Source organism: Rhinolophus sinicus, chromosome 3 (assembly GCF_057876585.1).
Source record: "Rhinolophus sinicus isolate RSI-liver-muscle chromosome 3, RSI-T2T, whole genome shotgun sequence".
In the NCBI taxonomy this organism is placed as follows: domain Eukaryota; kingdom Metazoa; phylum Chordata; class Mammalia; order Chiroptera; family Rhinolophidae; genus Rhinolophus; species Rhinolophus sinicus.
Window position 1 is genome coordinate 4,113,145 of NC_142503.1, and position 70,958 is coordinate 4,184,102.

General features: G+C 47.8%; 2 protein-coding genes across 3 annotated transcripts; one reads left to right on the plus strand and one right to left on the minus strand.

Moving 5' to 3' along the window:
* Positions 1–8,746: 8,746 nt before the first annotated feature.
* Positions 8,747–34,787, minus strand: NSUN2 (NOP2/Sun RNA methyltransferase 2). The gene is made up of 19 exons (XM_019743365.3): positions 34,548–34,787; positions 34,276–34,433; positions 33,606–33,710; positions 30,707–30,812; positions 28,177–28,248; positions 27,264–27,348; positions 25,241–25,433; positions 23,410–23,484; positions 22,135–22,265; positions 19,471–19,544; positions 18,771–18,901; positions 18,288–18,384; positions 15,574–15,734; positions 15,171–15,263; positions 14,263–14,398; positions 13,455–13,535; positions 12,989–13,127; positions 11,739–11,778; positions 8,747–9,707 (listed from the first exon to the last, which is right to left on the minus strand). Exons 1-19 carry the CDS (start codon positions 34,650–34,652, stop codon positions 9,419–9,421), a joined length of 2,271 nt encoding a protein of 756 aa, XP_019598924.3. The 5' UTR covers positions 34,653–34,787; the 3' UTR covers positions 8,747–9,418.
* A 335-nt stretch (positions 34,788–35,122) lies between these two features.
* On the plus strand, positions 35,123–56,188 carry SRD5A1 (steroid 5 alpha-reductase 1). Of its 2 annotated transcripts, none has more exons than XM_019743374.3 (5): positions 35,123–35,543; positions 47,288–47,454; positions 50,492–50,593; positions 52,466–52,616; positions 54,371–56,188. In XM_019743374.3, exons 1-5 carry the CDS (start codon positions 35,263–35,265, stop codon positions 54,435–54,437), a joined length of 768 nt encoding a protein of 255 aa, XP_019598933.2. In that variant the 5' UTR covers positions 35,123–35,262; the 3' UTR covers positions 54,438–56,188. The 2 variants fall into 2 exon arrangements, with proteins under 2 accessions (XP_019598933.2, XP_088652552.1); XM_088796426.1 differs by lacking the exon at positions 35,123–35,543 and adding an exon at positions 36,857–37,030 and having other exon boundaries at positions 54,371–54,627.
* Positions 56,189–70,958: the final 14,770 nt, after the last annotated feature.

Consider the following 70,958-nt stretch of genomic DNA (forward strand, 5'->3'; position numbering starts at 1 on the left):
GCAGCATTTATGAATCTTTCCTTTCATGTTTCTGGGTTTGGGGTCATATTTTTAAAAGCCTTCCCCACTTCAAGATTGTAAAAAGCAGCTGACTTTAAATCTCCCCTACACACACACACACACACACACACACACACACACACACTGTATTAAATGTAACTACAGCAGTTAGGTTGTTTAATGTCCACCCATAGAATTACTTGTCTTCTGAGCTGGAAGGGAGATCAAAGGTCAATATGTACAGCCCCCTTGTTTTAGCAGTGAGAGACAGAGACCTGTTGGGCGACTGTTATCACCTGATGTCACATGGCCAGCTGGCCATGTGGCTCTGTGAGCTCAGGCCACAGGGAAACCACAGTCTGTCTCTGAATTCTCCCCAGCCCCGCACCATCCATGTCTGGAGTCTCTGAGGAACCAAGAGAAGAGCTGAACTGTGGCTTCCACTTTATAAGCTTCACATACAGCTTTTCAATTGATTGTAAAATAATGCAACGCCTTAGACTGTGGGCTTTTCAGCAGGAATTTTGAGATACAGATACAATTCCAGAGAGCAAAGAGAAATGCTTTTCCTTGCCAATTCTTTTTCAGGGGGATAAAAACAAACAAACAAACAAACAAACAACACTGGAGTTCTTGAGAAAGCTCATCCTGGCTGTGGGTTTCCCTGGGAGAGTGAGACTCTTAACAATACAGGACTAAGAGCTCAAACAGGAGGGGCCACACGGTGCCACCTACACACAGCCCTTGGGGAGGACCCAGCGGAAGACACCTGGGCACCAGGCCAGCTACTAGTGCTGGGTGTAGGGCAGGGGCTTGAGAATGGAGGGGCCGTGGCCGCTGAAGCTTCAGGATACTGAGCATTAGTACTGTCTTTGGCAGCTCAGTGGCATCCAGCCCACCTGTCACCTAACCTTGGTAGGTGGCAGATATGCTGGCACGCTTTTCTTTCCTTCTTTATAAAATGGAGTCATTCGTTACCTATCCCGGGGGGACAATTCATTTTCTAATACCTTTAAATCAAAGAGCCATATTCTCTAACCTGGTCTGTGATCTCGAACAGATCCACTGACCTGCTCTCCACTGTAAGTTCTGGGGGCCCAAGACTCAGAGAGTGGGCACAGCCCCCCAACTCCAGTTTAGGGAAGGCAAAACCACCACCCACCTGGGGAGCTGGCCACTCTGATCCAGGGCAGGGGAGACTGGCCTTGGAGAGAAGCATCTTTAGTGATTCTCCCTGGCTCTGCTCCCACCAGGCAAAGATGAAACTGGGAAGGCAGGCAGGAAGTGGGGGGAGGGCAGGCTTTATTCAGAACCATCAACACCCTGCGGGTTTGTTTGATTTCTGCTATTCAAGGTACACCAGGGCGTCGTGCGGCCTGTGGCAGGGCCCTACCCTGCAGGAGTTAGCTCCGTAGGGGAATGTGGAAAGTCCATGTACCTGCGTGGGCTCCAAGACTAGGGTTTTTGCCGTCCCCACCACCCCTGCGGACCTCACCTTCCCGGGTGCCGGGGCTGCCGGGGTCATCACGGAAGATGCCGCAGAATGCACTTCCGCCTCCCATGCATAGGGAACCAACCCGCTCCTGCCTCACCTGGCACCTCCCCCCCTCTCCAAGGGGCCGCCCAAGGCACCTGGGCGCACGGCCCCTCCTCTAACCCGGGCCACCCGGACGGAGCTCGCATCTGCCCCCTGCTGTCTCATCCGCGGAGTGCCTGAGCGCCGCCAGCCCGGGAAAGCCAGGCCCGCAGTTGCGGGGACCCGCGGGGACAGGCCGGCTCCGGAAAGTGGGGCCGCGGCGGGAGGGGTCCGGCCGCACGTTCCCTGCGCGGTTACGCCTCCTTCTGCAGCTCCGGGTGTTGGTTCCCAGAGACGCGGGTTTCAAAGCCGCACCGGTTACAACTGCACATGCGTGCAGACTGGAGGGGCAAGGCAGCGGCTGTGGCTGTCAGTTACTGGTAGCAACCCCCAGCAGCATGCCCAGACCCCCATTTCGCAGAAACTTGGGGGCGTTTGCCCCGGACACTCGCGTCCCACTCCGCCCCTTCCAGATGACAAAGCAAGAGAGGCGGTCTGAGCCACACCCTACCCGCTCCCCACACCCCAGCCGGCCTCCCAGCGCGGAGCTCCAGGGGCTCCCAAACGTCTAAAACCTTTCCCATGAAACAGCCTGTCTCCCTGACACTCACCCTTCTAGAGAATTTGGTTCACTCCCTGCGTGGGTGGGAGTGGGGTGCCCCAGGCCGGGAAGGAGGTCTACATAACTCCACCCGCCAGGAAGATTCTGATCTGAATTTTCCCGTTACTGTTTTCATGTTTTGGTGCCACATTCACTGTGCCAGGTAAGGGCGTATGCTTTACCTACACCCCCGCAGGACTGCAGGGGGAGCGTCTGTCGTCTCTCTAGTGCCGTCCCCGGAGGCAGAAACACCGAAGGCTGCCATTGGGCAAATCCCTGGGAGACCTTCCTCCTGCTTCCTCCTCCTCACAGGATGCCCACCTTGTAGCCTGTGTCAGCAGGTGCTCAGCCGATGTTGGTAAGGCGACTATGGGGGGACCACCCGCCAGGTAGATGCTTCATGAGCTCCGCCTGAAATCACTGAGAGGCCTCAGCCTCTGGCTTCTCTAACCTGGCACTCACTTCATCAGTGACTCAGCCAGGGCACACAGGTGTGCAGGCAAGAGTTAGCATAGCAGGCCTGAGTGCAAACCTGAGAACATTCTGGAATATTCTCCCCACCCTAACTGATAAGGAAGTCTCGTTGTGCTAAACTGTTGATGCAAACAACATACTGAGTACCCGCTTTCCTCGTGGAAGTCTGGAATCACAGAGGGTGCCAATGTGACCACCCCCAGGAAAAACCCTGGGCGCTGAGTCTAATGAATTTCCCTGGTGGACTCTTCATAGGTGTCACAACTCGCTGGATGAATCAAGTGCGTCCCGTGAGAATCCCCCAGGTGAGGACTCTTGGCAGGTCAAGCCTGTTTCCTCTGGATGTCACCTGTGCACCTTTTCCGAGTGTGTGATCCTTGCACTGTAATGACTCAGGCTGTGAGGCCAAATACAATCTGAGTCCCCCTCGCGAACCATCAAACCCAGGGATGGTCGGGCCGCCTGGCCCAGGAAGAGTGCCAGCAAGGAGTAAGTCGCCGTCTTCCAGAACCTTAGAAATACGTGTGCCTCCTTCTATGCATTGGAAGTGAGTCACCAGGTCCAGTACACACACACACACACACACACACACACACACACACACGCACACACGTACACACACGCTCCAAGGGACTGAATACCAGTGCTGGGGGTCGTTTAGGAGGGCGCACACCCAGGATTCAATGTGACCAGTTGCCTCCTGAGGCCGGGCACCCACCCTCCACACCAAGCTGTCCATGAGCAAGGGCAGGGCAGCCAGGCAGCCATTTCCTGAGAAGGGGTCCGAGGACGGGTCTGTGCTCACTCATGTCAAACAGGTCTGATCCAGAGGTCATGGGCACCCACTAAGTTTCGCCCCGTGGACTCACACGTGCATGTAACCTTTCCCCATCACTTACGCTTTGTGGAATCCAGCGCACTCATGGCTTAATATCCAAAATCTCTATCCTGACCTTGGCCTCTGCCCACCTAGAGCCCCTCCCCCAAGGCAACCAACACTGGTGATGTCTTCTGTATTCCCCGTTATCTTACGCTAATTCAAAAGCACTTGCACGTCTCCACGTTTCTTCCTGCTCACACAAATTGCGGAGTAAACACACTTGTTTGCAGCTTGCCTTTCTTACTCTGTTCTTGGCCATCCCTGGATTCCAGCCCCGAGCGAGCTCCTGCAGCCCTTCTGACTGTGGCACTGTCCACTGTGTGGCCATCCCTCATGTCCCCCAGCGCCCCAGGCCTGGACATCGAGGGTCTTTCCAGTTTTCTGCTGTAATAAAGTGTTGCATCCAATGACGTTGTGGACTTACCATTTCGCACGTCTGCCAAGTCTAGGCAGTGGCCTTGCTGGGTCAGAGGGATGGAGGGTTGCCTTTTTTTTTTCCTTCAGGAATTTGTCTTCTCAGTAGGTATCTCAAGGTTCATAGGGGAACAGTGGGCTTCAAGTGAAAAACGTGTCTCCCTTATCGCCCACCTGTAATGAGGCAACCATTTCCTGACGGGTGGGTCTACTTCAGAGGTGCCCTGTTATGGGCAAGACACATTTCTTTGGCCAAAGCTCTTTTCTTCTGCAATGCCCACATTTTGGAGCAAAAGCCCCTTGCCAAAACGTTGGTAAAATTGGAGGAAAAAACTTGCAGTGTAACTGTTCATATTCAGAACAGTTTTTAAAACTGCCCCAGCATATAGGCTTAGCTATATACCATCACTGTCCGGCTTGTGTTTAATAAAAGGGATTTTTATGAAGTTTCCTTCTCCCGGTGTAGTCTGTGCTCCTTTCTAGCTGCGTTCTCCTGTTTGCTTTGATCCCTGTGTTCAATGCGTTCAGGTTTCTGGCAATCTTTGCCTTTCTATTCTAAGCGAGGGGCTACAAGGAGTTGGCAGCACTGCCAGGAAGACTCGTCACCTCTCAGGGAGATGCAAGTGACCATTTCTCAGGAGCACGAGGCCTCTCTTTTTAGGTCTTTTCTCTGGAGCTGGACGCTCCCCAGAGGAGCGTCCTCCAATAAGGTCCTACTGGAGACCGCGGTCTGGCTGCCCCAAGCATTGTGGGGGCCGAGGGAAGGGCCACGTGTGCAGTCCTAGTCCCTTTGGCCGAGTCAAGCCGCCGTGTGGCATCCAGGCCCTCGGTGCCCAGAGCCCACTGTCTGGCAGCACAGATGACGGAGCTCGAGGGATCAGCTGCTTCTCAAACTGCCATAGCCAACCCTGCTCAGCCAGATCTGAGCCTTTTGAGGACTCTGTGTAGCAGTGGACTCCTGGGCTGTTCGACCCTAGTTTAGGGTTTCACTCTCGGTTCTATTATTACCACCTGTCCACTGGCCTTGCCACTTCCAAAATCGTACTGCTTCTGTACTCCCCACCCCTCTGTTACTTTCGTTAAAATGTCATTACTGTTTTATTACTGGGGCGTGGGAGGCAGTGAAATGAGATGCATGGATTCAATCCATCTCAACCCAGACAGACCCTCCTAATTATCCTCCACTTTAAGAAAAGTTCCTACATTTACAATTGACAAAAAAGTTCAGAGGCTTTCAATAGCCTTAATTTTAAGATGAAAACATACACTCAAATTTCACATTTGTCCCTCTGGAGTTTGCTCATTTCTGGCAATTTTGAAAAGCTGTTAAAGGCATGAAAATGAAGCCTAAAAAGTGACTGTTGCAACCCCCACTCACCACCGAAGTCCAGGCTCGGCTACTCTCTGTCAAGACGTTTTTAAATTAGAATCCTGGCTTTGTCAGTGACTCTGTGATGCCTGCTTCCTTAGTTTGCTTCAGTTTTCTTGTGAGTGGGGGTAACCATGACCCCCCTCCATGAGGTTTTGGGATGGACTGAGTCACACGCCAGTTCCCAATTTGCTGTCCCATGGCTCCACGTTCATCCGTTACTACCTGCTCTGCCAAAACAGATCTGAGCCCAAGATACCTTTCGCCAACGGGGACCATGTTATGCCTCGTCAGTAAAGGGCACCAGACAGACGTTGCAGGAAAACACGGTTTTGCGGTTGGTTCTGTTGTCCCGGGTCCCCAGGCTGCCCAACTGCCCGTTCACGGGGCCAGGACCCTGCAGAGTATGGTGGCCAGCGGCACACAGCGGCCCCCATCTCCCCGTGTCCCCTCAAAGCTCTCGCTGCAGACGGCCTCTGTTGAAATACCTCTCCATAGAGATTACCCCAGCGGGCTAGAGGGTGGGTTCCCAAGGTCAGCATCCTCAGACGCCTGCCACACAGTGAGCTGGGCTCACACCCTTCCCAACAGACCGAGGGGATTCCTCTGGAGGTGCTGTCTCAGCCATGGGTAGCAGCTGTTTTTCTGTCATTCCTAAGTTCTGCAGCATTCTCTACTTTTCACTAGCCAGTCACTTTCCACCCCCACCCCATTCGAGTCATTACTTCTATTACATTTTCCTGTCCGAAGGTGTGGTTTCTCCTCATCAGACCCTGACTGACACCAGTCAATGACAGTACATCACTTAAATATCGTTTGCAGTGCTCAGGCATTGTCCTGCTAGATGTCTATCACCCAGGCCTTGGCTTGCTTACATGTCAGAGATCTGTGTAAAACAGTGTGTTCTGTTGTCCAAATGAGTCCATGGTAATTGATTGGGCTGCAGTGTGGACGTACCTGGATTTCAGCCTTGGCTCTGCCATGCACTGTCTGGTCCTGACGATTTATCCGTGCTGATACTTTATTGCAACTACTCCAAATAACGTTTCTAAAGCACCTCAACTAAACAAACGTTAGCCAACTTTACTGCAAAGAAAACACCAAGGGTTATAATTTGTCATTATGGATGAGCTAAGGTCACTTAGTTAGACCGAAGGTCTCCCAACCTGGACCCACACATCAGAACCACACGGAGTTCAGACGAAACAATCTCCAAGTGGGACCAGAGATACCACTTTACAGAAGTCCTGGAAGGAAACTCGAGAACTAAGAACTCTGCGTTTGACCTGTTTCTTTCTTTTTTCTGATTCCACAGGTAAGTGATCCCATGCTGTTTCCCCAAAAATAAGATGTAGCCGGACCATCAGCTCTAATGCATCTTTTGGGGCAAGAATTAATTTGAGACCAGGTCTTATATAATTTTTGCTCCAAAAGACGCATTAGAGCTGATGGTCCAGCTTGGTCTTATTTCCGGGGAAACATCGTATCTCTCAGACTTCTCTCACTGAGCATAACACCCTCAAGGTCCATCCATGTTGTCACAATGGCAGGACTACCTTTTCTTTTTTTTTTTTTTTTTACAGCCAAGTAATATCCCTCTGTGTGTATTTATCACATCTTGTCTGTCTATCTACAGATACTTGGGTTGCTCCCAGGCCTTGGTTACTGTAAACAATGCTGCTATGAACACGAGGGTGAAGCTGTCTATTCAAATACTGGTTTTGTTCCCTTTGGCTACGTACCAGAAGTGGGAGTGATGACTCATATTGTAGTTAACTTTCTGAGGAACCTCCAGTTTCCCCAGTGGCCGTACCATTCACATTCCCACCAGCAGTGCACAAGGGCTCCTGGTCTCCACAGCCTGCAGAGCATGTATCTTTTTAACAGCCATCCTGACAGCTGTGAGGTGCTCTTACTGTGGTTGATGTGCATTTCCCTGATTAGTGAGCCTGGGCACCTTTTCGTGACCTGCTGGCCATCTATATGTCTTCTTTGGAAAAATGTCTATTTGGGTCCTTTGCCCAATTTTTCCGCTCTTCAGTTGTGAGTTCCCTGTATATTGTAGGTATCAATTCCTTATCAGACATGTGGTTTGCAAACATTTTCTCCCATCCCATAGGTTGCCTTTTCCTTTTGTTAGTTTCCTTTGCTAAACAGTTTTTGAGTTTGATGCGGTACCACCTGCTTATGTTTGCTTTTGTTTTTTGTTTTGCTATCAGGTCTTACAGTGAAGTCTTTAATCCATTTTCAGTTGATTTGTGTGGTGTAAGATAAAGTTTGTTTCATTCTTTTGTATGTGGCTGTCGTTTTCCCAACACTGTTAGAGACTGTCCTTTCCCACTGTATATTCTTGGCTCCTTTGTTGAAAATTGACCATATAGGTCTGGGTTTATTCCTGGATTTATTACTGGGCTCTCCGCTCTGTACTATTGATCTATGTGTCTGTTTTTATGCCAACAGCATACTGTTTTGATTACTACAGCTTTCTAAGAAAATATAGTTTGAAATCAGGAGATACGATGCCTCCAGGTTTATTCTTTATTTCAGGATTACTTTGGCTACTAGGAGTCTTTGTGGTTTCATACAAATTTTAGGATTGTTTCTTCTCTTGCTGTGAAAAGTGCCACTGAAATTTTGATAGGGATTACACTGACTCTGTAGCTCACGCTGGGCTGCATGGACATTTTAACTGTATTAATTCCTCCTACCTACGAGCATGGAATATCTTTCCATTTTTTTGCCTTCAATATACTGCATCCACGTCTTATAGTTTTCAGTGTGTACATATTTCACGTAAGTTATTTAACATTAAGGAATTGTTAGGTTTTGGTGTGAAGTTATTGAGGCTATTTTTTAAAAAGGGTCCTCATCTTAAGATGTTATCGGATGTGATTTATTTCAAAATAGTACAAACAGGTGTGGTAGGGAAATGAGGAGATGTATTAATAAGATTGTGCTAATAAATGTGAAAGCTAGGTGACAGGGACACAAAGGTCCACCATTCTACACTTTTTTTTGAAACCCTGGAATCACCTGTCTTCATGAGCTGTGTCCCGCCCCGAGCCCGGCCCGCACGCAGCAGGTACTAAGTGACTGACTGAAGAGGTCATACAGCTCCTGCTGTTCGATGCCCCCTGCAGGTGCTCTAGCCAGTGCCTCAGGGCCCATTCAGTCCCGGAGACTCACAAGCTGCTCGCCTAACCTGTACCCGCCCGTCTGTCTCTGCAGCTGCGGCCGTAGTACCGCCCTCTGGAGGACAAGAGGTGAACACACAGGAAGAGGCTTTCAAACCAAACCACGCACGTTCCTCAAGGGCCGACTTCACATTAATATTCCTTTGACTAGCTAAGAATGCTTTAATTCCAACATTTCCATTTACCCAAAATAAGTTTGTTCCTCTGCCTCACGAAGATGAAACAAGTCAGACACATATACAGTATCATTAGTAACTCTTTATACTTAAGTGTTCCAAGGATCCCAAACCCTATTTAAACATTAAAATTGCAAAGCACTCCATTCAATAAAAGCACATAAAACCCTCATGAGTGCACGAGTCACGATAGTTTGCCTTACACTGACGTTTCTTTTACCTTTTATTACAAAGGCACAGAAGCCACCTGAGACCTCAGATGTTAACCCCACCGCATACGAAGGTCGCACCGCTAATGTGCAACTTAACACGCGATTATTAAGCTGCCGGTAGTTTCCCGAGGACTCATAAGGAGATATAGATTCTTTCTATAAATAATAATGAAAAGAGAAACTGGACTTTAACACCAATGTAGGCGTAACAGAAGGGACCTGAAACTTTCTGCAAGGGCAGCTGCATTTCTTGATGGAAGTAAGACTTCAACTGTGAAAGTCCACTGCCTACACCAGGCACACCGGCCCCAGCTTCGCCAAAGAACAAAGGAAATGAGCGACTCCTAACACGCTAGAACAATCCTATTCTTCCGCTCCGTATGAAAGCAGTACCGAGATCCCTCGTGGATGCTTCCATTACTCTGCCAGTCTCCGGTCTTCTCGGGTCAGGCGTTCGGGGTGTGGGTGCGCCCCACGGCAGGGCCTGCGCAGAGTCCCGCCCCAGGGCCTGCCTGGGCCTGCTCACCGGGGCGGGGCGGCCCCCACTGGGCTGCTGCCTGTGCTGGCGTCTGGACTGGCAGCTGGCTCTGCAGCCTGCTTGGCACTGCCCTCGTCCTCCTCCTCCGGGGGCGCAGAGCCAGCCGCACCCTCATTTGGCAGAACGGTATCTTCTTTCTTCTTCTCGGCCAACACCTCTAGCCCCATCATCCGGAGATAATGAAGCCGCTCATTCTTGGGCACAAAAGTTCGAATTGAGGCCTTTCCCCGCCATCCGCATAACACAATGGGACACTGCAGGGTATCTGGTTTCCTACAAGCAAAACGGCTCCGTGTAAGTAGGGGAAATCCTCAACACTGCATCTGAAGTTATGCAGTCTCTCCGAAAGAATCTACCCTTAAACCCCCGAAAGGCACTTTAGTCTGTGATCCCAGGGAGGTTTTCTGAGTGTTATCAGCACCCTCAGGCTGGCCCGTTTCTCTGCTAAGAGCTCCAAGATTTCCCACAACACGTCCAACGTGAGCATTTCTACACTGACTCTTCTCATACACGAAGCCCCATCTGTGACGCCTCCTCCCGACCACCAGACATCTCGGTCCCGTTACTTCACTGCCCCTCACAGTCTGCTGTCTATTCTACAGAAGAACAGACAGGCTCCCTGGAGGCCAGGTACATCAGCCCCGAGTAACAGCCAGCAGGCTGGAATGCCAGGACTGGGACCCGGGGCCGCCCATCCTTTTGCGACTCAGTGCTCCCCAATTTGGTCTCAGGGACTCTACTTCTTCTCGGTTACCCACTCACGTAAGGATATGACCCCCCTGCCCCCCGGGAAACACCAAGCCCCACTGTTTCCAGCACAGAGTGTCATCTGGGTCCAAAGCACCCGGCCTCCTCCACTCTGCTCGGTCCCACCTTACAGAAGTGCCTGCCTGCTCACAGGGCGCATCAACTCCCCGTTCCTCAAGCAAGACGGCACTGACTGACTATATTACTCGGTGCCGCGTACCATGTACTACGCGTGACCACTATTTGCTACGTGTGAAGCTGTTTGATTTCTGTCAAACGTGAAATGTGACTCTGGTCTAGTTTTCAGGTTCCTACAGGCCCTGTTTCATTAACCACGTGTCCCAAACCTACTTGACGTGAGGCACCAGCGGCTAAGGACGGGACAAACACAGAGTAAAGGCTTAATTACATTTTTAAGTAACAAACAGGAAGAGATAATGGAAGGGCCTGAACCAAGAGAAATAAACTACTAAAAAGAGAGGGAAACACAGCAGTACCTTTCCATAGTGCTTTCCCTAAGGTAAAGCATGGACAGTAAGTGGATTAAAAACAAAAACAACACCCGAGAGAAAAACACAAGAATTTCCCCAACTCCCATTTTCTCTCTTTTCAATGTAATAACTCCTGAAGCTGTCTTTTCACCAGTGTACTTTAACCACCGGAAACTAGTGTTTGTATCGGGAAAAGCAAATCCACGTTTTAAAATGTCCTAAAGTTTTCTACAGCAATCCACAGTACCGTTACTTAAACCCGAGAGAAAAACCATTCTAGGTCTGCCCAAGTGATGTGTAAACCCACCCGCATTCCTGAGACCCTGACGGCCTCTCCCGTTGCCCTGGTCCTCCTGTCAGTACAGAAGCAGCACCTCCACTTCAAACCTTCCCTTGACCCAACCACTCACCCGGGAAGGCCCCACACATCGTTTCACAGCAAACATCTCAAAAGCGTCGTGTGCACCAGCTCTCCACTCCGACCCCCAGCACCTGGCCTTTGCCAGGTGCCTTCCTGGACCCTCCACCTGGGGCACTGTCTTCTGTCCCAGCTGGGTTTCCAGAATGCTTTCCCCTTGGCTTCTGCAATATCCTCTCCTGCTTTGTCTCCCACCTCCCATGCTGCTCCCACTGTTACTGACTTCTCTGAAGGGCAAGACCCGGCAGACCCTCCTTTTCCCACATCGTCTTCCTCAGTTACCACATCGGCCACAGGGCTTTAAACAGGATGTAGCCACTCACAAATCCCAAACGCCTGTACCTGGAACTTCCTTTCTCAATTCCCAAGCTTCTACCTAGCTGCCTACCCAGGCCGATCTGATGACTATTCCAGCATTTTCACTTCCTTAGTTCTTCCCTCGTGTTTTAGGAGACAACAGCTCAGCGCAAACACCCAAAGCCATCACTGCCGCTCCCGTCCCTTCACTGCCCAGTTCACCTCGTCTGCTCCAATGCACACCTGACAGGGTACACCACTCGGCCCTGTCCCGCCCTCAGTCACCTGCTGTCCTACTCCCGCCCCCACATGCGCCAGCACACATGCACACAGGCTGCTTGCGTCACTTACCCAGGGTCCGGCTCGTACTTCAGGACAATGCTCCCTTTGGCTGCAAGAGAAACAGACCAGCATTCCTGAGCTTTCCAGTCAGCGGACTCCTTTGGTGAGCACGTCCATGTGCCCAGAATCACGGCAACAGAACACAAATAATCTACACTCTTGGTCTGCAGGATCTCCTGGAGAAAGGACTTTCTAAACACACAACTCCACCAGCCAGCTGAGCCAGGTGGCGCAGTCAAGACACTGGTTGGGGACAGTGGGGAAGAGGGCCAGTCAGACCACCAGAGCTCAGCGGAAGCTACTCGGCAAGGCTCTGTCAGATGCAGGGGGGCAGGGACAAGCTAGTGGTTAAGTCTCAAACGTCAATGTTAAATAATTGCCCCAGCTCCCAGAAACCGCATGAAACAACACATTAAAAATGTCAAAATGTATACTGCAATCATCTAAATGTCGGACTGAAAAAGAAAAATAAGTACAAACGGTTCTTTTACCCTTTAAAATAATCTACTTTAAACTGTGGTTACACCTGTGGAGACAACATGAGACGGACTCAACACAGCCTATTTCAGGTTCTTGAGGCCTCTAGCTTTAAGCATAGGACCTGAGGTCATAAAACTGCAATAACGGATTTGTTCAGTTTTCATCAACATGAGCCAGAAATACTGAACAACAAAAATAAACAAGAGTGAAAAGAAAAACAAGACTCATCGGTGGAACTCTTGTGCTCTTAGGTGAAAAGAGCACTGGAGTGAGCAGAAGGGGAGGTTTCTGAAATACAAAATTGCCGGTGTGACCAGAACCCACTGGGCTGCCTAGTGAAGCCGTGGCAACTGCTGGCAGGACGGCACCTTCTCCGTCAATGGGACTGATTAAAATGCCAAACCAAGCCGGTAGCCTGTGCTGGGGGGTGGTCTCAGCCTCATGAAGACAAACCCAAGGCTCCCTTTCTTCTGCTTCCACGTGGGGCCTTTTCCTGGCCGCCGTCTGGTGGCGGGCAGATGGCCTGGAGTGCTGGCTGGTGAGCTGGCCAGGCCCCAATCCCTGCAGACCACGGCAGGTGGCTGGGTGGCACAGGGCCCCCAGCAGGGCCTGGGGAAGTCGGGTAACCCCAGCACACTGAGACATGTTTCCACAAAGCCCTCTGGAAACTGACAGTCAGGGCACTGAATGTAAGATCGAGAAAGACACAACAGAAGGGACCACTCTCTGCACTGTCCTTACAAGGACAAGTTAACCTCTCAGCAAGTCAAACTGCTTACCCATGTCCTTGGCTTGGCTATACGTCTCATTGCTAAGTTTTCTAAAAAATGGATTTTCCTGGGTTAATAGAATTTTAACATCTTCCAATGATACAGTAATGATTCTTGAATTAATGAACGGATACAACGTATATATTCCCTGTGGGAACAAAGAGGTCACCATTATGAATGGAAGTGATTACCCCCTTCCCAGTATAAAGTGAGCAGTCGGTGCCCTCGGGACCTCTCCCAGGGCCATTTCTGCCTGGCCCCTCACCACTGCGCCTGCATCCAATCTGTAATACATAGGCAAAAGTCCCCCAGAGCAGGCAACCCACCCTTGGGGAGCTCAACCACTCCAAGGGGGGTAAGCACCAGCGCGGCTGAGGCACCTAGACCCGTCCAGACTGGCTCAGAAACACTGACTGGCGCTGACTGCGTCCCACTTGCTCATGGTCTGTGCCACCACATCTAGTCCCCAAGTCACCTCCTGTGCTAACCGGAAAGCACAATCAAACTCTTCCCCGCCGTTATTCCGACACCAGACTTTTATCCCAGTGTTAATAACCTGTAAGTGAGAAAACAGAATGAAACACACACAGAAATAAATCAGGGTAATCGAGTAAAATAATCCCTCCACCACACGGAGGCAGTTTTTCGTAGCTACTGCAAAGAAGGAAAACTCTGCAGTCATCTGACTAAAAGCGGGGCTCCCAGGGGTTTTCACGGCCCGACTAATCCTCTCCGATGGCTCTGGTTTATGTGGCTTATACTAATGAACCACCACAAGAGACGGAAACCAGGAAACCACAAAAACACAGGAAGACGTAAGCACGTCCACGGGCCATCAGGAGCAAGGATGCCGTCACCCTGGACCCCCCCAGTGGACATGCGAGACCAGAGAGTGAGAAAAGGCAACGGACGTCCTCGGACTGCTCTGAAAACACGCTGACCTTGGGACCTGCAGCCCACACTTGGGGCTGTAATGCCATAAACGACACAGGCAAAGGGCAACCGGAGTTGGAAAAACAGTAAAGCAAATGAAAACAGGCCTCAAGCCGGCAAACTCTGCAGAACATGGGAACAAGTAACAGCAAAGGCCACAGGAGCCACTTCAGACCCTCTGCACCTTCCCCCCGTGACACACAGTGCGGGCGACACCGGCACAGAAGGGGTGCAGGCCGTGACAGCCACGCCATCACAGACACAGGGAGCGGCGGAGGCCCAGCCCCGCCATGGGGAACCTGGGCAGCCGCCCTCGTGACGCAGCCGCCGCACGTGCGCCTCCCGCTTACCTTCATCTTCTCGCTGTTGTTCAGCAGCACGTTCCTCAGCTCCTTGGAGACCATGTAGAGCTGCCTTTTCTTCCCTTCTGTGGTTCGAGTTAGCAAATTCATCCTCGGGAAGGAAGGGTCCAAAGCGTAAAACTTCCTAGAAACAAGGCAGGGCTGTTTACAAGAGCAGAGCTCCAAAGCCAACAGACTGTGTCTAAGCATCCTTCTCACCCCGATGACAGCTGGTGACTGCAGGGCCCTTGAGCTCCGCTGCGGACGCCCGTCTCTAACCTTAACCCGCCTCAGGTGGCACGTCGAGGCCAAGGCCCTCCACAAACAGACACCTTCTCTTCCTGAACTGCTATCCACCGACAAGGACCCAAGACCACCACTGCTTGGGAGACGTTTTAACAGGGATTCTTACACACGTGTGCAAAGGACCAGCTGCCCACCAGACAGTGTAAGTGACCACGATGGTAAACACATGCATAGACGTAATGAACAAGGAGAGAATCCGACACGTACCCTCAGCACCTGTCCTCTCTGTCCTGCCTGGAAATGCCCAGCTCGGCTCCCTACCTCCCACCCAGACCTGCTCTTCCTCATTTCCTACCCCGGACGCAGTCAGGCAGCCTTGGCCTCTGAGGTCATAGCTCAACGACTAATTTCCCTTCGGGATCACAGCCCAAGTTCTTCCAGGTCCCTATCGTCTTTACCTGGGGGCAGCAGGCTTTCTCTCATTACTGCTCCCCTTAAAGCGTTCAGTAAACACACTCTAAAGTTTCATCCACTCTAACATGCAGTTAAAAAGGGCAGATAATGCTATATACAGCTAAATAAAAAACTACGGTTAAATGTACCTGGTTACACATCTGTAACCCAAGCAAACGTCTTTAAATGAACAATTAAAAGGTTGACTTAAGGCTTACTGGATAGGAGGAAATAACGGGTCGTCGTCAGGAATGAACACAAACGGGTCTTCTTTAAAGCCGAACAACTTCATTTTCTTCGACGGCGGAGGACTAAGAGGGTGGGATGCGGTCAGGGCTCTGGGACCCGGGCAACAACGCTCCCTGCCCACAGCACCCTTCTCCCTTCCCGCCCTCCCCTCGCCCCGCTGTGCAGCTCAGGCTTCTGCACACGCAGGCTCTGCTGGCCTCCAGGCTCTACCTGCAGGTGGCAACACGCACGCACAGCGTCAGCTCATCGGCACTGACCTTGACTGTGTGGGAGGACAGCCCCACCCCCAGCAGGGAAGGCTCTGGGACCCCAGTCAGTCTGCGCGCCGGGGAGAACTAGAACGTGGGGCTCAAGCAGAACCCGGTTTCTTACCCACACACGCCATCTTTCTTATTTCCATTACTCTCTAAGTCCTCAGTTCTCTCAGCTGTCTCTGCGTCGCCCATTCCAGGGACTGGTTTGCTGTCCAGCTCTGAGGGCCCCGCAGGGCTGGGGTGCACAGGCGCTCTCGGCTTCGCAGCGTCCCCCTGCAGCTGTCACAGGGAACAAGTCCGTGACACACACGCTCAATCTGCTTTATGCTGCTATAAAGAACTAAACACCGATCTCACAAAATCCATCTGAGCTGTTTTCCACAACACTTTCTACATAAAAGATAACAGAATTTTTTAAACTGAGTATTTGAGATATATTACCAACTCACGAACACCGTTTCTTGAGGTTAAAACCAACCGCACGTTAACGTCATAAAGAGCACAGGCAGCCCATTTCCTAGTGGAGGCCGACCATGCCAGCCTGTCTTCATTTAAAACGCTGCTCGCACCTGCTCTGCTAAGGCACGCTGAGGGACACAAATGAGTCAACGCCATCCCTAAAATATTGGGGCTGGGGGGAGGGCCGGAAAGACAAGGCCACGACCACCTGCAACATAAGGAAGGGCAGTGAAACCTCAAGGCGCCTGGCGCAGAGGCCTGGAAACCAGAAGAGGACACCTCCAGGGACCAAGGAAACGCCTACTGTGTCCTGAGCTTCTGAACTGCAGCACCGGCATAAATTTGGTTTTGCGAATGAGGAAAATGTTTTACTTATATTAAAATGTTGATATGTATCTTATATAAAAATCTTATATGAAAGTTATTTAAAAGCATGTGTCCTAGCAACTCACAAGATCGGTAACAGTGCTAACCGCCAGTCCCCGTGAAGACACATGCGCGCAGCAAGCTAACTGTGTCCGAGTCCACCAAGCCATACGGTGAGAGCCCAGAGCTATCAACACTACACAACACTGCCTCCCAGAGAATAATTTATTTAAATGTAAAAAAAAGCAAAAAACGAAACCCCACCACAAACCTCCTGACAAACCCAGGGATGGCGCCCACCCTTCCTGCCCAACCTGCGCTTCCGGAAACACTGCCGTCCTTTCTCAGAGCGCGTCTCAAATGGCCCTTTCTCCACGAAGCCTTATTCCATCTCAAGGACCTACTGTTGCCTTCCTCCAAACACCAGGAGCCCTACGTCCATGTGTTTCTCCCTGACTCCAATTCTAGATCAGCGTCTAATGCCTTCACTTCAGCTACCTGCCAGGGTCCCCAACACGAAGAATCTCAGTTATCGGCGTGGCCCCAGGAGAGCCAAGCTGGGTGCCGCACAGGTGACCGAAACATATGTCCTCAACGAAATGAATAGGAACCCATAGAGTAATAGAAAAGGGGAGAAGTAATAATATTTAGATGACACCACATCAAAGGAGACAGGCAGAAGGAAAATTTCAAAACCCATTGACGTAGGTTAAGCACCTACGTAACCAGCTACATGACAAAATGTCAACATAGCCCCAAATGCAAGTAAATGTAATGTGCACATATGTGTAACAGGCTCTAGACCTGTGCTGTGTGGCACAGAGGGCACCAGCCATGTGCTGTATGACGGCTGCAAAGGTGACCAGTGTAGATAAGACGTAAGGTGTATCTTAGAGTGTCAAGTGCACACTCTTTTAGAAAACTATGACAGCAGATAAAATGCCTTACTAATAACATGTTATTTTTATTATATGGAAATACTTTAAATATACTTGGATAAATAAAACATTATTACAACTGATTTCACTTTTCCCATGTTTCCTTTTTAAACATGGCTCAAGAAAACTGGTTGAGTGTCCAAGTGGGGACACTGCACGGAGCATGCACAGCTCTCCTGCGCCAGGCCAGGGACTTGGGGACCAAGCAGCGTCAAGAAACCCAGGGGCCTGCCCTGCCAGGGAAACGCTCTGGAGCCTAACCCCAGCCTAAGCCCCCTGTGGGGCATCCCGTGTGTACGGTGTGAGGCTCCCTCAGTGTTAGTCTGGACCGACCAGACCCCAGAAACCTGTTTCCTTACTGTTTCTCCAGTCTAAGCATCACTTGTGCTCTTTTAAGCTTGGATCTGAAAGGAATACAGACCCTCAGACTATGACCACAGAGCATGTCCTGCGATTACGGAGGCCGACACAGAGCCTAAGCAGCATCACGCTCGTAGATACGACAGCACATTAAACTGCAACTGTGTGTCAGGACTCCCAAGGTGGCCCTTTCTCACCCGAGGACCCAGGAGGCAGTTTCGCTGCTTACGGCGGGTCAGGCCCTTGGCGTTTCCTTTTCAGCCAGGCCTGGACAGTCTGTCATTATCGCTCATGGCCAAGGTGAGAATAGGTTGGCTGGAGCTTAGCCGAATTCTGTCGACTTAAAAGAGGCTGAACTGAACCCAGCCACAGGGAGTGAGAGCACAGAGCAGTCAGGAAATGGAGGTGGCATTCTCATTTTGAGCACAGAGCGCTCTTTAAGTCTTTTCCTTTCCATTTTTATTAAATAATTGAATTTAAGATGTAGAAGAAATGTGTTCCCCAAAGTCTGCCTTTTCCACCTACCTATCCCTTATAAGAAATTGCTTTTTGTTTGGCGAACTCAAAATTTAAATGAATCCCACCCCCACACACATTCAGGCTCAGCCATCTTCTACTCCCCACAAAACGTTCCACTGACCTGTCAGTTCCTGCCTTAAATGCACAAAGAGATCACATGGTACACGCTGTTATTTTGGAAGATGTTTACCTTTGGTGCACGTTTATTCCATGGCATTGAAGACTTTTTCACTAATACGGCCACAAAGAACCCTCCAGTATTTTGATGATGTGGTAATATTCTAAGACTGAAAAAAAACACCACACAATTCTCACTTTATAACTGATCCAAAACACATTCTTTTAGTATTAAACTTTAAGACAAATACTCTAAAGATGTGACCTGTGATAGAAAGGCATGTCTTGTTGGAAATACCCACACAGCCCTCCCTCACGGAACAGTCAATGCACAATATGTAAAAAGTCAATTCAGTACCCAGTGCACCACCATTTAGGTTCCGACCACATTCATTATTCACAAAGGCTCGATGCCAGCAGCTAACGGGCACAGAGAAGTTGCTGGTGTTGGAAAGGTCACACACCTGCATTTGGCCGCGGGCACAGCCCAGGCTCCCAGGAATGCCCGAGGGCCTGACCTCCCATCGTCCCCAAATGGAGGGCCCCACCAACTCACCAGCGCTCTAGGTGCATGGCCTGTAACTTTTCCGGGTCCTTGGGTGGGAACATGGTCGGCCGAATCTGCGTATGTCTGCTGTGAGGAACCTCTTCCCACTCTGCAAACCAATGTCCGTCTTTCGTCATGACCTGCAAAACAAGGACGGGATCCAAACCACCGGCTCTCTCGACTCGTAAGAAGAATCACAGGGTGCCCGGGTACAAGCTCGCAAACCTGACAAATGGCCACTCCCACTTCCTCCAAAGCTAGGAAGACTATTTGCAAAGATAAAATGAGATACTCTTTTATGACTCAAACAGGACAATCATTTTATAAAAAAGCATTTTCCACGTGGTTAAAAAATAAACAAATGAAAAATCAAGCCTCAGATTGTTTCTGGTTTAAAACTGTAAAGTGAATTGTTTCATACTGGAAACGAAGCTTGAGTCTTAGCCAATTAAAACCAAATGTACTTATGGGGATGAGAGTAAACAAAGGTGATTTCTAATTGGAGAATAAAGGCAGGAAAACTATTCCACTGCCAGCGAAAAATATGTATAATCACACATTTATTATTATCTATAACTTTGAAACTGATTCTAAACTGCATAACCAACCACAGCATTACCCAAGTTACCCCAGCTGCTTTGCAACCTGCTGACTCCGAAAGCCGCTAAGGTGTACCTGCCCTTCTGAGCAGTCCTCACAGAAAGGTTACCTTCCAGTTTCTGAGTCCAGGCATCCATTTCAGTCCTGGCAGTTCACAAGACACGTCAGCCAGCTCCAAGGCACCTATGTATCAAAAAAAAAAAAGAAGTTTTCACATTCTTCCCAGTTAAAGCAACCAGATGGAAAAGGTCACATAGTACTGACTGCATGATTCTCTGTACAGAAATGTGCAAGGAGGGCAAAACCACAGACACAACGCACATTAATGACCCCTGCGTGGGGTGCTACCAGGGAATGCCTGCAAATGGGCAGGGGCTCTGCTTGGGGTGATGCAAACGGGCTAAAACTGGACTAGTGAGGGCTATGCAACCACGTAGTAAATTTAGTGAAGATCATTGAATTGTACGCTGCAAACAAGTGCATGTTACAGGATGTAAATGAGAAGAGCTCGATAAAGCTGTTGAAATAGGAAGAAGCTGCAGAGTCCCAGGATGCTCCCAGCCTATGGTCCGCTCCTGGGTTTCCAGACACAACCCAGTTGGAGGACACGGGTCTTCGGGCCTTTCTAACATTCTAAGACCAAAAAGCAACATCTAAAGTGAACTATGGAACGTTTTAAACATTCAGTTTTAGGCCCAAGTTAGTTTTCTAAAACTGCCCACCCGGGTACCAGTGCAGTTTGAAAACCACTGTGTCTGCAGTAGCAGTATTACAAGGAGCCGTGAGGCGGGGCCGGAAAACCTCCGCATGAACGGACCCCGATACAGATTTAACGGCCTCAGAGGAGGGCCCACCAACAAAGCCCCAGAAGCCAGGGAAACTCGGACAACTACAAAAGCAAGGCCAGAGAACCGCCAAGGGGCGTCGAGCGGTAGACACGTGAGACAAAAGCACGGCCCTGCCTCCCACTAGTGGGCCTGAAGGCTTCCTTTTCAAAGCGAGACTAAATAATAGTGCAGGTTTATGGAAACTGGTCTTAACACCATCCAGCGCTCAGCAGCGCCTTCCCGCCAGCATCTGGGTCAGAAGCCGCCAACGCTGGCCTAGCGGGTGTAGACTGAATGTTTACTGACTGCCCGTCCTAGAGCGAAGTGTCTGGACACTTTCAGGTGGGGACTGTACCCATCCAGCCACAATCGCCAGCAACTGTCCCGTACGCAGCCCAGCAAAGGTCTACCTCCCGATGAAGCCATGTCTCCAGTGTGGTCTGAAACAGCCGCAGGCCACCGGAGACTGTGACAGCAAAACCTACACCGGAGTTCACCTGCCCAGGAACAAAATAGGTTCCGGGCTGGACACCCCGACTTAATTTACTACTGAGTTCCATCAGCCCCAGTCCTTCCCTTCGGCTGCCTTTTGAAGTAAAGCGCCAAGAATGTGGAGATTAGGACCGCACAAAGAACAGCACTCAGAAACCACACCTTTCTGTAGACCAACAAAAACAAACACGACACCCTCACTGCAGGTCTAACGGTGACCAGGGAGGCCTGACCCACAGCACCGACCCATCAACCACTGAGAACCTACTATGGTTACCGTACGTCCCAGGAAATGCACACTCGTTTCAGTATTTATGTTTCCACTAATGTCGTACGCACGTGTGTAGCACATTTGGTAGCGTTCTATTCTGGAAGTTTGAAATTCCTCACTGTTTGCTTTAAGGAGAAGATGATGGGAAAGCTTATCACTTCAGTGAAACCATGAGAGTATTTTGCATCAGAACATGATGGGAACTGCTGTTTCAGAATATTTCCGAGTCTGCCCATCCCTCAGTATAAAGCAGTGCTCTAAGACCTCATACCCACTGGGAAGGCCACTATCCAAACCACGGAAAAGAACAAGTACAGGCAAGGACGTGGGCACGTGGAAGCCTTGTACACAGCTGGTGGGGACGCACAGTGGAGCAGCTGCTGCGGGAAACAGTACGGAGGGTCTTCAAGCACAGAACTGTCCTGTCGGCAGCAATCCCACCTCTGGGCACACACCCAGCACTGAAAGCAGGGCCTCAAAGGGTGGTGTGTGCAGCCACGGTCACGGCAGCACTGTTCCAAGAGCTAAGATGAGGAAGCAGCCAAGCGTCCAAGACAGACGACTGGATACACACAATGTGGAGCGCACACACAATGGAACAGTATTCCACCTGACCAGGGGAGGAAGGTGACGCATGCTACAGCATGGATAAACCCTGAGAACTCCAGCCCAGGGAAATGAGCCAGGCACAAAACGACAAACACTGCGACGCACTCACACGAGACACCAAGAGTGGTCACACTCGCAGAGACAGAATACAACCGTGGGGAGGGGATACTGGGGAATAACCTAAAGGATTCAGAATTTCAGTTCTGCAAGATGAAGAGCTCTGGAGATTGGCGACACAACAATGTGAACACACTTGACACTACTCAAGTGTACATTTAAATACAGTTAAGATGGCAAATATTATGTATTTTACCACAATTACATTTGAAAAATAAGTGGGATAAGCATCAGATGTGATCTTTCACACTTAAATAAAATGGGCAAGGCTCATGATTCATGAAATGTGACAAATCTATAATGTAAGCATGTTTTCAATTAGGTATAGCTCATTTTAGGGTTTACAGGCTAATCATATAAACAAATGCCCAGGAAAAGGTCCGCAGGAATATACACCACAGCAATAAAAAGTGTGTGAAAAGTATGGACTTGGACTAGACTCATCGAGCAGGCTTACCCTCACTCTTCTCCAGTAAAGATGCTATGACCGCTTCATCTTCAATGGGGTTCAGGGAACACGTAGAATACACCATCCTCCCGCCTTCCACGAGCTGTTCTGCGCCCCGCGTTGCAATCCGCAGCTGCAAGCTAAGGGTGGGATATACTCGGTCACAGCGAGACAGCATGTCCCTCATCAGCACCTATCACGTCACATTTGTTACAAGTTCTTATGATGGACTTACAATAAAATACAAAATATTCCAGGTAAAATGAACCATTCCCGTAAAAAAACAAAACACAAAAACCTAAAGTGAAGTTTTAAGTGAAGTTAAAATCAACCTATATAAGGTGTTTCAAGTGGAGAAAAAAAAAAAAGCATCTATTTATATAAATAATGGTTTGACTGTTCTGTGTACCTTTCCCAACATATCAATAAACAAAGCATAAAATTCAAAATATTAGGTGAATTTCACTATTAAAAAGTCTCCATACTTGGACAAATATTTGACTTTTCTATGAACAATCTGTATTCCTTAGGACATTCTAATCCTAATGCCTGTTTCACAAAAACAGTGATTTAAGAAAAACAATATTCTCGCTAGAGTTACCAGTGGTTAATATTCATTCATACCCTTAGATCATCCACAGCTCTACCCTTAAAAATGTATAATTTTAATGTTAAATACAAAAAATACAAAGTTCTGTAGAATGCACAATCAAAACTGTTCAAAACATGTACTATAAAAATTCTTAGGCACAGAAAACCACAATACACTACATATTACAGAAGTTATCTTTGAGTTACAAGATTTTGTTTTTCCTTTTAAAAATTTTCCAAGTTTTCTTTCAAGAGAAAAAATGTTTGATATCAAAATGTTAAACAAAATAATTCAACACAAAAGAGAAAACAGGAGAAAGACTGGTAAGGGAGTAAAGGTAAATGGCCATTTCATGAAAAATACATGTTTGAAGTGTCACAGGAAATTTTTATAGAAGGCATTTTTGATAAACGTATATCTGAAATGTTTATAATCTTCAGTTTGCTACTCTTAAAGGTTCTAAACACAACTACCTGTGATATATACACAAACTGAAGCATACACACAACGTGGTGTGCACACTGAGTGATGCTTATCAGACTTTGTTTGACAAACTCCCATGAAGGGTGAAGGCGGCCACGAGTGCTGGTGCTTAGCCAACATGCCAGTCCTGGAACCTGGGCTGGGCAGCCCCCAGAAGCGTCCCCGTCTCCTGGCCACAGCCTGCCTATGGGTCCGCACACCTCACTCACCCATGCAGCTGCAAGCTGTGTAAGGGGGTCCACTTCCTCCAGACATCAATGTTTTTCCTCATGGTGCCATCGCCACTGGAAAGAAAGACATTTAAGAACTTAAACTCTCCACAGGTAGATGGTTCATTGAACAAACATGTCATATTCAAACTAAACTACAAAACAGGTGTTACTTTATAAACACCAATGAGAAAACAGCCTAAATTCTCAATAACTACAATCAACTTTCTACTGCTGTTCTGGGGATACTAATGCATTCAACTTTTTAATGATACTTCAATTTTGAATTTAGTAAGGAGAGACTTGAAAAGGAAACCTAATTCACCGTTTAGAGACGGCAATTTGCTTCCATTTGAGGAAAATACCAGCAAAGCTAAATTTTAGACCCAGGAGAGACACAACAAACGTGTTTAAGATGTTTTGATCTTATACGTACATGAATAATGACAAACATAAAGGACTTTCCACAGCAAATTTAATTAAGCCAATTTAATTTCTTTACCAAAAAGTTCCCATATAGCAGTTAACTATTCTTATTTTCTAGTGTTATTTAGTGGATATTTTTTCCATGTAAATTTTAGAACAGACTTGCTGCACTAATCTTTCTGTCCACGTCCAATTTTAGCTATCCAGCTTTTCTGGCGTAATTCCTGTGCCTCTGGCTTTCTCTCTATAAAATTTAATTCTCCTTGTTGATCTAGTCACACATTCTTGAGGTGAAAAAGCACAGGACAAAAATGTCCTGTTAGATAATTTTCAAATGCTGTCGCTCACTTGTATGGCGGTGGGTTGACATTCTCCCCTAATTTCAGGGGTTTCCTTAGCTCCCAACTTAGTGCTTGCTCATAAGGTCCCCTCATTCCCACAATATGAGATGAGTTACACTGCTGACCGAAAGAACATGGGGTAGGAAACAGCTGATCCAAAGGAAAATTAGAAAACTACAAACCAGAAAAAAAGGAATATAATTCATGACCAATTTTAAATTTACTTCAAAGGAAAACTCTTCTAGGTATTTAAAGACTCAGCCACACTCAGTGCTCCCAGCTAATTTTCAGACTGAGTTCTGCCCCTAGCGGGAAACCCACCACTTATTTAAACAAGATGAATTTAATATTGATGTATCGTAAGTACCACACTTAGTGCTAACAAGTTCCGTGGCAGTTTCTGCACTCTAGTGTCCACAAATTCCCGAGTTCAGAAGGTACTACAGCCTTGTGACAATCTCCCACGTCACTGCCATGGCAACTTAACAGCCGTCTTTCATCTGATTTGTTTCTTTTTGAAAAACTCGGTTCTTCAGTTATGCCATGAAATTCTTTTAAAGGTAAACTCTAGAAATCTAAAACATACGTGTAAAATTTGAAGAAAGGCATGTGAACAAATGCATTTCTCAAAGATTTGCAGTCCTGTTTTCATTGGCTGGTAACGTAAGACTCACCATAAAACCCAATGTGCCTTATTCTATGAGGGTGTTCTCCACACTCGCTGGTGCCAACAGAAACACAGGGGTGAGGAAGTCCCTCCAGGCAGTGGCATCTGCCACGCACCACTTGGGAGCTGAGGACGCTCTTTTCCCCTCAGGCCTGTTCTTTCTCCCTCCTTTTAGACCATTCACCCAAAGCGCGCCTCTGTTCTGCATCCTCACTCTGCTTTGCTGTGCTGTGTCACTGAAACCCTGAGTGTCTCCTCTGACTGAGGCCCTGACGACTCTTCTTGCTAGTCGCCAGGAGTCACACGTGTAACTGTGGATGTGTGCAGCTCATTGGTCTGTACGTGACTTATTTCCTTGGTGGATTCTGGGCTTTCTGGCTGCTTGAGAATCAGGTACCTGCAAGGGACGTCACATAGGATGCGATCGTAGAACAGGACTTCCTTCCTCCCATTCACCTCTATACTGAGCCTCGGGATGCTGGCCGCGTCGTGGTTCACCACCATGATGCACGGGCTGCTCAACCGCTTGGCCTGATGCACGAGCAGATAGCAGCGCTTGTTGTCCACGTCATTCGCGATGACGAATCCCTCTGGAAACGTGAAGTTGTAGTGTCAGGGAAAAAGCAGCACAGGAGGGCAATTTCCTGACACGAGTAACCTCTAGGCTGGCAGGTGAGAGCGATGTCCACCCAACCAGAGCCAAACAAGGTTTGGCAGGATGACGTAGGTGCTGGAAAACAAGGAGTCGCTGGGAGGTTCTGTCCTGGCTAAGAAACACTGCCGGGACGTTCCCTGGGTGCCACCTCCTGTCCTGGCTAAGGACCACTGCCGGGACGTTCCCTGGGTGCCACCTCCTGTCCTGGCTAAGAAACACTGCCGGGACGTTCCCTGGGTGCCACCTCCTGTCCTGGCTAAGGACCTCTGCCGGGACGTTCCCTGGGTGCCACCTCCTGTCCTGGCTAAGAAACACTGCCGGGACGTTCCCTGGGTGCCACGTTCTGTCCTGGCTAAGGACCTCTGCCGGGACGTTCCCTGGGTGCCACCTCCTGTCCTGGCTAAGGACCACTGCCGGGACGTTCCCTGGGTGCCACCTCCTGTCCTGGCTAAGAAACACTGCCGGGACGTTCCCTGGGTGCCACGTTCTGTCCTGGCTAAGAAACACTGCAGGGATGTTCCCTGGGTGCCACCTCCTGTCCTGGCTAAGGACCACTGCCGGGACGTTCCCTGGGTGCCACCTCCTGTCCTGGCTAAGAAACACTGCCGGGATGTTCCCTGGGTGCCACGTTCTGTCCTGGCTAAGAAACACTGCAGGGATGTTCCCTGGGTGCCACCTCCTGTCCTGGCTAAGGACCACTGCCGGGACGTTCCCTGGGTGCCACCTCCTGTCCTGGCTAAGGACCACTGCCGGGATGTTCCCTGGGTGCCACGTTCTGTCCTGGCTAAGAAACACTGCAGGGATGTTCCCTGGGTGCCACCTCCTGTCCTGGCTAAGGACCTCTGCCGGGACGTTCCCTGGGTGCCACCTCCTGTCCTGGCTAAGGACCTCTGCCGGGACGTTCCCTGGGTGCCACCCTCTTCTCCTGGTTCCTGTCTCACCTTCAGTAAAAAGGTAAATTGCCTATTAACATGTTATGATCAATCTCTCTCTTTTAAAACAGCTTGAAATGTAAAACATGGCTGATAAGAGGCTCATTACTAACAATTTGGAGAAAATAAGAATCCGTTTAGCAAGGATATTTATCACAGAAAAGAGGACTTTTAAAAAACACAGTTAACAAGCATGCCAACTAAAACGGAACTAGAGCGGCTGGCTCACACAAAAGGAAGGAGGGGGGATAAAGCTAGACGAAATTAGTAAACGGCTAACAAACACTATGAACAGTATTTTTCACTTCTTTAAAATAATCCCCGTGAAGGAGCGTCAGTGATACTATTACAGCTGCCATTCTCTGAGCACTTTGCAATCTTATATGACATCCCCCAAGTTCAGGTCTGATGCCTCATTTCACACGTGATATCTAATAACGTCACCAACTCGCCTTGCAAATGGTGGTGGGATTTGAACTTCAGGAGTCCAACCTCAGCTCGTAACAACTATACTCCGCTGCCTCTCACCAAGGCAGTGAGTAATCAAATCAGGAACAAAACCCCACCATGTGGACTGTGACAACTGAAAATTCAAGCGGAAACCGCAATCTATTACAGCTTAATGAAGACCATTTGTTGTTACAGAAAACACACAAAACCTCCACTAGCTAAAGGCCCCTTGCCCCGTGCGTGCTGGTTAGGGTCCCAATGACAGCAGCGTGCAAACTGTCCAGCTCTCCTTTCAGAGGCTCAGGAAATGTTCTAACGGTTCCCTCGTCTCCAGCCCACCACAGCAGCGTCCCTCTCCTCCAAAGAGCCAGTTCAGTGCATACCTGGAAAAGGAACGTTCATGTCGGCATGCAGCATTTCAATCAACTGTGCGGTCTTAGATCCGGGAGCTGCACACATGTCTAAGATCTAGTAAACGGCAATAAATACTTGATGTTTATTTGAAGAACACAAACATTCTACACTTAATTGAAAACAATTCGAGTCATTCTAGTACTTGATTTCTATTCCAAGCCCTGAATGTATTTCTTTATAGAATGAATTGACAACGTGATGCATTTAACTGACAGGATCCCACTGTGTAGAAGGCTCCAAATGACAGTGATAAAGCCCCTCTCTCCACAGAGGATGGGAACAGGTGGCACTAGAAACCAGGGAAAGTGACACGTTTAGGGATGAGTGAAAAAATACTAAATGTGAGAAGCACTGTAACATACTGCCAAGGACAGAGCTACCTGGGCTCAAAATCTCAGCTCAGCCACTGCCCGGCCCTGCGACCTTGGGCCAGTGACTTCGACTTTTCTTTGCCTCCATTTCCTCATTTGGAGACATGGGGACAGTGGCAGCATCCACCCTCACAGGGACGTGTGGGTAAAAAAACAATTTACGGTAACAGCACAGCACAGAGCTCGGCATATAACAAGTGTTCACTCTAATTTTCAATCGGATTTAGTCAGTCAAGACCCTTGAGATAACCTGTGTAGTAAATAAATTAATTAAAAAACAAACTTTAAATGGGAGAATAGTTAAGTGACTTGTCAAAATAGGACAAAAATGCAAAAAAAACTAAAAGGAACCATCTATCCCTTTCTACTTTATCCAAAGTGAAAAGAAAAGAAATAATATAATAAAACAAACAAAGAAGAATTCACTATATTGAGAAACAAAGGTCTCAACAAACAGAGGCAGGGCCGCTGACAGCAGCCCACGCACGATTCCCTGCGGCGCACACGGTACCTTATGGTGAGGCTGGGCGTTGAGTAACAGCGGTGGGACCATACTAACAGCTTCTTGACGACTGATATTCCCCTAAGAAAACAAAATGTTTCAAAATCAGCAGCAACGTTAAAAAAGGCAGGACATTTCAATACTGGAAACTTCCAATTTCAGATGCCACAGCAAAAGGCCAGACTCATACACGGAACGAGAGTTAGCACTGCCACACAAACATTGGGACAGATTTGTATACTAGTGAGTAGGTGGCTACTCCCCACCGGCCAAGGACGGATGGCCATGAATTCCAAACTTACCACCAGGATGTTACATGTGCAGGAATAATACTAAGTTCTATTGTTTTATAAAAGAAATCTGACACAAGAAAAGATTAAGCTCACATACTCCCATCTCCCCACCTTCAGGATGCCAGATGAGCACATCTCCGAGACACAGTGCCCCTGAACCCCCTCAGGCAATGGAAGCAATCGAAAGGGGCACAGGAAAGTCACCGCTGGCAAGCTGTTCCCTCAGCTGAGACTGCAACTGCTATTACTTAGTTCCCCGTTTGTAGAGACAGCCCACGTCTGCTTTCCAGTCCTCAGAAGTGCCTCAGAAAGATGGGAGACATCAACCAGTGCTCCCCTTTCCTTCTCAAAGATAAATCGTCTCAAATTCCTCCCTCAGTAAATCATCTGTTCTCACGATTTTTGCTAGTTGACCCGGGCATCTCTAAACTGCCTGTTCAGATTTAGACATGTTCTCGATGAAGTCCAGCCCTTGCCTCAATCACAACGCTACTGTAACAGCCTGAAGAATGAATTCTGTAAACGGGGGTGGGGTGGGGGGAATGGCTATAAAACATCAGCTCCCAGGCTTCCGCTCCATTACAGCCGGGTCCTTGGTTCGCGAATAGCCATCACTTGTGCACCTGACTGTCAGAACCTAAACACAGGCTGTACATTCACACCTAACTTTCATCTGATAGGTTTCGGGCCAGCAAAGAGCGTGTGAAGGCTGAATACTGACTGATTCACTGGGCACACTGGTTCTAAGCTTTGGGTTATACATGTGCTTCTGATAAGCCTGTCTTCTGTTTTCATCCAAGTTTTCCATAAGCATTGGACTGCGATGGGGACATCGGGCCCTTGATCCACACATCCGGCAGTTAGCACTGAGTCATAAATATGTCCTGAAGGGGGTTTGCAGCCAGCTTTCAACAACGCAAAGAGTATCTTATCTGGTTGACTTCTCATCAAAAACTAGACTGGTTCCCTGCGATATATGCTACGAGACAGAACTCCCATCTCCGCCACCTTTTGAAGCCACCAAAATCTGGCTCTTCACAAGGTACCCTGCTGTGTGTCACTCCACTCCCCATAAATCCTCTGCTCTGTGAACCTGACTTGCTCTCTAACAGTCCGTTGATTTTTATCTGACTTTGCATCTCGATTGAAGCTGAGTCAGGGAACCCTTCCCTGTATTGGTCCAAGTACGGAACCAGGAATGTGGCAGTACTCACTGTTTATTTCTAACTTATGGGGTGAGGGGTGGGCAGAGGGTTAGAAAGCGAGGCAAACAGGAGCTAGGTTTACCAGGATACCTAAATGGACAGGCGGACGCCATGGCAAGAAAGAGCTGTGGGTCGAGGTCAGAACTGGGTGAGGGGAAGGTTTCTAACTCGGTTGTGGCTTCAGGAAGGAAACATGGGAGGCACGTTAATTCTGTCACGTGGGTACAGAACACTGAAAAAGAATTAGCATCTGTTGACACACAGGTTTCCTTGGCTACAAAGAGATTAGAAAATAGTAGGAACTTCTGATTTTAAATGTGAGACTATTAAAAATTCCAAAGAATACAAAGGAAACAGCAAAGCTTACAACAGCCAAACTTCACGTATTATGTGAGAAAACAGCTATGTTGTTGGTAAAAATTTGATGCTAAAGGTAAAAAGTGCAGTGATCATAATGATGAAGGCTCACTCTACGCCAGAATCTGGGACGGGAAGAAACCCAGAGGTGAAGGCGGTGTTGTTTTAGGAGAACCAAACCCACCCCATTTAGGTGTTTTTTTGTATGTACGTTTGTTTGTCTGTTTGTTTTGGCAAAGGTGGAGTACAGAAACACGAAAAAAACAGAAACGATAAAAAGTGAGTTTAAAAGTCTCCCTGTTAGGAAAGTAAGTAACAGCCATAAAAACATGACTTGCTCGGTCGGTCAAGCAGCTGCACTGTGCACCTAAGAAGAAAGTGGTCGTCTCCTGAATGGCAGGCTATGGAGCAGGGTGCTGTGGGCGCCCCAGGTCTGTAGCCACCCAAACCCAGGAGTAGCCAGAAACACTCAGGCTGACAACTGTGATGATATTCTCCATTAAATTCATTAGCCGGCCCAAGAAGGAAGAGCTATATAAATAACCACACATTAAAGTGGCATGTACACTTAAAGGTGCCTTTCCTTGATCGCTCCCAGTGACAAGTATGGTTAAAATATAACTACGATACTAACGTGCACTTAACGCTTTAAGCAAACCAACAAATCTAAAGAACTCTACTTACAGATTCAGTTTCGCTAACCAGAAACTGGTGAAACTTTTCCAACTGCGGAGACTTTCGCAAGATTTTTCGACTTAAATTTGTGTGCCAGGCAAGTTCTTCAGGATACCTGACCAGAAAGAAAGAAAAGACATCTATGGGTCATACGCATGAATGTGCTCTCTTAACAACTTCCTGCTGACCCAGGTCACACACCAAATGAGACATAGACTTTGTTCTATTTATTCATCCACGACCCTCTCCAGTCCAGTCAGCCAGCCCTTCAGGATGTCCCAGGGCCCTAAGGAGCACGATCGCACTGTATCATGGCCCCGGCAGAAACAGGGGAGCCTGGGAGGTCTCAGGCGACACACACGTATGGTATCACTGTAAAACCACAAGGAATGCTCAAGATCCAAAGAAAAAGTGGATACTCCTCTGCTCCTCACTATGGATGGTCAGTTAACAGTGTTTTAGAGGTCATTGAAAAAAAGATGTAAGATAACAAATTTCGAGTGCAGATCACATGGAATCAAAATAATGTGGTAGGGTAGGTATCAGAATGACAAATATTTGATTACAATCTTACTACATTTTTCGCTATTTCTAAAACAAACCAGTTCAATAACATACTGAAATGTTTTATATGTCAAAAACCCTTGGAAACTACCAATGCATTAATTTGAGCTCCTAGGTTGTTATTTTTACAGACCTAAGAATGAAGCATCTTCTGCCACTTCTGTGACTGTATTTCAACTTGCTATAAATGACGGTGTCACTGATCAGGAAATGCGTGTTGTTTTAAACCTGGCTTGCTCCAGTCCACTGATCTCCAATTGCACAGATCACTACACTGATATGACACACACAGCCATTCTCACTTAACCCAAAGCCTAGCTAAGCATAACACAGCACTCGGTGATAAAATCTTCAGTTGTAGCAATTATTAAATCGTAGGTGTTATAATAAGGTCAATTTAACAATGCGAGGTCACAATGTTTCCATGTGTCAAACTGCAGCTGAGTTAACAGCCATGAAAATGAAACCAGAAAGTGTGGAAATGATACATTTGACTGCTTTGAAAACTTTCAATGATTATTTCACAGAAACCACCTCAGGAGTTAAGATTTTAAGACACTGCTCAACAGGTATGACGAGATACATTTGAAAAGTTCTCTCTACCGAGTGACAAAAGTTAAACTGGCTGAATCTGTTCAGTCAACCTCCAAATGTCCCAAGTGCTTTGATTCTATTTCCTATGCCTGGTTGCTTCTTCAATATTTAACCTGTTTCAAAAATATAGAGGGTGCCAAAAAAATGTATACACATTTTAAGAAAGAAAAAAAAACTATTAAAGTTGTAATACTTAATATACACTGATAACAAAAGACGAATACAAGTCACGCTTGACTTCTGCAATGACAAGAGGTGCTCAGAGTGGTTACCATCAGAGTCCAGACACTTCTGATTATGGTGAACTACCGCTTGAGCAAGGCTGACCAAAGTGTCCACTTGTATACATTTTTTGGGGCACCCCCGGTATAAAAACAAAATACAATCACACTTACCAGGCAATTAAGAAAGATTTTAGTTTTAAATACTCCCTTTGGACTCATTAGAGGTGAAATGGTAAGGGTAACCTCAAATTTGGCTTTATTTGTTATTATTAGGTTGATGCAAAAGTAACTGCAGTTTAAAAGGTCAAAAATTGCAAAAACTACAATTACTTTTGCACCAATAATATTCCACAAAATCCGCTCTCCCTTTGCAACCTTTACCAGGTTGAATAGCTAAACACCTAATTTTATATAATTCTAGCAACCCTGAATTGTCTGTAATGACAGACAATCACGTGAGTTATCACCCTGCCAAATCACCAACATCAATAATTTGAATTCTGCACGTCATTATTTATTATAAATAGGTTAATTTTCATTTTTCAAATCCACACAAGCCGTCTAGATATAACTTGAGTGAATATTTCCCTATGTGCCTTAGAGCGAATTTCTAACAGCTAAATATGTAAACTTATCCTAACAAGACTAAAATTCTACTCTAAGTAATTAACATTTTGTAAGCTATCAATCTTAGGAAAAAATATACTTAAGAACTTTCAGATAAAACTGACTGACTGTTAAAATGAATAAAAAAATGTTTCTTATATAGCTTAAAGAACAACTTTTTTAAACCAACAAATGTTTAAAATCTTTGTAGATTTTTAACATGAAACAAAATAATCTCAAAGAACTACATTTTTAGTCATGTAATTCAAATTTAGTTCCTGAGTCTTTAAACTCCTATTTGGAAAATTATTGTGTCTTTGAGAATCAATTAAAACCACCACTGACACCTTTACACCTCAAACATTAAGGAAAAATCAACCTCTGTAAATACATACAACATCTATGAGAAATCCTCAATCCAGACATTAAAAAGAACAAACAGAATGACAATTAGGTGTTCTCTACAAACAACTGTCAAAATAACACTTTTATAAGAACACTTTAGGATAATTTAATCTTAGAGTTCTGAGTCTATGAAAAGGAAAAAGTGAAATCTGCCCAAGTTGTAAAGTCCTATACTTAATACTCCTACAAAACAGGGTCCCCACAAACACTTTCCTGAATTTTATTTCACTATGTATCAAAAGCTTAAGAATAAAATATGATCTATTTCTGCATTTTGAGGAATACAGAAAACCATCAGACACCTTGGTAAGTTTCCACTTTACTTGCTTGCTGAGAAATTCATGGGTATCCCATACCTGGTAAGTGAATCTGATTGAATAAATGTTTATACAATAAGACTATTATGCAGCTGTCACTGATAATGGAAAAAGCTGAGTATCAGGAACCCAAATCATACAGTATGCTGTTAAAATCCCAAAGAAACATCCAACAGCACGAAGCCTTGTTGTACCTACCAACTCAGGGGTTGTGGGACTTCAACTTTCTGACCGTCCACCTCTAGGTCCTCCAATTCCTTGAAATACTTGTTCTTTAAGCAGTGGAGAATCTCTTTGGCGTGGCTATTAAAAAATAAGCAAGTTTCAAACCATCTTTGCACGGAGAGAAGACATTCTTTAACTGCTGCCTTTTTACTCCTTCAAAACTTAAACAATCCTCGTTGTTTCATCGCTAAAAGCTGATAAACTAAATGCAATACGACTGCATCCCTTCCCTCCTAAATAGTCCTACAGTTCCATTTTTACTTGCAATTCATCTTGGAAAGATGTAACTACAAACATTTAAAAAGAGAGAAAGGACTAGAAGCTTTACAAAAACTCGAGAATGCCTTCAATTCTCATGTGTTCCAAAGGGTAGGCCTCCTCAGCTCACGAACACCCAGGGGTCGGCCCTTTCTCCGCTCGCATTTTCATGTCTTCTCCTAGCTCCGCTCCCCAGGCCCCCCGACCTGTTCCATTGGGCCCCGCGCTCCCGCGACGCTTCCCGACTCCGGGACCCACAGGCTGACACGCAGCGCGTCTCGCCCAGCACGGAGGCACCACTTCTCCGCGAGCGCGCCGCGTGTTTAACACTGTAGCTGGGGCATCCGAACCCCAACTCCCCAGGAGATGAAGGCACGGCCCCTACCTTTTGTAGCCAGTAATTCGTAACGTGGCCGGGAGGGGCTCCCTGAGCGCTTCCATGAACCGGTCCCACTCGCCCTCGGGCACGATCTTCAGCTCCTGGTAGTAGCGCTCGAAGAGCTTGTTCTCCTTCACGATCTCGGGGTACCCGCCTTCCCAGCCCTGAGGAACGAAAAGGGGCACCTACCCAGGGTCCGAGGTGCCCCCTCACCACCCCAGGCCTCGGGGTAGGAGACGCCACGAGGGGCCCCCGCCCGCCTTCGTCCAGGCTCTTACCGCCCCGTTGCGCTTCCCGCCGCCCGCGGCGCCGTCCGCCGCCCCCTCCGGCCGCTGCCGCTGCTGCTGCTGCTGGAGCCGCCGGCCCCGCGCCCGCCGCCCCATGGCCCACGTGGCGGTGCACAGCGGCCGCACACACCGAGCCGCCACAGCTGGCCGCGCGCACTTCCGGGCTGCAGCGCGAGGCCCCGGCGGCTCTGCGCCTGCGCGGCGCCCGGGCCTGCCGGCGCCTTCAAGGAGGAAGCCCAAAGCGCCGCCACCCGTCCTGCCCGAAAACAACGAGCGAGGGGATCCGCTGACAGCCTGAGTGGGAAAGTGGCTCCACAGAGCAGCCCCAAAAGCGTCTCCGCGCCGAGTGTCAGCGTTTCCCGCGCGACCTCAGGCAGCAGTGCGGACAGCTCGAAGTCGCGCGTGCGCACAGCGCCGAGGGCGCGGCGGGCCCGGAGGCGGGGCTCCGGCGGCGGGGGTGGGGCGGGGACGCCTGCAGACCCGCCTCCGGCTCCGCCCCGAGCGCCGGCGCGCACGCCGGTGACTGGTCCAACCCGCGGGAAAGGCGCACCCGCCGCCTCCGCACCGCTGCAGGTGTGCGGCTCGCAGCTGGGGCGTCGGCTGTCGGCGCTGCCTCAGGTAACCGTGCTTCCCGCCCCCTCGCCGCCACCCTATATGTGGCCCGCCGCGGCCGCGGGGCCATGGAGCGCGCCTGCCGTCCTCCGCGATGGAGCTGGCCGAGCGGCTCCTGCTGGACGCGCTCGCCTACCTGCAGTGCGCCCTGGGCTTCCTGTGCTTCGCGCTGCTCACGCTGCTCGGCTCGCCCTACGGGCGCTACGCGTCGCCGCGCTCCGCCTGGAGCCTGACGGCGCCCACCGCCTGGGCCGTGCAGGAGCTGCCGTCGCTGGCCGTGCCGCTCCTCGTGTGCGTCGCCACGGCCGCCGAGCGCCTCCGCTGCTGGCCCAACCGCATCCTCCTGGCCATGTTTATCGTCCACTACACGCAACGGTAACGGCCGGCGCCCCCCGGCGCGGCGCCCTGTGCCTGCGGCTCCCCCACCCGCTGCCCTCCCTCGGAGCCCCTTCTTTCTTGCCGCTTCCTCCTCCCCAGCGCCGCCTCTCCCCCTGCTGTCCCCGGTGCTGTCACTCTGTGCTCCCACCCCCGGGGACCTCTCCCTGCGGGACCCCCACCCCCAGTCCCTGGCGGCCTCTCACTGCACCCTGGGCGCTTCCCTCTGTCCCCTGGCGCACGGAGTTAACTTATAAACAAAAATTAGTCTGGAAAAGTGAGGAAGACTTTAGAGGATTTACAAGGGGGTAATAGAAAAGCTTTGGGGGGTTTTGTTCTGTTTTGTTTTGTGTTGTTTGTAAAACTTGGACCTAGAAAGTGTTCGCCATATAATAATCCTGGGCTTTGTTCAACGCCGGTGTCTCTGGCCAAAGGTAAACCACCTATGCGATCATATCTGGCTCCTTTTCTACCGTTTCCAGTTGGGCATCTTTATTGTGGGTGGGGCTGTTTTCTCCTGGCCAGGCGATCGCCTGGAAAGCGGCCTTCCTGAAAGAACTTGGCGATTCCCCCTTTACAATCCTCATGGGTAGGAATTGGTCCCTTCTGGGCCTTTCGCCTCCACATTCGGCAGGGAGCCCAAGACTGGCTTTCCAAGCAATGACTTGGCACATATCTGACGTCTTAAAGATGGCTTCCAAGTTTTTGGGGTTTTGTGACGAATATTAAAAGGTTGTGTCTGATACCGTCAAGTTCTTCCTGTAAGTTGGTGCTCTCTCCAGCTCATAAGGCTTCGGCTTCTGCACAGCTAAACCAAATGGCTGAACGAAAGCTGGAAATTAAAATGTTGCAAGGCTGCACAGTTCCAAAGGATGGTCTCTGCAACCTGGAGAGCTGGGTTCACCTGTCCTGCGAGTGTGGGCAGGTTGCTGGACCGCTCTGATTGTGAGGCCCACCTGACAACGTCCACTGCATGGAGAGGTAGGACGAAGTAAGCGTGAGTGGGTTTGTGTGTGTCTGCCTGCCTGTCTCTAAGCCTCTCCTCAGCACGGTTATCGGGACGCGGAAGTCCTGGGTGCCGTGTGTCCTCATCTGCTTCTATGCAGGGACTTCAAACAGGCAGTCAGTGTTCAACAAAGCTTCCGAGCCCCGTGCTCCCGACGCGCCGAGACTGTTCCATTAAGCACAGTTGTTGTCCCTTTCTTTTTCAATGGATTTGAGCATGACTGCAATTTGAGGATCAGTAGAACCCTCGTTTCTATATACCTTTCTCCATACATATACCAGAACCTGTGTCTGTCTGTTTCTCTAGTGGCGAAAAGCAAGCTCTGGAGTCGGATTGCCAGGTGTTATCTCAGCCCCATCACTGGGGACCTGAGATAAGTTACCAAGCTGCTCTGCAGGCACAGCTATGAAACAGGCACAGTGATGGTGCCAGCCTGTGGGATTGGCATTAAACAAAGACCACTCCGTGAAATGCTTGCAAGGTATTGGCAAGTCTGAATGCTCAATATACGTTAAATGATACCATTTTGTATGTCCATATACATACTCTGTGTGTCATTCATACACGCTGCTGCAGCCTTGTGTGGTGATAAAGAATTTTGAAGATGTGGCATTGGAAAGGAAGGGAGTACTTTACAGCGTGTTGTTTGAAAGCCTGGAGCAGAAGCTTTTGAACTAAAGGCATCGTGTTTGTTTCTAGGCTCGCTGTAATGGAAGAATCAGAATGAATACAGCCTCCCAAAGGGCGAAGTCCCGGCTAGAGTGATAGAACTCGAATAGATCACCATATACAGATGAGGCCCGTACACCCAGCTTTCGGGTGTTTTACGCAAGGCCCTCGGAGTAGGGATTGCTGGGATGACAGCCCCCGGTGCCTAGACCAGTGGCTTTAGAAACTGCTCCAGAGGCTTTACTGGGTCAGGTGTAGTTTTTTAAACTGCTGGGCTATTGTGTTCGTTTTTTAAGTCGCACATCTTACCATACGCATAGCCTGTGTGGTTTGGGGACATTGACATTGTCCAAATAGAAAAGATACACATTTTCCATTCTACCCAAGCAACTAATTTATTAAACGGTCATCTGACCTAAGTGAGCGAGCACTTGGAAGAGAACAGAAGTGCCAGCAGCATTAGCACTTGTTAGAAGCCATGCAGCTGAGCTGGGAGACATTTATAGAGTCCCTCATGTGTCAGGGCACTGCAGATGACAGGAGCCCGAACGGGGCTGGCCGCAGGAGAAGCACGTGCCAGGGGACACGCTCCAGGGATGCTGAGCAGGCCGTGTGGCTGGCAGCTCCCAGTGTTTGGCGGGTGTCTGCAGGCCCTGTGCTGAGCTCTGAGGAGGGAGGCCAGGCCCTGCTCTGGGTGAGGTGTAGCCTCTTGAGGGACAGGAGAGGACCAAAGCCAGATGCAGGGGCTTCCCAGGGTCAGTGGGAAGGGGTATTTACTTACAGTAGAGGGGAAAACTGGACATGTGTCTGTATTCATTCTGCAGACGTTTACTAAGGATTGATTCACGTACCTGCACTGTACTCACTACTGGGGGTACGGAGACAAGGGATGCTCCAAGGAGTCAAGGAGAGTGAGACAGATTGTGGCGAGTCTGCAGGAGCTTTTTGGCAGATGACCAGGGAGGGCAGGGAGGCCTGATGAAGGGCAAGACGGGACCGCTGTGGGAAAGACACTCCAGGGCTCAGAGCAGTTCCTGGTGGATGGCGAAGGACATTTGTGGGACTGTTTTTAATCCTTGACAAACAACTAAGTCCCAGTGGAGCACTCAGTGTCACCGTCTTCACCATGACTTAGTTGGGGGCCGCAGAGGGAGGGGGAATGGCCCCCAGATTACAGACTTTTAAAAACCTAAGTGGTCTCCTCTTCCTGACACCCGTCAGAAGGTCTGTGCTCAGCCACATGCGTGACCCGGCAGGCTCTTGGTTCTGCCATTACCCCTGGTTATGGTGCCAGAGAACCTCAGCGGCTTCATGTGCATTGTTTCGCATGCGCAGTTCTATTAATGGCCCCTCAGATCCTGACCCAGCCTCACTTTGAAAGGCGGCATGTGTAACCCTAAAAAACAGCAGAGACCTGGAGGGGGTGAAGGGCACACAGAATCCTTGGCCCTTGCTTTGTGGATTCAAATAATCTGAGAAAGAAAAACTTTTATGCAAAAGTATAGATTGACAGTGAAATATTCATTGAGACCCTAACCTCACCTTGAAAGCACAAGGTGCGTATTTAAGTACGTGGCTTTGTTGGGGTCTGCACAGTTTGGTCATCACTGCAAAAGAGTCTTGTACAGAAGGAAGGACAAGTGAAAGGAACTGCCCCAGATCTAGGAAGTGCTGTAGATTTCAGTGACCTCAAATTGTTGAGGAAAAAGTCATAAAGTCAGTTATTAAAATTACAACCATTCTTGGTTATAATCATTTAAAAATGATTAAATCTGCTCTTAGCAAAATTACTCCCAAATCATCAAATTAGATATTGTATTGTCCCCAAACGTGGGGGTGCGACGTTGTAGGTTGTCCTGGGAGATGATGTCTGGTTGCTTTTATTTTGAGAGTGAAATCCTGTGCTTGGTGAATGCCCTGTTTGTCACTGCAAGGAGTCTGGGGTGTTAATACCTATTCCAGTTTGTTAGGAAAACATGTCAAGAGATAATTCTTATAGTCTACTGTGGGATTTAAGCAGATGTGGAACATGAAATCTGACTTTAAATGTTTCAAGAATAGTTATTACAAGCGGTTGGCTGCATTTTGACCTCTGAAGGTCATGCCTTCCCTGAGTCTTTCCCCTTTGAGCAGATCACCTGTGGTAGGTGGGCACGGTGGTTGTCCACCAGCGAGATGGTTTCAAGCAGGCAGAAATCCACTGCTACGAGAGTGGGGTGACAGCTCAGAGCCCTCGTACCACTGCTCTGCGAATGGACACGTGGGCCAGATTGGTGACTTTTATTTTTTCTGGTGACTCATTTTTCTTCCTGGATGCCTATACAATATTTTACCCCCTTAAAATTCAGAAAATTCCCCATAGATACTGTGTGTTTGCTTGTTTATTAATTTTGCCTGATTCTTTCTGAGCCCTTCCAATAAGCAACGTCAGGCCTTCAGCCCCAGAAATCCCATTTCTCCCTCTTGTTCACCTGGTCTGTTTTGAATGTCATAGGTACCAGCATTTAAAATACTTGTCAACAGTACATGCGAACAAACTTGCAGTTGAGCTACAGGCTCGTTGTAGAAAACTTAGAAAATGCACAGAAATTCGGGGAAGAAAATAAAAATCACATGTAATTCCATCACTTAGAGATAACACTGAAAATATTTTGGGTTATCATTCCCATCTCTTTCACTGTTCTTAATAACTTTTTGATCATTTTATTCCTAAGCAGTAAGGATACACACACATAAACACATGCAAAATCTTGTATCCCACTTTTGTCACTTAATATAATATTTTTCTGGGTTAGTTTCTACATGTAATGAAAAGGACTTCTGATGAGTATTTAATATGCCATGGAGTGATAGGCAGTGCCAGCCTGGCCCCAGTCCTACTTCTCGCCCAGTCCTCAAGATGTGGTGGGTGGTACACCTGGGAAGGTGACCTTGCCTTTGAGCCCATCGTTTCCAAGTGTCGGTCTCCATCACCCAAGCTACCGTGTTCCTCTGAGCCTCCAGGCCCTTATCTGTTCCATAGAATAATCTGTTTCGTAGGCTTGTTGATGTGTCACACCCATCCGTGTTGTTCAGGGTTAGCAATTACTGGAAACGTATGACAAGGAACTGCGAGAAGCACTTCCACGCCAAGCACTTCCACGCCAAGCCTCAGCTCGTGAACGCAGCCAAAGCAAACAGGCAGCAGACTGCCCTTGGCCAGGGAAGGTCCACAGAGACTCCGGCTTCTGACCGCCCGCGGCTCACCCCGTCGTCAAACCTGTCCCATGTTTATCGTTGCCGTGCAGACACGAAGACGTGCAAGTTTCCACAGGGAATGAAACCACTTGGTGAAAAGCAAATCTGGTTCCTTATGTGGAACAGAAAGAAAATAAAGTGGGGAAATGGTGGGTTTTCAGTCCCACCCCCACTCTGATGAGCCAGAAAATGGAATGGCTTCGGAGCTTCCTGGGACCTGACTCGTTTGTATCCTTCAGCTCACTGGCCACAGGAAGTGGATTTATAGCACATTGCCTAAGTAAAGTATTTTTAAGTCCAAGTGTCTCATAGTTATTCTCCAAGTGATTTTCATTTTAAGGGGTTTTCAACTTCTGACTTAATTCCCTTTCTCAAAGATGGCTAATGCTCATTTCCCACAGTTCCTAGATGGAAGGGTGATTGTGAGTTTGGGTGAGACTACCTGTGAGAAAAGGCTTTTGAATACTCGGACCTGCTGTAACTGGGACAGCCTGGGCCCCCGGCCCTGGGTCATGACAGGTGCTGTGGACATCTGTCCAGCAGACATGCCACGTTCCTTACGTCTGAGCCTGGCCCCGTGTCCCCAGGTGAGCCTTCACCATGAGAAACTACCTGGCTTCCACTGCGATCATTGATCTGCTTCTGTTCCTCTGGTCTAAATGAAAGCTCAGATAACAGCCATGCCCAGAAGCCAGTCTCTCCTCCCCCATTCTGGTTCCTAATTGGCCCAAGTCAAAGGGAAACCTTTCTGAAAACAGCTGCATGGATTTCCAAGGAAAATAAATGAAGCTAATGGGACTAACCCGAGAGGAGAAAGCACCCAAAGATGCCTGGCGGGAGTAGGGCGCTCCCCTCCAGAAGGTGCGCTGCATCTGGACGTCTGGCTACTGAAGACCTGGGCTCCTGTGTCCTCAGAGCCCACCTGGCGATGCTCAGCCTTGGGGCAGAGCAGGGTGGGGGAGGAGACCTCCTCCTGGAGCTCAGCGTTGCCCAAGCCGGCCTGCTCCCCTGACCTTTTTGGGTCTGTGGCCAGGCCCGTGGACCTCAGGGTCACTCAGTGCTGTCCACTTCCAGGGCAGAGATCAGAGAGCAACAGAAGAGGTCTGCGTCATCCTTTCTGAGGCAATGGCAGGTCACGACCACTTCTGACATTCCCACGAGACCCAAGAGAAGTCATTCTTCTCCTGAGGTCCTTCCTGAATGCCTTTTCCAGGTTCCTCCAGGGCATACGCTGGAGCGGAAGTGACTACAGCTCCTTCCATGCCGTAGCTGGGGACATGGATGCAGCATCCATCCCACCAGGAGCACAAAGTCCCCGGAGCGCAGTGGCTGCCTGCAACCCACGTCTGGTGGCTCGAGCAGGAACACTTTCTACAGAAGGCAAAGCGATGTTTCCAGAATAGTACTGTGTTAATCTAGACCATGGGTTGGCAAACTCTTTTTGGAAAGGTCCAGATAGTTTACACTGTAAGCTTTGGGGGCCAACAGAAAAAATAGGGGATACTGCATAGCTATTTACCACAAAAGAGAAAACAAATTTGCACAAAAGTTTTATTGACAAACTTCAAAATGTAATACTTCAGTGCAGTTTTTGTAGCACAGGTGTGGTGAGAAGGATGGACTTCTTTTGGTGGGGGGTAACATTTCACCTACTTGGGCTTCACAGTTCGTATTCCTTTGACCAAAATCCATTGTTGAGTGTTCACCTCTTTGTGCTGCTCTGCAGTGAGCTTTTATCTTGGAGAATGCCTTCACGCAGGTAGGCACTGCCAAATATTGCTACCAGGCCCCAGTTTATGATTTCAGTTTAGCATATCCATTGCTTGAAAGGCATCTGTGGAATTCTGTTAGATTCTTCTCGATATTTGCCTGTTAGAGTTTCATTACTTTGTAAAGTACTATCTTCCAATTGAGGATTAGGTGGCAACTCCACAATTATTGTGAAATGGTTTTTGAAATGTAGAAATCAAGGTTCAGAAAAACTGAATTTCTAAGTTTGAGCTTAGAAATTATCTCCACTGCAAATTTCTGAGAAGATGGAACCCTCACCCACTCTAACAGCATAGAAAGCTGTTTCACGTCTCTGGAGATTCAAACAATGTCAGTTGTTGTTGAAATGACTTGTGCACAGTATGAGTTTTAGACATGAAGTGGTATTTTCCCTTATAGTTTTGGCTTGAATTCACTAAGAAACATGAAGTCTGCAGCAAAAGCTAATTCCCAGAGCCTTACAAAACTCAATAATAGTGGTTGAGGGCAATTTTTCTCATTAAGAAAAATTTTAGTCTCAGCTCTGAGTTCAAAATAGGGTTAAGTCTGTAGAGGGAATGTCAAGTTCACTGTTGCCAGGATCGGTTCAGGCACAGCAGGAAATTGTTTTGCAAAGTGCCTGATGGTGCAGGGAGTAGCTCCAAACACCTTACAGCTCCACGAGCTGTCAGTTTGTGATGTGTCCATTTTTGTGTCCCACACATTTTACCACCATCCATTATAACAACTTAGCAGATTCTACTGTAGGTTGTACTGAACTCAACTTTCCGCAACTTCTTTGGGAATCCTCTTATTTCTGGTTCCACAAAGACGATTCAGAGACCCTCATTCCTCAGTCACGTCTACCTTGGCACTGACTCCATATAAACAACTAAGCAGTGTCGGTGACATCTTGGGCCCAGCAAGAGCCGGGGAAGACTGCTGACTCCATCTTCTGCCTCGTTAATTGACTGGGCGTAGCCCCTGGTGTCCCAGTTTCTTTAAGAGCCGCTCTCACAGGAAAGGCTCATCGTATTCAACAAGTTTCTGTCCCTTGGACATGCTCCTTTAGCTGCTGCTGCTAATGAACTTCCTTCCCAATGGTGTGTGGCTTTCCTTGCTTGCCTAATACATGATCCACTTGGTAACTGCCTGTGGTTGTGGCCTCATTTGCATTTCTTTTGGAAAGAAATTCCCTGATAAGATTCTGTTTTCAGTTCTCTTTATTTTTCTGACCGTTGCTGTCCTGTGAGTTGGGGGTATTGTGATGAGCGCGTAGATGGCAATGCTGACCTTGGCACAGCTATTGTGTCATTACTTCACCCTCTAATGCAATAATGAAATTCCCCGAACTCCACTGTGCCTTCAAAGCATGACAAGTTCAGGGCTCTTGTCTTGACACAACCAGTATCGCTGAGATGAAGATAATTTGGAATGCGTTATGCAAGGCCATGCATGGCACGCAGAACACTGCAGCACGGCGGTTTGCCACACCGGCAGCCATGCAGAGGGCTTAGCTTGCCACGGACAGGCCCTGTCACAGCCACGTAAGTCTGCAGGGCCTTCAGTGCCCCCCAGACAATATGTAAACGGATGACCAGGCCATGTTCCAATACGACTCCATTTATGGACACTGAAACTTGAATTTCATATGGTTTTCATGTGTCGTGAAATAGTCTTTTGATTTCTTTTTACCTTGTGGAGGGACAAGGGGCCACATGTGAAACCTGACAAGCTCAGGAGCCTGAAAATAACCACATGGGATGGTGTGAACATAAAAGTTCCTAATTAAGGTGGGCCATGGCGGGAAGTCATATCCTTAGCCTGTAGCTTCCTTGACAAGGGTCAGTCTTTACTTTAAGTGAACCTGTCTGTTATCTTTTTGCGTATAAAGTAACATACCCTGGGTATGTCAATAACCCCTTTTTTCCAGACCAGAGCAGGAAACTACAAAATTCCTCATTGTAATTCTCGTCCCCTGATTACCACCTCCATGTGCTGTAAAAAGCGAACTAGTAACTATCCTGCACCCACCTCTGTGAAAGAAGTGCCTGTCTCTCCAATTTACTTTTACCCAATCCCAGAGACTTCCTCACTTTGCTTTTTCCCACCCGCTTAATCTACCACCAGTGGATTTGATGTAACCTTCCTCCTTTGATTCTACCTCTGAAATAAGCTGCAAACCGCCATTTTGCTGAGCATTTTCTCAATCCGTTGAGACTTTGCTTCCAGGCAATTGTCATCCGTTTGGCTCAAATAAACTCTCATAAGTTTTTTCTTAGGCTGGATGTTTTCCCGTCTGCAACCCACCATTTAAAAATGTAAAAACCATTGTTAGCGCCCAGGCTCTACAAAAACAGGTGGTGGGCTGGGTTTGCTGACACCTGACCAGACTCCTGTTGCTAGAACAGGCACGGAACATCAGCGACAGAGGAGGAAAGGGGTGTGAGGGAAACATGAGAGGTTTGGGTTTCACCTTTGCAAGGTGCCAGCCAGTGTTTGCTGGTCGTTCAGAATTCAGCCCTGAATGTGAAACCGAATTGGGAGATGTCTGTCAAGATTTTGCCATAGTGCATGACTCTCATGTCCTGCAGGGAAGTACCTGCCAGGAGATGCACGTTTGCAGAGCTTCCTCAGAGCTGCTGCTTTAGCACCTCATTCATCTATAACTCAGGCACGTGTGCCATCGAGCCCAGAAGATTCCCTGAAACCGTTTTCTTTTAGTACCTGCTCCGTGTATTTCAGGCTCCCTAGATTTAACCCTCCCCTTTGTGACTCTGCATTCCTATTACCCTTTGTGGGACTTAGCATGATCTTGTTCAGGCCAGCAGTCCGAATAGCTTATGAACTGCGTACTCTACAGTTTATCAGGCCTCTTTCTAAACCAAGTCCAGCCCTCGCCTCTCCCACAATTCTTATTTCCTGTTCTTTTTTCTGTATTTCTTCAAACTCGGAATTCTAACACTTCTCCAGCTCTATCCTGCAATTTGCCTCCTGGAAAATTTCTCGAGACCTTCACTGCCAGGGAAGTTTTCTCTAAAAGTTCTCGTCCTGTGGTCCCTTTCCTACTTCCCCATGGCTGGAGAATCCCCTAGGCTGACTTCAGAAATGAGGCTGCCTGCTCGAGTCTACAGAGTCTACACTCAGGAATGGAGTGACACCCCATTGTCTCTGCTGATGACTATGTCCTCTGGGCGTAACTCGAGCCCTGGGCCCTGACTGAGAAGCAGGGATTGGGAGAAACACCTTGATGACAGCACCTCATCACAAGTCACAATCTCAGCCTGTTTTTAAGGCAGCCCACCTTGGTCCAGGCCACACGCGCTTCCCCTAACAGAGACTGAATTCTGCATTCGGCTCAAGCTTCTGCAGTGAGCCTGCATCCCAGATGCCAGCGCACTGTACCAACCATCTGCCCCACCCTGCACCATGTTTGTGAGATGCAGAGAGAAGTGGCTGAGATCCCCTGTTGTTTTTCAGTGGCTTGCCAACACTACAGCTTCCAGGCGAGTAAGTGCCTCACTGATGGCATGTGTCGTGGTTAAGTGGATGCCTAATACCCCACTGGGGCTTCACCCTAGACCTGGATGAGGTCCTCTTTGGGGGAACTGGCCTAAACAGGATGAGAACCCTGCAGACTGCTTCTGACTCACGTGAATGTTCTCCCAAGGAGCCGAGTGAGGCTGTGGGGAGAGAATGCCTTGATGTACAGCCAATGTTATGTGAGTGCTGTCATGCTGTCGCTATTCCTGCTAGTAATTCATTATATTTTCTCCCTGGAGTTGAGGGGCAGAACGGAAACAAATAATAAGCTTTTATGTTTCTCCCTTGTTTTAAGGTGTCATTTACATAAAATAAAATTCACTCATTTGAAGTCTATGGTTTGATCAGTTTTGATGATTGCACATGGGTCGTCATCACAATCGAGATACAGAACAGTCGTATCCCCTTAGACATCCCTGTGCCTCTTTACAGTTAATCCCCTCCCCTGACTCTAGCTTTGCTTTTTCTAGAATTGCATAATTTCTTTCATTGACAGCTGTTCAAACTGTTGATTTGTTTTTGGGTCAGTTTTGGTCACCTGTGTCTTTTAAACATTTTGTCTATTTCTTCATCCAGCTTGTCAAATTTATTGGCATAAAGTTGTTGATAATAGTTTCTTATTATCGCCTTAAAGTCTGTAGGCTAGGTAGTGATGTCACCTCTGTAAATTACTGGGTGTGCACTGACTTGAAAGAGAAAACTCTAATACGAAATAAAATTTTGCATCTTTTCTTCATAAGTTTCTAGTTTCTCATTCTTAATTTTCTTTCTGTAAACCTTCAGTAGCGTGGACCTAAGCCAGTGTGATGTAACAGAAGAACATGGTCTCCCACTTCCCCGATTTGCACGGACACTCAGCCACTCACCAGCCCTGTGGCCTCGAGCAGGTGGCCTGACTGTTCTGAGTCGTAATCCCATCCTCGGTGGGGTGTGTGCAGTGTCTGCTGTGCTGGTAGCTGGGGGCCTTGTTAATGGACGATAAAATGGTGTCACCCAAATTGTGCTGGTCAGACTAGAACGAGTATGAGTTTTAGTGTAGTGAAGATTCTGCGAGCCTCTCGAAGCTTCAGTTTTCTCTAACTCACTGTGTCTGTTTCACGTTCTGCGTAATGAGAATCCTGGGTTTTTGCACTGTGGTATACGTTGTTGAAACATGGTTAATTCTTTGTCTAGAAATTCTGCTTTTAAGGGATATAGTAAATACGTAAGTGTGAGTGTTACTGAGGATGACTTATGTACACAAAAGCAAGATTAAAACCCCAAGACACTTAAAATAGGATTGTAGGAATGGTATTCTTTTTTTTTTTAATTGTATTGAGGAATATTGGGGAACAGTGTGTTTCCCCAGGACCCATCAGCTCCACGTCGTTGTCCTTCAATCTTAGTTGCCCGGGGCACAGCCCACCATCCCAGGTGGGAATTGAACCGGCAACCTTGTTGTTGAGAGTGCGCGCTCAAACCAACTGAGCCATCCGGCCGCCGCCAGGAATGATATTCTTTATTGTTGTTTTTAATTTGTTTCTGCTTCTTGTTTCCTAAGGTCCTTGATTTTCCCCTTTCTGATCCGAGGAGGAAAGCCGACGCCACTATACGCGTGTGTACTGGCATTCGCATTCTGTACCTATAATGGCTACTTGCAAAGCAGATACTTAAGCCAATATGCGGTGTATGGTGACGACTGGGTCACTGACCCCCGATTCCTAACAGGTGAGGAGGTCCTGGTGACACGCTCCACCATTCTAGTCACTTCAATTTTCACGTTCCAGTCCTTTCCAGTTTGAAAAAGCCCACACTTCTAGAGAGAACACTTTCTGAGGGTCTGTGCCCTAGCTGCGGGGGGCCTGGCGGGAGTCAGGCTGCCCCAGGGCGGTCCAGCAGCAGGAGAGGACACAGGAGCTCAGCGCCTTCACCCGCCCAGACACTGAAAGTACAAATACCGGTTCTTAACACACGCCCCCAAATAGCCACGGTCCCCACAGAATGAGCAGCCACTCAAGATTCAGGAGACTTGGGCACCGACTGGCCATGTAGTCTAAGAGAGTCCCACACCTCCTACAGTTTCTTCTGGAAGGTGAGAAAGGATTGCATTGGGTCATCTTCCCACAAGGCCATTAGACGTTTATGATCTTACTAAATTGAGTAAACATTTACATTTGTGAAGTATTTGAAATTTTTATCAACGTAAAGTTATATTTTCAAGTTCTGGTTATAACCAGGTTCTGAACAAAAATGAAAATCAAACATCAGCCATGAAAAATATTTGCAAGAACATTAAAAATACTTGATCTTGGGGCCATTGTCTACAAGGAAAATTCTTCTGTGTATTTATGTAGTTGATCCTCCTGATCTTCAGAAATTCAAGCACATGCAGATGGGACTTGCCCCATGGCCATGCACTAAGAGGCATCGAATTGTCCCACACATTTCCCAGCTGCCCCACAGCCCTCTGCCCTCGGCTCCGTAAAGTAGCCTTACGTTTCGTTTGGGTTTTTCTCTGTATCGACGTGTATAGTAGAGAAAACGAACATTTGTGTGATACTCGGTTGCCAACAAAACACTTTTACATTTTCTCAGTCGTATTTTTTTTCTGTGAATTAAAACTTTATTCCCAGGGCGTTGCCCTGATCACACCTGAGAATCGTTGCGTGGGATCTGCTTCCTCATCTCTCACAGAAGGATGGGTGAGAAAGTTGTTCAGGATTTTTCCCCAGCTCCAGACATCCATGCCTCCCCGAAACACTAGATGAAATGATTTAGTTTTCACACTGCCCCCAAATCCTTGATTTCTCTGCTTCTTTACCCGATTCTCTTCTGCCCCAACCATTGGAAGGAGAAAGAACAGGTTTGGCGGCAGCCAGGAGCTGTGCACGTGCCTTATGCTTCCCCAAGGTCCTGACAAGGGCAGAAAGGACCCTTTCGCAGGAGAAAGGCAAGGTCAGAGGGTTAAGCAGCTGGCGCAGAATCTAAACTGAGTAAGTAGCAGAGCAGGGGTTTAAACCGGCTGGCCACGCTGGTCCCCACAAATGGGCGAGGAAGGGGACTTTTTCATCTAAAAAACAAGGAAAGGTTTTAGTGTTTGTGATTCTCATAGGAGGTGTTTCTGTGATGAATTGTTGGGGTACTTTTGCCACGTGCCTTGGAAGCTGGCATAAAATTTCAGATGCCAATAAATTGTATACGAACCTCTTGGCTTCTCTGCAATGGAACAGAAGGAATCAAAAATGAAAACACTGGCCAATTAGGAAACAAACTAGGTTACTTTCTTTGGGTTGTATTTGTGTCATAGAGTTTATAGTTTTTTTAAGGAAGCAAACATGAAATTACATGAATAATTAGTTATATTTACAATAGTTACCATGAAGAGCTAAGCAAATAGTGATGATAATATCCTAACAAAAAGTTTTCCAGAGAAGTAAAGTCATTCACCTAAAAGATTTTATACAAAGATTTTAAGATCCCCAAAATGGAATTCAATGTTTAGCTTAGATGAGCACAAATAGTTTTCTTGCCAATCTAGGCAGTGAAGGGAGCTTGTCTCTTAGAAGAAAAATAAAGCATGGATTTTGAAAACATGGTTCTTTCTGGAATCTCACATTGGAGGCCACATCACCTACAGGGGACATAGTGAAATACAAAAAAGGTAGCAAATTAACTATACAGTTATGGGTCCAATAAGTGACTTATAAAACACATTGTAAAACTTGATATGAACTGTTTAGAAAGATGCCTCCAGTGGTAAAAACAGAAGGAACAGATCTCAGAACCCTCACCAGACACCAGCTTTACGTGTCCCTGTTCTGACTGAAAAGATACAGAATGCCACTGGGAAAACTGGAGAGTATTTAATAACAATGTTGTTCCAAGTATACGTCTCTTTGACGTTGAATGGGGCACCGCCATTAAACACTGTCTGCTTTTCACATTTGTTAAGTGTCTCAGCTCTTTTTATCAAATCAACTTATTTCTTTCATAAAATACTATTTTGGCGTTTTGGCTTTTCTTGTTGGAATTAATTGATGGGATACTAATAAGTCTCCTTCAAGTGATGAAAACTCTCTGAAGACTTCTACAAATGAGAGGGAAAACATTTGGGAAGCTATGGGGTGTCTCGGGAGAGCCGGGTAATGGCGGTGGGAGGTTTTGTTGGGAGGTGAGGCGAACGGACAGACCTGGGAATGCGGAGTAATGAGTGAGCCTAGAATCAGTGGTGGAGAAGCCACGGAAGTGCATGAAATGTTCAACCGAGGCTACAGAGAAAGGGGGGGGGGACCAGCACCCCTGCAGCGGCCTGCGTGCAGCTGGTCATAATGGAACACACCCTGAGCTGTCCCCTCTCCCTCCTCCCGGGGGGAGGGCATTGTGCTTCACACCCTGAAGTTGTTGTGACGATAAGTCAGTCTTGTGGGCTGAGGAGCCGTGTGCCAAAGTCATAAGTCATATTTCTAATCATACCAGTCACGCTAAAAGCATAGGTTGTGGCCATCAGGTCTAAGTATTTTGAATGGATCAGTTTATTTATTAATAAAAACCAAGCCGTCTTGAGCATACCTGAGAACAGGGCTTATGAATTATCTGTCTAAATAAAGGACAGTATGTATCATAATGATCTTTACTATCAATTGTGGCTAATATGTTGCACTAATCCTGGTGATATGCAGGGTCACAGTGGTGACGCTCACTCAGGCGCAGGCTCATAAATTTTGTAGTTTATGAACATAATGGTCTTGTGTATTTTTTCCTTCAGGTTTTGTCCTGTGGTTGGTAGGCATGCTGATAAACATCCACTCAGATTACATCCTAAGGAATCTCAGGAAGCCAGGGGAGACTGGGTACAAAATACCGAGGGGTATGTACTGAAAATGGAGACTGTATTCTACAAGTGCATCGTGCGATCCTTTGTTTTAGGTTTGCCAGATCTAATAAGTAAAGTGTAGGGGGTGAGCTGTAGTGTGCAATGTGAGTCACTGCTGTTGCAAGCAGTCACTGTGATTATTTTTTTATTAGAATGATGAAAGAACCAGTTCGGGCCAACTGAATGGTTATTAAGCAAAAAGGAAACTCTAGTTAACTTTGTGTTCGGAACGAGCATGTGAGGAAGAATTCATGGTTTGCAGGCGTGTCCAGTACTTCATTTCCAGCAACATTGTAGAACAGATACCTTGACTGACCCTCCCTCTGAAAATGAACAATGTTGGGTGAATTTTTAAAAAAATCTTTTTAAGTGTATCCATGCGATGTCAGGAAAGGAAGTCATTAGTCAGAGGGCAAAATCTGAGTGCGTGCCAGCTGGTTTGTAGCCCAAATTCATACCACTCAGATGGTCTGACAAACCTCATGAACAAGCCGTGAACTAGGACCGTGTAGTCCCAGGAGGGTGGTACCTACACGCCTCGGCCAGCACACATCCCGGTCCCCAAAGGACCTGCCTTCAGCTCAGGCCTCAGCCCTACGGACCACGTGCCAAGGAATAAGAGCCACAGTGAAAGTTGCAGAGCCAGTGAGGAAATCCGGCACCAAGAGTAACAGCACAACTAAACGAGAGAGACCTGAGATCTTAGAGTTAATAGAAACAGATTATAAAGTGAATACTTAAATGTTTAAAAAAATTTAAAGGGATTGAAATTATGAGTCAAAGACTGATAGACTATAAAAAGGACTAAGCAAATATGAGGTAGAAACCAATAGAGCTTCTAAAATAAAAAAATTCAGTACATGAAACTACACTTTCAGTGGAGCTGGAACACGCACAGCTGTGATCAGTTTGAACCCTTCCACGCAGCTGCTGGGAAACCATACCAGGCGAACAGCAACACAATGAACAAAGGACCAAAATCCTCCGAATCTCAAATTGCTTAAACCGCCACCCTGGGGCTGGCTCACAGAGTGTGCAGATCTGCTCTCTGGCCTCAGGGCCTTTGCTTCTCCTGCCTGGAGGGCGCCCAGCTCTCCCACATGCCTGGATCACACCTCACCTGCCCAGCCGCTGTCTGTGATCAGGACCTCCCCCCACCCCTGATGGCCTTCCAGGCCTGTTGCCCTGCTCCTCACAGCACCCCACACCCTCTGCTGTACCCTGGGTTTTCCTGGGATACTTTTACTCTTTGGTTTACTGTTCCAGATATGGGCGGCGGGGGGCGGGGGGGGGGGGCGGCGAGCGGAGGGTGTCTTATCCATGGTGCATCCCAAGTGCTTGGACCACAGTCTGGCCCATTATGTAGACCTGATGAATCTACCTTTTGTGAAGGTTTGATTAGTGAATGAATGAGTGAATGAATGAATGAATGAATGAATGAATGAATGAATGAATCTGTCCTTGAAAATGAATATTTTTTTTTAATTTTTGGTCTAGAGCTCTGTGCAGGTCCATCTTACCTAAGCTAGTGCAGTAATTGTTATTCCATGGTCTCTGTCCTTGCTCAGGGGTTCTCAGTTTGGCCCATTAACTAGTGAAGCGATATATTAAAGTGTATGAAAACTGTAGCTCTTTATATTAAGATAAATGGATAGGTATTGATTCAGGTATGTAGTTAGTACCAGAAACTGTGATCTAAGATAGCAAACCGAGTAATGTTGCGTGTGTTTCATTGATGACAATTCTGTAGAAGTGGGGTTTTCCCCCAGTTGAAGGTCTGTGCTCCGGGGAGGTCGTCGCTGGCTTCTTGGGGCAGCATCCGGCCCCTTGGTCATCCGGGCACTGCCACTCTGTGCTTTCCTCTAGGAGGCTTGTTTGAATACGTAAGTGCGGCCAACTACTTCGGAGAAGTCGTGGAGTGGTGTGGCTACGGCCTGGCCACCTGGTCTGTCCAAGGCGGCGCTTTCGCTCTCTTCACCTTTTGTGTTTTGCTCTCCAGAGCACTGCAGCATCACCAGTAAGTTTTAAAACACCTTTAGCACTTTCAGCTTGTGCTCTCACCTGACTGTACCGACTTTTAGGTTAGATTTTTGAAGTGCTAATGTTAACTTGAATGGCTGCATCCCAGTTCACATGTACTCTGGCTAAACAAGCATGAAACCACATGGGTACCTGAGGAACAACCCAGCTGTCAGGCATCCCCAGGCCCACGGCAGCACCTGTTCTGAGCCTCTTTGAATTGACGCTGCTGGACTCCGGATGCGAAGGTCACGTTGAATGTCCGCAGGAGATTCGGGGCGTGCAAGGCCAGCACGTCCTCCCAAGTGGGCAGTGTCTAGGGGAAGCTCTCAGAAACTTGCTGGCGGTTCGTGGCCTGCACGCCAGCGGGCTGCCTTCGGCCACTCAGGCTGCTTGAACAAAAACACCATGACCTGGGGGCCTTCTGAACAGCAAATGTTCCTGACAGTTTAGAGGCTGCGAGTCCCGAGATCAGGGTGCAGCTCATAAACATCCTCGAGTTCTGGTGAAGGCTCTTCTCGGTCGCAGAAGTCCCTGCTCGCAGTGTCCTCACATGGTAGAAGGAACAAGGAGCTCGCTGGGCCCCTTTTATCCGGGCACCCGTCCCCTCCTGGGGCTCCACCCTCATGATCTCATCACTTCCCAAAGGCCCTGCCTACTTACACCACCCGCTTGGGCCTTAGGTTTTTAACGTGAACCTGGGGAGACACATTCAGACGATTGGCCGCGCAGGCCTGTGAAAACCACCCGCACCTGACTCTGTATTTGCACGTCAGCAGGCTTTGCACTGCCGCCATCCGTGCACACGGTCTGCCCTGGACAATATTGTCTGCAGCCCGTCGCTGCTGTGGAAAAGCACTAAGCCCACTGGCCAGCTTCTCTGCACTTTTCTCCTTACATGTCCTGCGTGTATACAGAACAGCGTCTGAAAATAGACGGGGCAGTCGGTTAGGTGTCTGTGTCTGTGGGTGACAGCGCTAAACTCCTCCAAAATCTAAAATCAACAGGACTTGGCTGACTTGCTTTCAGTGTGCTGTTGTCATATATTTCCGCCCTATTAACAAATAGCTATTATAGTTGTGATTTTTAATCTGTTTGGCATTCTTTTGTGCTTATGGGAACTCCTTTTTTTCTGCCTGTTTCTTCATCTCGTCAAATTATTTAAAAGTTTTACTCCATCCACTTAGTTTCCACCCTTCCCAACTACCTGTTCCCCAAAACAAGCAAGTGTGCCTTTGTTGCTATAATTTATATCAAAATGGAAAATACCTGTTTATCTCGAGTGCAGGGCCAAATTATGGTCGGCCCCGTGTTGCATTTTCCCAAGTCTGTCTGACTTGGTGCCCTTTCCACGGTAGTTCTCTCCTGGGGACTGGAGAGAACTGTCAGAGCCACCAGGAGCTCTCCTGCCACCACCCCCACGCCCCAGTCTGCATGCTTCTGGGGTCTGGACAGAGCTTCCCCCAGGCTGGTCACATCTTCATCACACGTCAGTGATTCCCCTTGCCAGTAGAAAGATGAATAATATGGGTCACTTCTGGTGAATCATGCTTTATAATCAAATATATTTAATTCTTCATGATGTAGCCCAAATCAAACTGTGTATATGAAATGCCAAAGTTTGTATTACTACTTTTAAAAACTCTGTATTCCTTTGTAATAAAAAACTATTGTCCATTTTGTTAGCATCTGTTAAATGTTTAAGTGACAAAATTATTTCCTTTTTTTAATGTCCTTTTTTTCTTATTTTAGGTGGTACCTTGAGAAGTTTGAAGATTATCCAAAGTCCAGAAAAACTATAATTCCATTTTTGTTTTAGGTCCATTGTCAATGGAATTATGTTCGACTTCAAGTTTTTAGATGATGTTTCTCTAGGGATTATAGAAATGCATTATTTCTCAGTAATTTTTACCTTTTCCAAGGTTTGCTCTAGGAATTGTTTTTCTAGCACATTTGCAAGCAATCTAGTAACAAACTAATCAATGCAGGTTGAAGTGGCACATGGCTAGCAGGGCAGGACTCTGGAACTCTGGGTAATTACTGCACTCCATCTCTCGGATTTTGGACTTACCTCGGGTTCTATACAGTGAAGTGTGCACAAGACCGGAATGCAGGCGCCGTCTTTGATGGCCTCCATGGACCAAAACCTTCCACTACCCCTTGTACAACCCCCTACAACAATTGGTTCAAGGTCAAGGGTGATGTCCCCTGCCCCCGTGGACGTGTGATCTATCTCCGAAGTCCCTCTCATCCTGCTGTGTCGGAGAGGCCTGGGGTACCCACAGTGTGGCCGTGGACTCAGGGAAAATCATGGGTCCCTGTTGGATCCTGTGTAGGCGGAGAACACGGGGTAGAGAAAGGAGACACGGGCGGCCCAGATGAGGCCTGGATGAAAGACAGCTGGCGGCTGCTCCAGCCTGGCTCCTCAGGTGACTGCACTGGCAGGGCAGAGCGCTGGGCATTCATAAGGCGCAAACTCCTTTGTCCCCACAAAAGGAACGGGACCCCCAGTTCAGCAGCAACCCCACCCCCACCCCACCCTTACTCTCCAGTCACTTGCCATCAGTCTCCAGTATTCTCTGGTCTGAGATGCTTTTTCTTCCTTTTTTTCCAAGTAGAACTAGAATTTTTTAAGGCATTTTTTTAAGTACTTCGCAATATTGCAAAACGATGTCTTGAAACAGAATTTCTTTCTTTAGATGCACTGGAAAGGTCCGTGAGACAACCGGCAGTGGTAAACCCACCACTCACTGCCAGGTACTTGAAAGCCTTCTCCAGGTAGAACGCTGCTGAATGTCTAGGCCGTGCATGGGGATCTGGTGGCTCTCCTGGCCGGGGACCCGCTGCTTCCGCGGTGCCACGTTTGCAGAGGTGCAAATGGGAGACCGCGTTCACTTCCGCCCGCTGACGGGCTCAGGGCAGGAGTCCTCCAGAGCTGCCTGAAGTGGGGCCTGTGGGGTCGCCCACTGCTCCCCCCCCCCCCCCGACGGCCCAGGCCCAGGCGCCCGGGCCTCGGCCCCTTCTGGGCGGGCCTCCCACGCAGGGCTCCCCCCTCGAGTTCCCACGCAGACCTTGTGTTCTCGGTGGACAGTTAGAGCCCCTCAGGGGTCACAGTTACGCAGAAGACTTCTTGGTGCAGCTGTGCGTCACGTTCACAAAATGTTTTTGCAGGGAAATGTGGTTCTTAAATGCACTGTGGCCCTTTTTCTGGCCAAATGATCGCTTAAAACCATAGAGCAATAAAGAGCAATACATATTTTGGATCTCAGGAAAACTCAGGAAGCCTGGGCCAGCCTTGACTGATTAGGGCCCCGCGTTCCGGAAGGCGCGCCTGGCCAGAGGGATGTTGCGGGCGGAGAAGCGCGTGGCCTGTCCCGGTGGGCCCGGTGCCCCAAGTCTGATGCTCCGCCCCTGCTTTCCCAGCATGCACTGCGTGGGTGATTGACATGGGAAGAGATCCAGTCTGTCTTGTCACTGCCCTCGCTTTCCTTCTAGCTGAGTAAACTGTCATCAGCCGTTGTACTAATTATACTAATTAAGGAGATTAATAAAGTTACTGTTAAAAGTCCAGTCCTTTCTGTTAGTCTTCATTTGTTATTCTTTTGACACTTGTTTCCTCTGGAAGTTCAGACAGTCACGTTGTTAGCCCTGAAACCTGCATTAATGTTTCAGAACATCCAATATTCTTACTGCAGCAGAGCCCTGTAATGTTCTTCATGTAAATCTCGTGCATTTCTGTTCAGGTTATTTTCAGATACTTGATATTTCGTTTATTGTGAACCAGGCTGTGTACCCAAATATGGTTATAACTAGGATCAATCAAAGCTATTGAGGTTTCTGCATTTGTCATATCCAGCCATGCTCCTGAAGTTATAAATTCCAACTTTTTTCGTTTATTATTCTTAGGTTCTCTAGCTTTGCAGTCATACCATTTGCAAATATCTTGAGTTCTTATTTTACAACATTTGAGCTGTTCCTTTTGTTGTTGTTTTCTCTTTATATTAGCAAGAAATTTGAGCGCTATATTGGATAATAGATGTGGTCATCAGGATTCCTGTGTGATTTTTAACAGGAATACCTTTTGTGAGTTTACTATTTTGAGCATTCTTTTATTTTCTTACATGGTTATTGGTCTGTCTTCTACTTTAGCCATTGGGATTATTTCTTAAAAAAAAAAATCATCTACTTCTTTTGAGGTTTTCAAATGTGCTCCATACAGATGAGAAATGGGAAAGGGTTTGCCAACGTCCACGCTGACATTCTAATCTTGTGGGTTATTTTTTCATTAGATATTTTCAAAGTTTATTTATTTTATTTTACTGTAAACTAACATTTTTATGGTGATTTCCTCGTACTTCCTAGTTTAATGATATTTCCTTTTACCTTATTTTCACTATTCTGATTTGGGGGAGACCCTGTGTTCATAACTGCTTAAAAGGAGTGCTTTATGCACTTCGTAGAAACATATTTTTAGCTTTTAAGGCTGCGTGTTTCTGCTAAATAAGACTGTCTACGTTTCCTTCGTTTAATAATGTCCCTATCATTGTGATTCTAAACAGTCTCCAGCTGTACTTCTTAGGTTTGCTTTGATCTAAATATTTTTGGGAAACTAACTTCTGTTTGGAATGATGCTTTTAACTTTTCAACCACTTGGGGATTTTATTGAAAGGTTTTTTTCTTTTTCACATGTGTGGATAGAGATCATTTATATGAAATTTCTCTTTTGTGGATTTTGAGTTTCCCTTTGTAGCCTCTAGCCTTTTACAATAATAACAAGACCATTTTTTAAAAAAAAAGTTTATGCTCTTTATTCAATAGTCTAATTCAAACATTAATTACATTGTTAAAATTCTCTACAAGCTTATTTTTCTTCTGTCTAATTTTTCTGATATTTCTAATAGTTTTTGCTTTATTTTTTGTTGTTGTTTGTTTTTTAAAGCTTTTATTGGGGAAGGGGTACAGGACTTTATTGGGGAACAGTGTGTACTTCCAGGATTTTTTCCAAGTCAAGCTGTTGTCCTTTCAATCTTAGTTGTGGAGGGCGCAGCTCAGCTCCAGGTCCAGTTGCCGTTGTTGGTTGCAGGGGGCGCTGCCCACCATCCCTTGAGGGACTCGAGGAATCGAACTGGTAACCCTGTGGTTGAGAGCCCACTGGCCCATCTGGGAATCGAACCAGCAGCCTTCAGCGTTAGGAGCACGGAGCTCCAACCGCCTGAGCCACCGGGCCACCACCTTGCTTTATGTTTTAATGCTGTTTTGCAAAACTTTCCACCATGTAGTCTGTACCTGTTATCATTATAAGACAATCTTCCTGTTGAATTCTTTCTTTCTTTGAATTCTACTTTGATAAAAATATTGCCATACTGCGTTTTTTGTTGGTAAATTCATCTGGTATTTCTTTGCCTATCCTGTCATTCCAAGTTTTTAAATGTCATCTGTTTTGTCTTTATCAACAACATAAATAGACTTTGCCATTTAATAAGTTAGCTTAAGTTATACTAATTGTGATACTGAAATATTCTGTCTCATGTTTTCTATTATTATTATTTGTTTGTTTGCAACTTCCTTTGTTTACTTCCTGTAGTGATTTGGAAAGATTTCCTTTTTGTTGTTGTTGCTGTTGTTGTTTTTTAAAGCAACACTAAAAATAGTTTTCATGTTTTTCAGGAGTACACTTGAAAATTCCCAGTTCTTTAGGGTGACCTGGACATATGAGGTCTGATAATTACGTTCGTGAACTTGTTGCAGTGATGTTGCTAACCCTTTTTTATATCAGAGGGATCATTCATTATGAATTTGTACCAACTGGACAAACAGTTAACCAAGTTTACTATTTCGAAGTGCTGAAAAGGCTGCGTGAAAAAGTTAGACGACCTGAACTTTTCACCAACAATTCATGGCTCTTGCATCGCGACAATGCACCAGCTCACAGGACACTGTCTGTGATGGAGTTTTGAGCCAGTAAACAAGTAACTGTATTGGAACACTCTCCCAACTTACCTGATCTTGCCCCCAATGACTTATTTCTTTATCCAAAGATAAAGGAAATATTGTAAGGAAGACATTTTGATGACATTCAGGACATCAAGTGTACTATGACGACAGCTCTGATGGCCATTCCAGAAAAAGAGTTCCAAAATTGCTTTGAAGGATGGACTAGGTGCTGACGTTGGTGCATAGCTTCCCAAGGGGAGAACTTCTAAGGTGCCCATAGTGATATTTAGCAATGAGGTGTGTAGCACTTTTACTAAGATGAGTTCACGAACTTAATTGTCTGACCTCGTATGTGTTTACTTCTCCCTATCCTGAGCCCTGCTACAATCACTGCAGAGGAATTGGGAGGTGCAGGAGGGAATGGCCTGTAAAGAGAATGAGAGCGAGTCACCATCACAGCAAACCACAGCGTACGTAGGAATGGGGACAAGAGGACTTGTGATGATGGAGAGCCCCTGCTGAGACGGCAGTTCCTAAATGCCAGGGCTGACAGAAGGGGGAAGTGAAATATGCACCTCAAACTATGGCAACTGGAAGTCTGCATAGCACAGATAACAGGGTCCCCTCCATTCCTGCTCCTGCAAACAACACATAAAGCTCAGAAGTCAGCTATATACCCATTCCCAGGGAAAGGAAAGGTGGGGGGAGCAGAAGAGGTGGGGGAGGGCTCTCATAAATAAAAATGAGGAACTTGGGGAGAACTAGAGCAACTAGATGTTGGCATTCTAGAAAGGGAAAAAAAAGCATTTCTCCACACTTCGATCTTTAAGGACCCTCCAACACAATGGTTAGCTCCCTGTGTCCTGCTGCACGGGAGCCCAGGAGCCACGGACACCCCCCCCGCCCCCCCTACTTCAGGCTCCTACTCAAGCTTTCCTGGTGCTTTTTTAAAAAATGTGAAACGGTGACCAAGAATCACTGGATACTTAAGAAAATCTACCTGTTGAAATACAAATGAGTGCCTGTGGCGAAAACACCATTCCAGGAGCTAAAGGGAAATGTTGCTTAAAATTATAATGTCAGGGGGAGTTGGCATCAACAGGTGAGTGAACAAACTGGGCCATCGTGCACTGGAGTCAGCAATGAAGGGATGGACTAGTGACATAGATTTACAAATCACATATAAAGGTTTTGTATCCAAATATGTATAAAGAACACAATTTCAATAATCAAATCTTTTAAAACAATTTTTCATGGGCAAAAGATTTGAACAGACGCATCACCAAAGAACACATATGAAGGGCAAGGAGCACGTGCATAGACGCTCACCATCCGTAGTCATCAGGGAACTGCCAGTCAAACCATGAGAACCACTGCCCGTCTCTCAGAAGGACAAAAAGAATGACCAACACTTTGGATTGCATTTCTCTTTCATGATTCATTCTTTATGTAGGGCCCCTTGAAACACAGTCATTTCAATGGGAAGTGCATGGAGGATTGGAGAAAAAGCTGAAGAAGTAGAATCTCGGTTGGCAAAGAGGCAGAAGTCAGGGGACACTCCCCTCAACACACAGCACTCACTGCAGGGACAGAGACCGGGAGCCTGGCAGAGTGACAAAGGACTCCCATTACCCTGACCTGGAGGAGTGTCTTAGGTCTAAAAATAGGCTGATTACGTGACAATCTGCACACTGAATGGTGGATATGTAGCCTCCTTCACCCAGTCCACTCCCCCAAATGCCAGCAGCCAGGATAACGAACACACACACACACACGAACAGGAAATCAGCAAAATCTTTTCCGGAAAAAGTGCTCCAGAAAAAAAAAAAAAAAGACTTCCACAGATGAAATTTAGTTGTTTCCCAGTAAAAATTAAAAAAAGAAAAAGTAAAAGAATGACCGAGGTGTGGCTAGGACGTGGGCCTCTCACGCACTGCTGGTGGAGATGTGCGATGGCACCACCATTTTGGAAATCACTGTGACACGTTCTTAACAAGTTAAACACACACTTCCTATGTGATCCAAACACTTTACTCATAGATGTGAGAGCATATGTCTAAACAAACACTTTTACGTGAATGTTTATAGCAGATTTATTTGTAGTGGCCATGAACTAGAAACAATCCAATCATCCATCAACAGGCAAATGACTGAACAGATCGCATTATATCCACACAAAGAATACTTACTAGTCTGCACCAGAAGAGGAGTAAACTGTAAATACCAGCACCAACATGACGATCTCAAAATCATTCTGCTGACTGCAAGCAGCCAGATACAAAAGTGTATGCAAATGGTGTACAGAGAAGTGTTTGCCTGGGGCCCGGGTGTTTACAAAAAGGCATGAGGAAACATTTGGGGTTGATGTTCATTGTCTTGGTTGTGTGATGGTTTCATGGCTGTATGCATCAAGTTGTATACTTTAAATATATGCAGTTCATTGTCCATTATATTTCAGTAAAGCTAATTTTAAAAACATGCTATTACACCTGTAAAACAATGGGATGCTGTCAGTACAAAATTAATCTAAGAATAATGAATCTAGGAAGTTAGAAAACAAGAATTTGGTGATTTGGTAGAAGAGATAGAAGGTGAAATCAAGACTATCCTAGAAAAAAATTTTTAAAAGACCAAGAACCAAGAAACACAGGATCACCCTGGGCGTGAAACACATTTCCCTCATGGGCGTTCCAGAAAAGCTCTTTCCAATCCTTTTGTCACCTGGATGATTTCAGACAGTTCTCTCCACAAAAGCGGATCAGAGTTTCACTGGAAGGTGACCGTGGAAATGAGGCTCAGACCAGAATAGGAAGGCCCATTTGTCTTTCTGGTGTAGGAAGGAAGCAAGCAGCAGCAGAACTGTTCCCTGGAGGATAGTACAGTGTTTGTGGTTTGAGAGGAGACACAGAACAATGCTATCTACGGAGATGTGTAGTGAAAGGATAAAAGCACGGCCCGGGTACCGTAAGTCCATGAGTGTGGTTGTCTTTGCGACGAGAGGAGACTGGAAGTGGGGGGGGGGGGGTTCTAGACGACCACAGCATCCTGTGATGGGTATCTTCTTTCTCTCTTGTTTATTTTAAGATCTGAAGCAAATTTTTTTTCAAATATTAATATTTACGTATGCTGAGTGGTTATGTTATATTTTGTAGTTTTATGTATTGTTTAAATTTTAATTTTAAAGAAAGGGTGCTGAAATGGGCCATGGAGTCTAGATTGTGAGAAAGTGCAGCCAGGGCCTTGTAAATGGGGAAAGGAGAGAATGAGCAGTGAGGAAGGTGTGTCTGGAAGCAGAGAGCTGAGCACAGGGCCGCTCCCAGCACCATGGAGAGCTCCACGCAGACACCTGAAGCGCCCTGTGTTCTTAGGGCCTAGGGTCTTCCGCATCTCATTGTCGTGAACGTTGTTGTTTGCGGGGCGGGGGCGGATCAGAGGCAGCACAGGAGTTCAGGCAGGAGTTCAGGAACCCTGCTGAGGTTCCATGGCAGGTCCCCCAACTGAATGAGGCAGTTTAACAGGATAGGTTCTGTATCCCGCGTCACCTTCTCCCAACGTAGGAAAGTACATCTACGGAGCGTCCTCTGCGGCCAGGCACTGAAATAGACAAGCGGGGTAAAAGGCCAAATACAGTCTTGTCCTCAGTAGAGCTGTGGCCTAGTGTGGAGATAGATGTACGCGGAAAATACAATATGCTGTTTGCATGATGGGGAATGAAAATGACAGACGGCCCTCAAGTCTGCTCAGAGGTTATAGGATTTGGGGAATAACCTGGGTGGTGGCCATTCATACCTGCAGAGGCCAGCGGAGTGAAAGATCAAGGCGGCTTCCTGGGACTGCATTTAGTCCCATGTTGGTGGGGGAGGGGGGAGAAAGAAGGGAATGGAAGAGACTGGGATAGACACGGGAGAAGCACGTAGAGAAGGTTCCCATGTGGCAGCTGAAGGAGGATGGAAGGAGCCTGTCATTCAGGGCTCCCTGGAGAAGTCTGGGCAGGAGAATGACCACGTGAGACAGAGACAGTGAATGATGTCGCCGGTGGTACGGGAAGATGAGGGGAGAAGGCAGGTTAAGGGGCAGGGAGACAGGCAGGGAACCCAGAGAAAAGGAGGATCTGAACCAGAAAAGCGTTGGGGAGGAGGGGTGGACATGATAAATATTTAGGAGTGGAAGTTGAAGTCTATATTTTTAAATGAGCAAAAGATTGGAACGGACACCTCACTGAAGTGGATGTACCTGTGCCAAATAGGAAAATGCCAATGAAAACCATAAACATATCACTACACATATATAGAATGGCTCCAACTTAAAAGCATGGACATACTAAGTGTTGGTGAGGATACAAAGCCACCGAAACGTTCGCACAGACATCACGGGGGCCATGGAAAACGTCAGGCCACTTGGGAAAACTAGCAATTTCCTCCCCTCCGCCTCTTCTCTTTCTCTCTCTCTCTTTCTTTCTCTCTCTCCCTTTCCACCTTCCTTCCTTTCCTTCTTTTATTCTTTCATTCTCTCACTCTTCCCTTTGTTTTGAATTGTCAAATATTTAATGCTAATTAAAGGGCAATAATTCATGGTCTTACATTTTTCCCACCATTTCATCATGAACAGCAAACTAACACTGTTGGCGTCCACAGGAACATCCTCACATTTTGCTAACCTCTTCACTCTGAGTTTGAATTTAGCTGAATTTCTATTAAAACTTAGGAAATCTTAACTACAAACAGACTGAATTTCTTAATTTTTTGGCTTGTTCTTTGAAGAGCATTCACAGTGCGAATTTAATAAGTACATCATTGCAAATTTTATAAATTAATTCTCAACATTCATGTTCCCTGGATATAAACTTACTGAAAGCATTGCTTCATTGTCAAAGCTCAAAAGTATTTATTGCATGGCATCCTGAATTACAAATGCGATACTACAGGACTTGAAAACAGTTTATCACAACCCTGACCATAGACCATAATGCCATAAGAGATTCCAGTTCAAGTTGGCAGGCGAAACATAACTTAGACTTAAAGTGCTGTATTTAAAAAGAAAATAAATTTTTGATTTGGATAAATAAAAATAGTTCCATTTTCAGCACTTGGCACTACAAAGAATGGATTACACACATAAGAATTATTACTGCACAATTGTCCTACTTTGTTCTTTCTAGAGACTTGCTGGTCAAGTAATGATTCAGACATTTAATGATTTATAACCCAGGAGATCCCAGGTTTCTGTATCAGTCAGCTTTTTCTCATAGCTCTCTGATGTTACACGTTGAAATCTATAAAAATCCATCCTTAATTTGGCAGTCCCCAAACTATGAAAAGTTTCCCAGTAACTCTCCTAAGTCATAACTTATTTACTTTCCTTAATCAAATATTGTTACATTTACTTCAAACACTTTAAAAACTACAGGTTTGCTCACAGTGGAGGTTCTCTAAGGCACAGTAAAAACTGGTTTGACCAGAAAAAGCAAACATTATTAACTAATAATGCAATCTTTATTAACAAAATTTTAGCTCTATTTTTTTCATAAAAAATAACAAACAACAAAAACAGCTAAGTGGCCTCATCCTATAAACATGTATCCTTTCCAAATCGCAGGGAAAGAGACCTGAGGATTTCCTATTTTATTTTCTCCCATATGCCTTAGAATTCCCCCCAAATCATCCTGAGCCACCAGAGCAGCACGTGCAGAGTGCCTCATGGTAGTGACAGCACATGAGGCTGTCAGATACGAATTCAGCAAAAGCAGGAGGCTGGTTGTTAATATGTTACATTGTTCACACAGTAAATGGTTATATCCTAATTATTTACATAGAACATTGATTTTCTAAGAGGAAAAGATTGTAAAATAAGAGCAGCCGGGAGATGAGTTCATTCAATGTTCAGAGGGTCAACTGTTCTTCCCACTTTCTGTGGGTAAATCCCCGTCCAGACAGAAATCTCGTGGCCGTTCAACTCTTGCATTTTCCTGAGTTGTTGCCTAAGCAGCACACTAGCACCGTCATGAGCAGTAGACTTCACCTGCTGAGTGTTCCCTGCACACAAGCTGACCAGGCCCGGGAGGCAGGGTGCCAAGGAGCCGCTGTGAGGACGGCCTGGCCTTCATGGCTCACGTTACCCCCACTCCACAGCCTCGCCCCACGCCCTGGGTTGCCGGAGAGCAGCAGCCACACTGGGCTGCCCACTGCAGTCCACCGGAGACCTAGTGGGGAAGCTGGGGCATAGTCAGGGCTCACGACATACTTTTTAAAGGAAAAAAATGGCTCCTGCCTTGCTGCTCACTGACATGAGAAAACCACAGCAGGAAAGCGCCACGGTTTAGTGTCAGCCTCGGTGGGCAACATAGCCTAGCGGTCTTGCGAATTTTGGGGCTTTTGGGAGGACAGCCTGGAAGGACAAGTGCGTGCCTGTTGTTGCCTCTGCCTAGAGGTCATTCAAGTTTCGTATGTGGCCAAACACAACTGGCTTGTGTTTTCAGACCCCTAAGACTCTTGGAACCCTGTTTCCCCGGAAGCTAATTAGTGGGTGTGCACGGTGGCCTGGGGGTGTCCTGTCAAGGGCCATCTTGGGCAGAAACAACTGGCAGAAGCTAAAGCACCTGCCTGGGCCAGTTTGCCACCCACCCCACCCACATCTGCCTCTTTTTTTTGTTATTTGACCCCATTCTCAAAGTGTGGACACAGCCTGACACGCTTCACCAAGGCTGAGCTCCAGGGGTATCATTGGGCGACGATGAAGTCCCAGAGTGCCAGATAAGTCATGACTTTAGAACGAGTAGCGTACGCTGGTTCCAATCCCTCCAGCCTTTTTGTGCGTCCCTGGGAAGGGCCCACTTTTTCTCCCTCCTGAACATGTGTCGCCCACCAGCACTGCCTCCAGCTCTCAGCTAGGACTCAGCGTGGGACCCTGGTGCTGACACCCACGCCCAGGCATGAGGCTGCCCCACACGGAAAGAGCCCTGCTGCTCCTGGGGCCAGCAGCCTCTCCTCAGGGACCCTGGGTCCAGCCTCTCTATCTGGTCAAGCCCAGTGACGCGTGGCACACTCTGCCCATCCGCAGCCCACCCTCACGGTGTGAGGTCCTCAGGGAACCAGATGCATCCAGACACCCAGCCCGCAGCTCGTCACCCAGCACAGGGAGCCCTGGCCACCCTGCACAGCTCTGCTCCTTCTGAGCGGCCCCTCGGTGTCTGCGGAGTCCTGTGAACCTTTCTGCTTTCCCACACCCAGCCTTCTCTGCCCCATGTACTCTGCGGTGGCCAATAGCCCTTTACACTCTGCTCTCCTGGTTCACCTGACCCTTGCCCCATCCCCGCCTTCGCCAGGGTCCAGAGAGTATCTCCTTCCTCCTCTCACCATCCCCAGGGCTTGAAGGGGCAGGCTTCTGATGCTTGTCCTCTGTCACCTGTTGGGCCTTTTTCTGACCTCAGCCTCGTGGTTATACCCTAATGTTACACGACGTGCAGGGCAGATGGAAGGACCGGCTTAGCATGAAGGGGGTGAGGTCAGGCAGTGTTCCACAAGTGGTCATCTCACAATCGCCAGCTGCCTTATTTGTTTGAACCCCAAGTGATTTTCCATCAGCCCAGATGGTCTGTTTCCATCATTACTCAGAACCCTCAGGCTTAACCCCACCTGACCTGGTAGCATTTGGCCCTGTCTCGCTTCATCTTTTACCTGCTTCTCACCCAAACCACCTGAGAGCCAGACTCTGCCCTCAGAGACCTACTGGGCACAGCCTCAGTCACCTGCTGTCTGCTACCTGCTCAGTTTTCTGTGGGAAGACCACACTGCCAACTGTCTTGGCCAAAGCTGAAACCCAGCGAGACAGAGAATGTATTGTGCCCTTGTTCTCCTCAGTGGACACTTATCTGGGCTGGGGTGCACTCAGCACTGTTTTCTAAGCACTGGGTGTGTGCCAAGCACAGGCAGAGGTGCTGGGGCAGAGGGCACACGAGACACTCCTACTCAGGTACAGTGACAGGCAAGAATCAGATAAGTAGCTAAAGTCATGGCTGGTAGGAAAATGTGACAGGAAAAAGCACACGGCCGCGTAAGGGGATTCCGACCCTCAGTGGTGTCTGAACCTCCACCCAGGCCATTGTGGTGCCAAGCCCTGCCCCGCTTTGTCCAGATGCTGACCAGTGTCTACTCCAGGCCCTCCCCCACCGCCAGCCTCTTGGGGACACAGGCGTGGCCTCCACTTCCCTGTCGCCTTCTGTGTTGGCAGTGTGCACAGGTTTCATCACGGTGAGTCCCTTATCAGACTCCTCCAGCAACGTCCATTTCTGCTGCATCTGGGGGATTCTGCTCCGGGTGCCAAGGCACTGCGGTTTGGACCACGGTGCCCCATTGATCCCATCTCTACAACTCCCTGACCTGTTGGTAGGGTCCTCTTGGCATCACAGCTGAACAGACGATGGGTCAGCTCGTGTGGGGAAGGCCTGTCCGGCAGCAGTGTCCTTCCCCTTGCCTGGCAGGAGGAACGGCTCCTGCACATCAAGCCCACCTCTGACGCTCGCTTGCAACCGTGCTCTGAGATTTGCAGTCACTGTTGGGAGTCGGACAAAGGACTTTCAGCTCTAAAAAACTCATCTGAATCAAGTTTTCACAAAATTGAGACATTTAAATCTGTAGTTTAGAAATTCAATTGTATTTTGGAACATGGTGGGGGGACGGGAAGGGGGAAGACAATGAAACTGATGCCAATGAGAAGGAGAACTCACAAGAGATAAACTCGTAAGAGATAAACCCATTCTTTTTTTTTCTTTTTTTTCTTTTTGAGGACCCGGGTGTGCTGGTCATCTGAGGCCACACCTGTCAATGGCTTTAGCCAAATTCGTCACAAGAGAAGACGCATGCGGTCGTGCCTCAGCCATCGGCTGGAGCTTTCGTTCTGCAAGTCGCTGACTAGTTCTTTTGTCACACGGACAACAGTGATCTCTCCTTCTAACTGAGCCACTTCATGTCCAGGTGTCCTATGGCACCTGGGCCGCCATCCCGGCTTGTAGCACGGGTCGCACCACCTTCCTCTGTTCCTTGCTGGGGCCCAACTGCCTCTCTCCCGGCGCTGATGTAACCCCGTTCCTTCCACCAGATCCCTGGTCCTGATTGCCATCATGTGCCAACCTGGGCAGGGATTCTGCGTTTCAGGGGCACGAATTAACATTCATTAGAGAACGTCTCTAGACTTCTCTGTTACAGGAACCCACTCGTGGCTCCAAGCCCAGCTGAGCATAGAGTGGGAGGACATGGACATACAGAGCAGTCAAAAGCACTGGCTCCACCATTTCCTACTCACATGACCTTGAAAAAGTCACCGAAATTCTGTGCCTGTTTCCTCATTTGCAAAACAAGGATAATATCGTCATGTACCACAGAGTGAGGTTTCCATCAAGGAAGGACCCTGTGTATGATGGTGGCCTCATAAGGTTATAATGGAGCTGAAAAATTCCTATCGCCTAGTGACATCACAGCCGCCCTAACGTTGTAGCACAGTGTGTTACTCACGCGTTTGTGGTGACGTTGGTGTAAACAGACCAAATGCGCTGCCAGTCGTATGGAAGCCCAGCACACGCAGCCATGTACAGTACACGACACTTGGCAACAATAATAAATGACTATGTTACTGGTTTATGTGCTTACTGTCCTATCCTGTTTATCATTATTGTAGAGTGTTCTTTCTACTTATAAAAGTTTGCTGTAGCACAGTGTGCCCTGTTACACTGTGCGTACTCTCACTCATCTTGTGTCTGCTGAGTCTCAATCACACGGTCTTCACTTGTGCTTGATTTAATCTCGTCTAGTTTTGAACAGTAACAGGCTGTGCAGGCTTATAGCCCAGGAGACTAGGCTGCACCATCCGGGTGTGCGTACGTGCATGCTGACGTCTGCACACGACGAAACTGCCCAGCACACTTCTCAGCACATGTCCCCATCACGAAGTGGTGCGTGACTGGAATAGGTCGTAATAGCCCTGCCACCTGGCACCGTCGTCAGCGTCAGTGGAATAATATTTGGAAAGTTCGGAGACACGGGCTCGTGAATATGCTTAACACATGTTAGGGGATAACATTTGCATGACTGGGAGGTATCAGTATGGTGTCTTCTCAACTCTCACCCAGATACTATGGAAATCACTCAGTTATGAGAAAGCTACTCTGCTGTCTCAAGGTCTTAGCTCACTGTTTCCTTTTTAAGTCCACGGGCACCTTCACCTTCTTGTCTTGTGCTCTTTTATTTTTTCCCCTTCTTCCCCCTCCCTGCCAACTCCGGTTCAAGCCGTTTGTGGGGACAGAGCCCCAGAAAGTAGTTTCCAGGCTCTCGGCCTCACGGGGAAAGGTGCTGGCTCGGGTAGTAGATGGCCGTCAGCTGTGGCTGATTGGCCGTCAGCTGTAGCCAGTTAGCCAATTAGCCGCTAATATAACTGCTGCGGCTACGGAGGAGAGCCGAGGAGAGCTGAGGAGAGTCGAGGAACAGAGCCGAGGAGAGTCGTCGGTCGGTTGGCAGAAAAACGGACAGCAGGTCGCAAGTCTGGTGAACCCAGCCTCCAGTGAGACCATAGTGGTATGACTCCCTGTGGGGGCGGAGCCCCAGAGAGTAGTTTCCAGGCTCTCGGCCTCACATAGACAGGTGCTGGCTCAGGTAGTAAATGGCCAACTGTGATTGCATGGCCATCAGCTGTGGCTAGTTGGCCGTCAGCTGTAACCAGTGAGCCTTTGGCCACTAATATAACTGCTGTGGCTACGCTAGAGAGAGAGAGAGAAGGGAGAAGAGGAGAGTGGAGGAGAGTGAAAGAGAGTCGGTGGGTTGCAGACAAAACGAACAGCAGGTCGCACGTCCAGTGAACCCAGCCTCCAGTGAGACCGTAGTGGTATGACTCCCCTACCTATGGCTCCGTGGGTGTTCCTTTTTGGCCTCACCATATCCTGCGTTCTTGTATGGGGAGCGGGAGCAGAGACCCCGCAGGCCTCCCCGCACGACACTCCCCTACCTATGGCTCCGTGGGTGTTCCTTTTTGGCCTCACCATATCCTGCGTTCTTGTGTGGGGAGCGGGACCAGAGACCCCGCAGGCTGCTCCGCACGACAAATGGCGCAGCGAGCAGGGTCTCCCGCACGACACCGTTGTTTCTCAGTCTAGTTGTGTAGGACACAGCTCCCTGGCCCATGCTGGGATTAGGAAACTTGCGGTCCCTGGGGCTGAGGCAGTCGGTCGCCAGCTCACAGCAGCTCATGGCAGCTCTCGCCGACTGCCGGCCACTCACGCTGGCCACCAGCCGCTCCTGGCAGCACATGGTAGCCCACGGCAGCACAGCGGCCCAGGGAGAGCCGTTGTTCACAGTCTTAGCTGTAGAGGGCGCAGCTCACTGGCCCATGTGGGAATCGAACTCGCGACCTCAGAGTAAGGAGCACGGTGCTCCACCCACCAGAGCCACCAGGCCGACATGTCTTATTCTCTTAAAGTGACATTTTTCTACATGTAAGTGTAACACTTACTAACTGTGTAAGATGGGTTACTGTGGCAGACTGAATCTACAGTGGTCCTGTGATCCCCACCGCTTGCATTCACAGTTTTGTGTGAGCCCTCCTGGAGCAGTCAGGGTTCTCCAGGGAACAGACCCAATCCAGGGGATGCATATAGCCAATAGGATATTGGGATTGGATTATCCAATCTATTGTATTAGGATATATACATATATGGAACTGGCTTACACAGTCCTGGAGGCTGAGAAGCCTCACCGTCTGCCACTGAGAAGCTGAGACTCAGGAAAGTTGGTGGCATACTCCCAGTCTGAGTCCAAAGGCCTGAGAACCAGGACAGCCAAGAGCATATGTTCTAATCTGAGGGCAGGAGAAACCAATGTCCCAGCTGGAAAACAGACAGCACAAGAATTCTCACCCAGCTTTTGTCCTGTTTAAACCTCCAACACATTGGACGAGGCCAAATTACCTCGTTTAATCAAATTACCTGGGTACCCCGTGTCCCAGTCAAGCTACCACATACGGCTAATAATTGACTCTCTTTATGGCAAAGGAGCCAGAAGGTATGCAAATATTATGCACAGATGGCACCACCCATCTTGTGAGGACATGCTCCCCAGCTGGCCTGGAAGAAGCCGGTTGCCACGTGGGAAGCTGCCCTATGGAGCAAGGAGCTGAGTGGCCGTCTGCGGACACCCAGCAAGAATCTGAAGCCCTCAGCCCTACAACCTCCAGAACAGCACGAGGCCAATACCCTCACGTGCTTGGAAGCAGGTCCTTTCCTGGCACAGCCTCTGATGAGACGCCAGCCCAGCTGACCTTGATTGCAGCCTGGTGACACCATGCAGAGAGGAGCCCGTGAAGCCGAGACCAGACTCCCCACCCTCAGAAACTCTGAGGTCACACACATATGCATCGTTTTACTTGC

What these genes read in the sequence shown, in the direction of transcription:
- SRD5A1 (XM_019743374.3), top strand. Translation starts at nt 35,263, where the DNA reads ATGGAGCTGGCCGAGCGGCTCCTGCTGGACGCGCTCGCCTACCTGCAG. An exon ending in TGACCCCCGATTCCTAACAG is followed by an intron (nt 47,455 to 50,491) that starts GTGAGGAGGTCC and finishes TTTTTCCTTCAG; the next exon opens with GTTTTGTCCTGTGGTTGGTA. An exon ending in AGAGCACTGCAGCATCACCA is followed by an intron (nt 52,617 to 54,370) that starts GTAAGTTTTAAA and finishes TTCTTATTTTAG; the next exon opens with GTGGTACCTTGAGAAGTTTG.
- NSUN2 (XM_019743365.3), bottom strand. Translation starts at nt 34,652, where the DNA reads ATGGGGCGGCGGGCGCGGGGCCGGCGGCTCCAGCAGCAGCAGCAGCGG. An exon ending in GGAATAAACGTGCACCAAAG is followed by an intron (nt 15,735 to 18,287) that starts GTAAACATCTTC and finishes TCCCTGTGACAG; the next exon opens with CTGCAGGGGGACGCTGCGAA. An exon ending in CCGTTATTTCCTCCTATCCA is followed by an intron (nt 14,399 to 15,170) that starts GTAAGCCTTAAG and finishes CCTTGTTTCTAG; the next exon opens with GAAGTTTTACGCTTTGGACC.